We start from the raw sequence: 62,488 nt of genomic DNA on the forward strand, positions 1-62,488 counted from the left end.
ACCACTGGACAGATCCCCCAAATCGAAACTTAACAGAGAAATAAAGGACTTAACTGATGTCATGACTCAAATGGACTTAATCGACATCTACAGAACATTCCATCCTAACAAAAAAGAATATACCTTCTTCTCAGCACCCCATGGAACCTTCTCTAAAATCGACCACATACTTGGTCACAAAGCAAATCTAAACAGATACAAAACAATTAGAATAACCTCCTGTGTTCTATCAGACCACCATGGTCTAAAGTTGGATTTCAACAACAACAAAAACTACAGAAAACCTACAATCTCATGGAAACTGAACAATACCCACCTGAATCACCAATGGGTTAAGGAAGAAATAAAGAAAGAAATTAAAGACTTCCTAGAGATCAACGAAAATGAAGACACCACATATCCAAACCTATGGGACACTATGAAAGCAGTACTAAGAGGGAAATTCATAGCACTAAACGCCCACATAAATAAGCTGGAGAAATCTCACACTAGTGACTTAACAGCACACCTGAAAGTTCTAGAACAGGAAGAAGCAAAGTCTCCCAGGAAAAATAGATGCCAGGAAATTATCAAAGTGAGAGCTGAAATCAATAAAATAGAAACAAAGAGAACAATACAAAAAATTAATGAAACAAAGAGTTGGTTCTTTGAGAAAATCAACAAGATAGACAAGCCCTTATCCAAACTAACCAAAAGACAGAGAGAGAGCATCCAAATCAACAAAATCAGAAATGAAAAGGGGACATAACAACAGACATTGAGGAAATCCAGAGAATCATCAGGTCATACTTCAAAAACCTCTATTCCACAAAACTGGAAAACCTAAAAGAAATGGATAATTTTCTGGATAGGTACCGCATACCTAAATTAAATCAAGACCAGATAAACTATTTAAATAGTCCAATAACCCCTAACGAAATAGAAACAGTCATTAAAAGTCTCCCAACCAAAAAAAGCCCAGGACCAGATGGTTTCAGTGCAGAATTCTACCAGATCTTCAAAGAAGAGTTAATACCAATACTCTCTAAATTGTTCCATACAATAGAAACAGAAGGAACATTACCAAACTCCTTCTATGAGGCTACAATTACCCTGATTCCCAAACCAAACAAGGATACAACAAAGAAAGAGAACTACAGACCGATCTCCCTCATGAACATTGATGCAAAAATACTCAATAAAATACTGGCAAACAGACTCCAAGACCACATCAAAACAATTATCCACCATGATCAAGTAGGATTCATTCCAGGGATGCAAGGATGGTTCAACATACGAAAGTCTGTCAATGTGATACACCATATAAACAAACTCAAAGAAAAAAACCACATGATCATCTCACTAGATGCTGAAAAGGCATTTGACAAAATCCAACACCCCTTCATGATAAAGGTCTTGGAGCGATCAGGAATACAGGGAACATACCTAAACATAATAAAGGCAATTTACAGCAAGCCAACAGCCAACATCAAATTAAATGGAGAGAAACTCAAAGCAATTCCACTAAAATCAGGAACGAGGCAAGGCTGTCCGCTCTCCCCATACTTATTCAATATAGTACTTGAAGTTCTAGCCAGAGCAATAAGACAACATAAGGAGATTAAGGGGATACAAATTGGAAAGGAAGAAGTCAAGCTTTCCCTATTTGCAGATGACATGATAGTATACTTGAGCAACCCCAAAGATTCCACCAAGGAACTGATACAGCTTATAAACACCTTCAGCAACATAGCAGGATACAAGATCAACTCCAAAAAATCAGTAGCCCTCCTATATACAATGGACAAAAAAGCGGAGAAGGAAATCAGAGATACATCACCCTTTACTATAGCCACAAATGACATAAAATACCTTGGGGTAATACTAACCAAGCAAGTGAAGGACCTATATGACAAGAACTTTAAGTCCCTGAAAAAAGAAATTGAAGAAGATGTCAGAAAATGGAAAGATCTCCCATGCTCATGGATAGGCAGAACTAACATAGTAAAAATGGCAATCTTACCAAAAGCAATCTACAGATTCAATGCAATCCCCATCAAAATACCAACACAATTCTTCACAGACCTGGAAAGAATAATACTCAACTTCATATGGAAAAACAAAAAACCCAGGATAGCCAAAAGAATCCTGTACAATAAAACAACCTCTGGAGGCATCACGATCCCTGACTTCAAGCTGTACTATAGAGCTACAGTAATAAAAACAGCTTGGTACTGGCATAAAAACCGACATGTGGACCAATGGAATCGAATTGAAGACCCTGACATTAATCCGCACACCTATGAACAAATAATTTTTGACAAAGAAGCCAAAAGTGCACAATGGAAAAAAGAAAGCATCTTCAACAAATGGTGCTGGCAAAACTGGATATCAACATGTAGAAGGCTGCAAATAGATCCATATCTATCACCGTGCACAAAACTTAAGTCGAAGTGGATCAAGGACCTCAACATAAATCCAGCTACTCTGAACCTGCTAGAAGAGAAAGTAGGAAGTAGTCTTGAATGCATTGGCATAGGAGACCACTTTCTAAATAGAACACCAGTAGCACAGACACTGAGAGAAACAATCAATCAATGGGACCTCTTGAAACTGAGAAGCTTTTGTAGGGCAAAGGATACGGTCAACAAAGCAAAGCGACAGCCTACAGAATGGGAAAAGATCTTCACCAATCCCACATCTGACAGAGGACTGATATCCAGAATATATAAGGAACTCAAGAAATTAGACATCAAAATGCCCAACAGTCCAATTAAGAAATGGGCTATAGAACTAAACAGAGAATTCTCAACAGAGGAAACTCAAATGGCTGAAAGACATTTAAGGAATTGCTCAACATCCCTAATCATCAGGGAAATGAAAATCAAAACAACTCTGAGATACCACCTTACGCCTGTCAGAATGGCTAAGATCAAAAACACTGAAGACACCTTATGCTGGAGAGGATGTGGAGCTAGGGGAACTCTCCTCCACTGCTGGTGGGAATGCAAGCTTGTACAACCACTTTGGAAATCAATATGGCGATTTCTTAGAAAATTGGGAATCCATCTCCCCCAAGATCCAGCTATACCACTCTTGGGCATATACCCAAGGAATGCTCAACCACACCACAAGAGCACTTGTACAGCTATGTTCATATCAGCGTTGTTTGTAATAGCCAGAACATGGAAACAACCTAGATGCCCTTCAACTGAAGAATGGATAAACAAAATGTGGTACATATACACAATGGAATACTACTCAGCAGAGAAAAACAATGACATCATGAGGTTTGCAGACAAATGGATGGATCTAGAAAAAATCATCCTGAGTGAGGTATCCCAGACTCAGAAAGACAAACATGGTATGTACTCACTCATAACAGGATACTAGATGTGGAACAAGGATGACTGGACTGCTACTCACATCACCAGGCAGGCTACCTGGAAAACAGGACCCCAAGAAAGACACAGGGATCGCCCAACGACAGAGAAATGGAATGAGATCTACATGAACAGCCTGGGCATGAGTGGGGGTAGTGAAGGGCGAGGGTCGAGGGAAAGAGAGCTTGGGTGAGTGGGAGATCCCAGCTGGATCAACAACAGAGAGGGAGAACAAGGAATAGGAGACCATGGTAAATGAAGACCACATGAGAATAGGAAGAAACAAAGTGCTAGAGAGGCCCACAGAAATCCACAAAGATACCCCCACAACAGACTGCTGGCAATGGTCGAGAGACAGTCCGAACTGACCTACTCTGGTGATGGGATGGCCAAACACCCTAATTGTCGTGCTAGAAACCTCATCCAACTACTGAGGGATCTGGATGCAGAGATCCATGACTAGGCCCCAGGTGGATCTCTGGGAGTCCAATTAGCGAGAATGAGGAGGGTTTATATGAGCGAAAATTGTTGAGACCAAGGTCGGATAAAGCACAGAGACAAATAGCCAAACAAATGGAAACACATGAACTATGAACCAATGGCTGAGGGGTCACCAACTGGATCAGGCCCTCTGAGTGGGTGAGACAGTTGATTGGCCTGATCTGTTTGGGAGGCATCCAGGCAGTGGGACCGGGCCCTGTGCTCATTGCATGAGTTAGCTGTTTGAAACCTGGGGCCTATGCAGGGTCCCTTGGCTCGGCATGGGAGGAGGGGACCGGACCTACCTGGACTGAGTCCACCAGGTTGATCTCAGTCTGTGGGGAAGGCTTTGCCCTGGAGGAGATTGGAATGGGGGGCGGGCTGGGGGGAAGGTGAGGGGGGCGGGAGGGGGGAGAACAAGGGAATCTGTGGCTGATATGTAGAACTGAATTGTATTGCAAAATAAAAATTTAAAAAAAAAAAATGTGAACAGAAAGATTCATCCCATGGGCTGGGTTCCTGAACTGAATGAGAAGGTGAAAACAAGCCAAGCACCAGCATTCATCTCTCTGCACCCAACTATAAATTCAATGTGCCCATTTTCCCTGTGCCTTTAACACATGACTTTTCCACCATGGTGCACTGTACCCCCAAACTGTGACCGCAAATAAAATGTCCATTCCTTATGTTGCTTCTGTCAGGTATTTTGATCATAAGTAATAAACTCCTCATCAACAGTTTTGACTACAGTCTAGGAAACTGTTAAAACCCAGTCCTTGTCCCTGGTCATCAAAGGAAAAACTGTACAGTGTGCAGGTTAGGTCCTCACTGGGAGAGCTCAGAAGACGTTCCACATCTAAGAAGTCTTACCTCAGGTGGAGGGCTAAAGATTCGAACATTTAAGAGCAAGAGAAGGCCTTGGGCTCAGCAAAAGATAAACTCTCATAGAGTACCGGGTCAGATGCTCCACCTTCCAGAAGAAGGGTTTATCAGCCCCTCAGAAATAGAATGTCCAAAGGAGATGGAGATACGGTCCTGACCTAGTGAATTAAAACCTAGTAGGATTGGAGCATAGTTTTGACAACAAGGATGCAGTGGAAGGCTGAACTGACAGGGAAGCTCAGAAGAACAGAAGTTTCAGGCATGCCAACCAGTAGAGGTGGCTCAGCTGAATAGGAGCAGGAGAGAGGCCATCTACCCCCAGTTAGGATGGACTCAGGCTGGAAATTGTGGTAAATGCTGTCTTTGTCTGCACCCTCTCCCTACTGACAGTGACTTGACAATGAATCATCAACTTCTCAATAACTGCAGACCCTGAAAGGCCAAATTGTTTTCTTGCTGGATGCTCAGGACTGAACCAGCAGAAGCCCCAAGTCAGACAGGACCATTCCTTATCTTCTTTGGTTCCATATATATTCTAAGATTTGTACAACTGTCAGAGAAATTGAGAAAAGAAATCTCCAATTGGTCTGAAGTGTGGCTTCGATTATTATACTTCATGAGCAAGTGGGCACAGTTTGACAGACAGGCCCATCAGGGTAGATCCCACTTCTGACCAAAAAAAGATCTGGCAAGCAGCATGCTCCATGCTTCGTCATGCTGTGAGAAACTCCGAGTCATTTGGAATCAATATGGTATAAGAAAAGTATAAAAGGCAAAATTTGAATTTCATTACTTTGAAATGTCAAGAATGGGTTCTGATGGCATAGATTGCTGTTTTGATTCTTCATCTTAAATCTGGGTGATTATGTTTCTTCCAGGATCTTTCTTCCAGGTTCAGTGAATTTCTTGAAAGTGGCCAAATAAAGAGCATTTACAGACTCTGAGGATGATGTAGTTCACACTTGTACATTTTATTAGTTTCCTGGATCTATTCAGATATACATAGGATACTGAGAAGAGCAATCTCTTAAGTAAGAGGTTGCTAGGGATTAAACCCAGGACCTTGTGTAATGATAAAGACATATTCTATCACTGAGCTACATCCTCAGCCCTTGTTTTAGTTGTTATTTGGGTTTAATTGTTTGGGGTTTTGTTTGGTTCCTGTTTTAAACCAGGTAACCTCTATGTAGCTCAGGCTGGCCTTGAACTTACTATGTAGTTCAGGCTGGCCTAGAACCATGAATCTTCCTCCTAGGTTCAGGGAGTATAATCATATGCTACCATATCCAGCTAAATGGAAGCCTCTGTCCCTTACCAAACTTCAATGATGTAATAGAAGAACCATTTCATAGTCAGCAAGAAGACGTATACACTGTATAAAAACGCCACTGTCAATGTGGGTAAACGCGCTTGGCCAGAGGTTTCTCCTCAGGCATTGCATACCTTCAGGCAACAGCCAGACATGAGCTGAAAGTGACAACATTGATCATCAACAGCCACTGGCACCTAAGTCACTCGGGCACTTAGTTTGTCGCTGTCTCTCAATACATAAATCTTTTGCATTCTAAAGACTCTTCATTTCGTACCCAGGGCCAGAATGTTCTGGTGTCTGCTGTTGCTCTCAGCGGCCCTGCATAAAGATTGGCCATGAAGACGCAGCATCAGGCAGCACAACACGTGCTTGTAATTCGAATCTCAAAGCATTCACCTTAGTACATCATTACATATGATATACTTATGATACATACACTATAGTTATATCATTCCTTTCCAGATAGGAATGCTTTGATAACTGATGACTGTTTACTCCATTTTTGGATGTTTGCAGGTTCCTAGGCTATTATACATTTATTATGATACGAAAACAGTCCATTTTATTCTCTGGAAGACACGGCTTGAGGACTTCTCACAAAGACAGGAACCCCGCCCCTGGGGTTGGGGGAGCAGTACTTAAAATATCTTCATAAACAATGAGGATGTCCTGTTGGTGATGTTCCAAAGGAGTTGTAAGGCAGATTTGACTTTAATTTTCTCCTGGAAGTAGAACAGTTGAAGTTGTTAGCAGAGGCTGAAAATACAATTTACTGTAAAACAGTGAAAACCTGTTGGTCCAAGATCAGCCACCTGGAAGCAAAAGCCTAAGGGCCATTAGCATCCTAGTCCAACATCGTGGAGTTTATGCTCCAGCCTGCTCATGTTTCTGTAGTGCCGCTGGGTCTTCTCTGTAGAGCTGCAGTGAGGTGCTGTTTTCACAGCCTTGAGCTTCCGAACCACAGATCCAAGGCATCTACTTGGATGCTCTGGACAAATTTAGGACCAACCAACAGGTGTTAATATTTACAAAAACAACTATCTATGACTTTATCAACAATTTGCAAGTAATCAGCTTTTGGTCAATTGTGTTCAGTTGGCTCCCCTGTATAACAGGCAGACAGACTCTAGGTGGCGACATGCAGGCTACGGAAGGTTGGTTTTCTTCTAGAATCTTCTAATTCACAGGCTGTAATGTAAGTTTGGCTCCTGTGAGGTCATTACTATTCTTAGTTACTGTTCGAGGTGGTATTTTTTGAAAGCTTAAAAACTTCAGACTAGCCTTTTGAAAGGAGCCAAAAGGCAGTAAAATGTTGTATGTGGCATAAGCAACTACAGACAGTTGTAATTAATAGTTTACCAAGCTACTAAATTGGAGGAGTAAGATGAAACAAAATGATTACAATACTAAAAAAAAAAATGTATTTTTTAAATGTGATTTGCTACAATTCAGACTTAGGTAAGTGTGCATATTTGAAGCCAGGGATGGAGGGCATTTTCAGGGTACCAAGGGGTTACTAGTTCTATGTCCTGTTGCCTTGGTCACATATGAAACAGTTTGTTGTTATTTCTGGTGCTGGAGATCAAACCCAGATCTTGGACATGCTAGACAAGTGCTGTACCACTGAGCTAATGAGACTTTTTAAATGATTGACATAATTACAAAGGAGTCTCTGCAGTGTTTCTTAAGACCAAAGACAGTGGAAGAACAGCAGACCAGTTGGGTCAATATGGGATACACATAACTACCTCCAGATAGTATCAACATGGAAACAGAATATTCTCTTAAGACAAAGAGCTAATGCTGACTGAGGGGATAAACATGAATTGGTCATTATAATAAGGTGCATTTACTTACACCTGTAAATGTGTATTTATTTTCTATTGCTGTGTGTTGTTTTCTTGATGGGAAGGGGAGGTATTGTTTCCCAAATCTGATCAACAAAACTTAGCAACTCTCAGAAAGTGTGGAGGGGGCCGAATTCTCCTGAGGGTCAGCCTGGAATTTTGTGTTTACTGCAAGTGTACCTGTTGATCTTCAATGGCTTCTTGTGTTGGAATGTTTATTGTACAGTATGGTACAGGGATGTTTCTTGTGCTTTTAAAGTTGGAAGTGACCCTACCTGTTATGAGATGGTCTTTTTGTACACTGTGAAGATGTCTCTGCCAAGGCATCTTCTGATTGGTTTAATAAAGAGCTGGGGCCAATAGTTAGGCAGGAAAGGATAGGCAGGACTTCAGGGCAGAGATAAGAACTCTGGGAAGAAGAGAAGTGGGATTTGCCAGCAAGATGTGGAGCAAGTCGGATATACAGTATGGAGGAGAGGTAACAAGCCATGTGACAGAATGTAGATTAATATAAACAGGCTAAGTTAAGTCATAAGGCCAAGCTTTCATAATTAATAAGAAGTCTTCATGTCATTATTTGGGAGCTAGTGGTCCAAAGAAAGTCCGGCTACTTTGTTTTTAATCTAAGTAGTTTTATTTTCCAATATAGTAACATTTCCACCTTTGGAACTTGACTGTGTCTAGTATTTTGTTGTAGTGATACGAAGCTAAGTAACACATATTTACCATATCATTTGTTCTTTCTGCTTTCCCGTTGTCTTCTGTAAAAAATATGTTGTATTCAGAGTAATTTTTTTTTTTGGTTTTTCGAGACAGGGTTTCTCTGTGTAGCTTTGTGCCTTTCCTGGGACTCACTTGGTAGCCCAGGCTGGCCTCAAACTCACAGAGATCCGCCTGGCTCTGCCTCCCGAGTGCTGGGATTAAAGGCGTGCGCCACCACCACCCGGCCAGAGTAATTTTTTAAAAGGTTCTACTTTGTCAGAGAAATGTGCACTTCTCATTTTTACTTCCTTCTCTATATGTCTGTCCCTTTGGCCAATGTGTCTGCTAAATGTCTTCATTACTAACCTTTTATTTTCTATTTTCAATACTGAGAGTGGAAGGACTGTTCTACATTGTCAATTTGTATTTAGTACTAACTTTAAATGCTTTTTAAGTGCACAATGGTGACATTTACCCACCTCAATATCCATTCATATATTTTATCCAATTTTCTGACTTGGTGTTCATTTGCTAACAGTTGAGAAAATTATGAATTAGGAACTATCTCAACAACAGGCATCTAAATCCGCACTTCCTCTGCTTCTTCCCCCGCCCTTCCTTCTTCCTCCTCTCCCCTCTCAATTTTCCACCGAGTTTGGCTGGTCCTGGTTTTCCATCATCCTTGAAGAGAAAAACAAAGCACGTGTATGGCTGTTATAAATCAGACCAGTGGTTCGTGAATGCGTGGTCAATGTGGCTGCTTTGGCTTATTAAATGAAGCTGGGAATGCTAAAGTGTAATCAATGAAATGGATCTATCTTTCAAAGACAAGACTCAGAGATGAAAGAGAGGGAAATCGGATATAGGTTACATAAAAATCCATCATTGTTTTGAAATCTCTATAGGAATATTCTCTCCCTGGGCACCTAGGCTGTACCAAATACAGTCTTGGTTTCTGGAGAAGTTTTAGTATAAACATGTGCTAGTGTTCATCAGAATGCAGAAAGGGATTTGCCCAGAAACCATGGGATTAGTTACTGAGCTGACTCATATGCTTCTGCCCTGACAAATTACTGTTTTAATGTCAGACATTTGATGATTAATTTCACATTTGTCATCTTGCTATAGTTGCATCAAGTTCACCATGGCTGTCTATGCAAATGTTCTTCACTAATTAGATTCAATTGTATTCCCCGTGCGGAGTATAGAAATTATATTTGCAATAAATATTTTCAGTAGAAATTAAGTATGTATAAATATTGCTACAGTAATGAAAATGAAACTCCTGCAGAGATCTACCCTTCCCTCTGCTTCCAGAGTCAAGAGAAAAACTGAAGTCTAGATTTGGTATGGATAGAAAAATAATATAAATAAATCTTTTTTTAGAGGAGAGAAATTATCCTATGTTCTGCCATTCATTCTCAATTATATGTTGTGTTGAAATTCTCTAGATTTATAACAAATAGGATGATCTTTAGGGAAATTCTGAGCATTTCAATTGTTTAAAGAAATATTAAGGTTGTCTAAATATTAGTTTTCTATCACAGAATAACAGTTTGCCGAAAGCTAACACATCATGACTATGATATCTACCTTCTGTGGGTCAGGAGCCAGGCAGGTGTGGCCATGTAGCACAGGGCTGCAATCACCTGGGCCCTTCTGTGTACCCTTAAATTTTGAAGTTCATTTCCTTTCCAGATGTCCACCAGGGTTTGTACCCCATTCACTGGAGGTGACTCCATCCATCTTTGAAGCCAACCACCCCAACCTCTGCTTCTCCTTTCCTAACCTTTAAAGTACATCCTTCTCCGCCAGAGGGGATTATGTTGGCTTAGCATCCCTTGTCTGGGACTTCAAACGCTCAGTTCCTTCGTAGCAGTGCCTGCATTGATGTTTGATTCAATAATCAATTGCTGAGAGCCTGGAACTAGCTATCTCCACATCTCTGTCTTCTATAACATCTCATGATACAGCCCCCTGAGGCCGTCTTGACCAGAAACAAACAGAATGATGGAGAATTTGAGCCTTGCTAGCCAAAACTCTACAAAACTTTAGAGTACTGGCAAATATCATAAAATACAGTACTTGAAGAAATTTAGAAAATTCTAAAGTGTTTTTATGCAACCGCAGATTTGAAGTCAGTCATGTTTTATGGGGATGAAAAAGAGATTATTACTCCCATTAGCCAAGCTATTTGGCACATTTGATTTTTGCAAACCTTCCAAATGACTATCATTTTACATTATCAAACTCACAACCCAAACCTGTCCAACCTAGAATTATGGAGAGAATGGCAAATCTAAAAGTGTGTAGTACATCAATTATAGAAATCTTTCATTCCTCTGTCGCTCTTATTAAAAGGGACATGCCCTTAGGAGAAATTGGCTCTCTTCATTTCTATGACCCAATGGAAGGAAAGAAATATTTTCCATAAAAGTGTTTCTGCCATTCCACATTTCACCCCATAGTTAATTCAAACTAAGATTTCCAGTATTTGCCCTTATTATTGACCTCTCTGTACCTTTATATGTTCTTTATTATGTTAAGTGTTGTTGTTGTTGCTGCTGCTGTTGTTTTTCTTCTTGATCCCCCTCTTCTGAACAATTTGCTGCTGAGCTCAATTTTTTACCAAACCAGTGTGGCAGACAAAAGGGTCAAGTCACTCAGATCTTTCTATCATGTTGAGATCTGCAATGGGAGGAGGGAAAATGTGAAAAGAAACTAGCTACAGACTTACTGATTCTTCGCGCTTTGTGAAAGGGGGCCGTGTCTTTCCTTTCTGTATTTGAGCAAAGATAGAAATCTCTCTGTTCTTAAACTGACAAATAGACTTTGTCATGCATAAAATGTTCGGAGAATTGTGTAAGAAAAAGTCATCCTGGAACAGACTAAAACTTCATTTCCACCTTAGTACATTATATTTTTCAAGAATTGAAGTCCAACCTCATAATGACAGTAACTGTAGAAGCCAACAGTTACTGTTACTGCATAGCCATCTAACTTCTATGGTCAATACCTTCTTCAACCCTTACAGCTGCATTTGAAGAAACCACAGAAGAGTTAAGGGACCTTTCAATGTCACACAGTCAGAAACTGGTCGATTAAAATTAGAGCCAAAACAGAATGACTGTCAGCACGTTGAGTGCCTTCTAAGCTCAGAGCAGAGATTTGTTCATACCTACTGTACTTCATCACTATCAGACTGCAGGACCACAGAGCTGATGATAATGATGAGAACCAGAAATACATTCCTTCCTTGTTCTGACAGCTTTGGTGTTGATATTTGACGCTGTTCTATGTTTTCTCAGCATTCATTTAATTGGGCAATTAAAAATTAAAAGTCTGACCTGAATTGGGAGTCCTTCACTAGAAACGTCTTGTCTAGACCAGTGGAAAGCAGGCAACACAAACAGAAGCACATTTCCAGACTTTTATTGCACATTTAGTATCTAGGTAATGTTGACATTACCTAAATTGACCACCTTGAATAGTAACTACAACCATTTGCAATGTTGCAAAGAGATTCATCAAATTATCTTCATGATTCTGTGAGATTCAGTGAGGCAAATGCACACAAAATAGCACCAGGGTTTAAAATATTAATTCCTCTCATTTTGCTATTGCTTTGATTTATTTGTATATTAATATCTAACATTGCAACAAGGGAGTAATAAGTTATGACAGTGTTGATTGCTTTTCTTGTTTCTATGACCACATCCTGACAAGAAGTAACATGAAGGAGAAAGTATTTACTTGGAGTCTTGGTTTGAGTCTATTAGATCAAGGAAAGGTGTGGCAGCAGGTGGTTCCATCCAAGGCAATATGAATGTGACACAGCTTGCTCACATCTGGGTGTTCAGCTGGGAAAAGTGGATCAGTTATAACCCTCTCACTCTATCTCTACAACTCTGCTGTCTACTAAGACAAGCGATTCATCGTTTAAAGGCAGTTTGATCTAGCAAAGGGATTGTGAGGGGGAAGAAGATATCTTAAGGGATGCCTAGGGAGAAGGTAATAGAATACGTAAGATAAGAAAGTAGAGAGCATCAGGACATCTTCATACCCTCTTCCCACAAGGCTTGGGCATCATTGCTGAAGAGGCAGCAGAAAGGTTCTAAGAGCCAAATGGATTAGATGCCTGTTTTCAAACAGTCCTTGCCAGACATGACAGCGCTATTGCACACAGGGATTCACAGACCCTAGGACTACTTGCAAAAGATGTGAGCAGGATCTAGCCAACCGAGGTCTAAGCATGACATCCCGCCCCTATCTGAGGAGCTATTGGCAGTTGATGGCTGCTGAGGAAGGTAGAGTCAGGTTTTGAGGGACGTATGTCTTAAGAGGCTGCCTATGCTCCAGTAGATGGTCCCATGCCCATGAACATACAAGCAACACTAAATGGACCCAGTGGTTTAGAGAAAGGGAGAGGGGAGGAGGGGGAAGAGAGGGAGGGAAAGAGAGAGAGAGAGGGAGCCCATGAAGTTGGGAGGGAAAAGAGGTGGGGAAAATAGAGGAAGAACTAGAAGGAGGAGAGAGGGATACAGATTTGCTCAAAACACATTATTTGTGTGTGTGTGGAGTTCTCAAACCATTTTTAAAAAGAAAGAAACCAGAGGAAGAAAGGAGCTGACCTTTCTTGAAAGGGAGTAAGGGCAACAGGGAGGGGGTAGTTGGAGAGGGGACCAATGGAGCACAAGGTACAATGGCACCCATGTCCAAAAATGCCACGAGAAAACTCGTTAATTCTATGATGATGTAGAAAGTGAATATGAACAGGCCATTTTGTATCAGTCTGCCCATATTAAGGCCAGAGTGCTGGAGTTTGTACTGGGTGTGCAAGACGAAGCATGGCCATTGTTGTTTACTGGGGAGCAATCACCGTTCAAGGTTTATTTTGATAGTGGATTCCAGCCTGACTTTTGCTTTTCTTCTTCATTCCTGAGCATGCAGTGTATGCGCATCTCCTTCTTTCCCCGACTTTACCTCGGAAAAGAAAAAAACCCTTAAATCATAACCGATTGGATGGTGCGCAGCTGCAGTCTGTAAACCTCCACCGAGGGAACAAACAGGATGAGCACTCTTTGTGTCATCTTGACAAGCTCAGAGTTCTCTTGCAAAAGTATCTAGAGTAAATGTGAGGGATGCAGGCAATGGTGAGAAAACTCCTGGGAGACATCCTGGTGCCTTCTAGAGGGGTCCAGAGAACAAATATTCATGGTTTAAAAAAGGAAACCACAACTTAAATAAGCTTTCAGTATTTGGGAAAGGGCCATTGCGGAAAATCTCTGGTTAAAAGAAAAATATGTATGTTTTATGTTTCTGTTTAATCCTGTGAAGATTCAATCTCTCCGTTTTAAAAGTGGGAATTGTAATGAAATGCTCTCCATGATCTCTCCCAACGGCGAATCTTCAGATCCACGGTTCTTTTGCACTAAGACTGATTTCCATACCCTCCTCACACCTGGTTCCCAATTAGAAAACATCTGCTTTTCATAGACACTTGCCTCAATAGCCAGCTGTTTTCTTTCTAATATAACTTCATATCAAGGACTTGGTTTGTACTGTGGTATTTAATCTGCTTAATAAAAATGTTTGGGAAGCTGTCATAATGCCAGATGTGGTGGCATGTGCCAGAAATCCCAACACTTAGGAGGCAGAAAGATTGGTAGTTCAAGGACAACCCTGTCTCAGGCATCTCCGGCTCCCACTAAAAATAATCATAGAATTTTCACATAGAACGACTGCTGTAAGAGATATCTGGCCTACTCTTCTGTAAGTGAGAAATAAATAACTGATTTGGCCTTTCCCAGGTGGCCTGTCTATGGTGTCAAAGAGGTGGGTGTATGGACTGTAAACACTGAGCCCACTGTCACCAAAATGAGACTGTCAGACTTCTCAGCTAGTGCAGAACCAAGTACAGCATTTTGGAATGCAAGGAGCAGGCAGCCTGTGATTGAGCTGCAAAGAGGTTATCATTCCTGATTAAAACAAAGAGAATCAATTCCTTAGCCAGAAACCATTAGCAACCAATACAATGTCAAATGAGTAGGTGTCTGGGTGGCAGCATGAAAGCTTTTTAAGTGTGTAAGTGGCAATTTCCTGGTGTTCTGAGCTCAACAGATTTATTTCTGGAATACTCTGAAAGCCCAGAACCTACTGAAGTGAATGTATATTTTCTCTCTTCACCTAAAATGTAATTTTCAGAGGAGTTAATAGATGATTGGCTTTTGGGTCTTTATCCCAGAAGGTATTTTTTAATTCTTTTTTTTTCTATCCACAGCTCTGTAATGTGAAACATTCCTCAGAACACAGCAATTGATTTTTATTCTTTTATTCATTGGCATGTCCATATTTCTAACACTATGTCTAATACCATATAACTTGAGACTTAGTGAGCATTCTTTTTTCTGTGGATATAAAGAAAAATGTATTTTCATCCCATGGCTGACTGAGAAAGGTAAGCTGAAATGTCTGTAGGTAGTAGAAATAATCTTCCAATTGCATTTTGTAAATCATAGGTGCAATATTAAGAGCAGATAACTGAATTCTATGAAATGTTTCTGCAAGATCACCGAAGGTGGGAGACATAGGCAAAATGTGACAATAAAGAGCAAAATCACTGTGAAGAGGGAGTACTGTTCACAGAAGTTAGGCTTCCTGAAATGCTGCTGGTGAAGCGCACATGAAATGGCCATGTGGATGATAACAGGAATAGTATAGTTGGCAATAACTGGAGGTGGAGAGGAACTGGAAAGGGCTGATCCATGGGAAGGAAGTTACAGTGAATGAAGAAAGAAAAGCCCTAGTGTGTGACCACATGGTCAAGCACCACACTTAATAACAAAGCACTCTGGGCTTCAAAAGGCTAGCAGAAAGGATTTTGAACATTTTGCTATAAAAATGATAAATGGTTGAGGAGATGTGTTTAATGTAATTTAAGGATTACATAATATATATGTATTGACGCACTGCCTATTAGTTACCTAATGAATGCATAAAAGCACTGTTTTGTGAATCAGTTAAAATTTCATTTAAATCATAAAAATTAAATACTTAACTTCATGGGACTTAATATACTAGCTTTTCCTCACTGAAAGAAACAGTGGAACAGTCAGTCTTTGAAGAGGGAAGGTCTGTGTTGGCTCAAGCTTGAGGAAGTTTCAATGAGCACTTTGCCTGGATTCTTGGTCCTGAGGCAGCACAGCACAGACTGTAACCTGTTCACCGCAGCCAGGATTTTACAAAAGACAAGGAGAAAGAAGAAATCAACCAGCACCCCCTTCCGTGGAGACCTCCACTGGTCCAACTCCCTTCTGCTTGTTCACACCGTCTAAAGATGCCTCCACCTCCCAGTTAGGCTGGAACTTGATCCTTCAGCACGCAGAACTTCAGAAAACGCCCCAGATTCGAACTGCAGCCTCATACAAATGGCCGTGCTGAACCGACCGCAGGTGAGGTCTGCACTGATTGAACCATGCCAGACACCAGGTCATCCCTTACAAGCCAAACTAGAACACTCCATGGAGTACCTACCACTCAAGCTTGGCTTCCTAACAGGCCTAGCAGGCATTGGCAGCCTCCTCTACCTGCTCACCCATTCCCTTCTACCTTCCCCCTAGCTGAGTACACCAAGGCATCAAGCCATAGGCCCCCTCCTCTTCCTTGGAAACCTAAGTCAGGTACCATGTCCTCAACACTACACTCACTCTGATTCTGAGATAGGTCTCTGTGCTGGGCCAGCTCTAGGACTGTCTCTGGGGCTCAGGGGGCAAAAAGAAGCCAACTGTTAGTAGGTATCTCTTTGTGCATTCCATAGAGCCCCACCCTCCTCTGGTACTGCAGAATGGTATCTACCATGGCAGGAAAACAGCAGTTAAGTCTTTGTGGCCCTCCCCATGGACACAACTGTGTGGCCAACTTCTTCTTCTTCTTCTTCTTCTTCTTCTTCTTCTTCTTCTTCTTCTTCTTCTTCTTCTTCTTCTTCTGCTTCTTCTTTTCATTTTTCTTTATTAAGAAATTTTCTACTCACTCCACATACCACCCACAGATTCCCCCCTCCTCCTTCCTCCTATCACCTAGCCCTCTCTCCCAAGCCACTCCACATCCCCATATCCCCCATGGGAGACCTTGATTTGGCCAACAGTTTCTTGAACATGAACCTTCTCAGAGCACCTGCCCCATCATGGTCACAACCTCCCTAATGGACCACAGCAAATCCTTCTAGACTGAAGGTCTTCTCCCTCAAACAGAGCTGCCTCATGGTTTGAAGCCTTTTGCCAGAGTGCGTTGGGAATCCTCTCTGGGGGATGCTGTGGCTAGGCAGAGACATCCTTTGAGAGATCCAGGTTGTAATGGGGCTTTACTCACAACTCAGCGACTACCTCCCACCACTGCCTCTGAGGCCTGCACTCTGGGCATTCCCCTGGCCCCATGCTGTCTGGCCTTGCTGTCTTCCCCTAGATGTTTCCTGCCCTTCAGTATCTTGCCCCTGGCAGCCCCATGTCAGGCGCCAGCAGCCCCAGTCTGAGTTAGGAGCTCTAAATATCACTCGCCCATGTTTTACCTTAATCTGAGGTAGACTAATCAGCAAGACACTAATTGATTTCTCCTAGATTGTATGACTCTAGATGGCAGGGCTGACTCATCTCTGCTCTGGTCAACCACAGCCTGCTCTCCACTGGTGCTCAGTAAATTAAATTGGTCTTTAAAGAAAAAGAAAAAGATTGTTTTCAAGCTTAATAATTGAAAATTACTTTGATGCAGCATAAACAAGAAAACAAACTACTTCTGAGTCTAGGTGGAAATATGCATTGCCTTGTCAATGGCATTTTTCTTCAATAAAAGCAAATGTATGTCTTTTATGAGTACTTAATTGTTCATGACAAATATGGCTTGAAAATAATAAGGAGGGGAGGGGATTGGCCCTGTTTCAACTGAGTGTACCAGGCTCTGCTGACTCCCCAGGGGAGACCTTGCCTTAGAGGAGGTGGGAATGGGGAATGGGTTGGGGAGGGAGGGAAGCTGGGAGGTGGGAGGAGGGAGGACAGGGGAAATCCATGGTTGATATGTAAAATGAATAGAAAATCTCTTAATAAAAGAAAAGAAAAAGAATGTCAAATTTTGGTGAGAATTATATTGAATCTCAGAATTGCTTTTGGCAACATGCTCATTTGTAAAGTGTTAATCTATTGATCAAGTAACATGGGATTCTTACCTATACTTCTTCAAATTTAACTATATTGAATTAATGTAATCATTGTAGAGGTTATGAACGAAATGAATAAAGTATTTGTATTTACTATGTATTTATAAAGGCATTTGAAATGGGATGTTTTGCTGGATTCTTTTCATTAAGGTTTTATCTGGATGGAGAAAATATAATGATTTTTTAATGTTTCTTTTGTGCCCTGTTAATCTGTTGACACTATCATAACAATGTATTTTCTTATAATGCTCATTGTTTTTATAAATAGGTTATTATAGAAAAAAAGAAAATAATAAGGAGGATCTATGTTCCTTTATGTAATATATATAGTGTTACAATGGAAATAGAGGGGGAAATGTTAAAAGTATCCTAACTAATACCTACACATCTCTGCTTATTCTCCTTTACTCAAACACTGTCTATATCGTTCAGTTTTGCTTCTAAGAAGGCAACAGGATGTGCTATGTCACAGAAGTCAATAGTTAACCGATTTACAATTAGGCCATGATAGTCCTGTCCACTTTAATCATGATCTTGCTACCTGACAACGGAAGACTCCTCTGTGTGTGTGTGTGTGTGTGTGTGTGTGTGTGTGTGTGTGTGTGTGTTTTAAGCAGTGGGAGAATGGTGCAGCGTAGAGCCTAGCACTGAGGGTGAGTTGGCAACCTTTGAAAGTTGACCGTCTCTGTGATGCGAAATTTGTCACAGTCACAGCATACTCGCTCCTTAGATAATTCCCCATTGTCACAGAGGTCATGGTAATGGTCCTATAAACTCCATGGCTGTTGCCAAGCAGGTAGGGTTAGTGAGGGCAGATTTGCTGACAAAAGTGGACAAAGTAATGTTTTCTTGAAGCAAAGATCATTTGCCCCGAAAGTTGACCATTTCTACTGGCAAGGTGTCCAACTTTTCACCCCCTCTTGAAGAGGACTGTGAAGCTGGTAAAACCAGAAGTCATCTTTTCAAAAGCTGCATAGACAGACAACCACGTTCAGGAATACTTTTAGCACATGTTTTTGCTTAGACTAAGGCAACAGAATTGAATACATTATACTGGTGACTTTTTTTTTATACTCTAGTGAGATTTTGATATGGTTAAATATATCTTGACCTAAATTAATTCATGACAAGTAGTATATAAAACATAGTTTATGGTTATGGGGGTGTAGTTCAATGTAGCATTTGGGTTTGATCCCCAGAAACAACACAAAAAAATTCTCATGTTCCATATTAATCAGAAAAGTACAAAATAAGAGAAAATTTTTTTTACCCAAACAAATAAAGGAAAATAATCTAATTTGGTAATGAAAATATTTGTGCAAGAATCTTAGTACCACATGAGTCTGTCAGTAGGAGAAATTGAAGAATTTTTCCACTACTGTTTGGGGAGTCCTCTGTGGCTACTGGAAAATCTCTATCCAATCTGTGTCCTGGACCCAGAATTCCCTAAAGACAATGGTTTGTTGTGCCAAACTTGGTTATCTATGTATGAGTATTTTATATATGATTTAATTAAGACTATATATAACTTTAATAAGCAGAGAAGCTATTAGGGAAAGCCTGGACAGTACTATATATACATGTACTTTTCAGTCTAATCATAGTGTAGGAAGTTAACTAAGGCTTGTTTTACTTAATACCTGCACTTGGGAAGAATGTTGACTTCATCTGCTCCAATGCTCTTGTAAAATACAAGAGCATTAATTCACTCAGCCATTCAGCAATTCTATCACTAATGTGCTTTCATCCATCCAACACCAAATCTGTTCCAGCCATTGTGGACACAAAGATGACCACCATGACCTGAGTCAGTGTTTCTCAACTTGTGAATCGCAACCCCTTTGAAGGTTGAATGATCCTTTCACAGGGGCTGCCTAAGACCATCAGAAAACACAGCTATCTACATCACAATTCATAACAGTAGCAAATTACAGTTATGAAGTAGCAACAAAAAAATAATTTTATGGTTGAGGATCACCACATGAGGAACTGTATTAAAGAGTCACGCATTAGGAAGGTTGAGAACCACTGACCCAAGTCAAGAAGTTTATAGGCTAAGAGGATAGACCCAGGAGCTCACACTTTACTGAGAATCATCACTAAGAAAATAATTCCCTAATAGTGATCAGTGCAGGGTATCATAGGAACACAGGGGTTTGAAATTCTTCTTGTTGCTTCTAGCTCCATTCTCCTAAGTCCTAAGACACTCATTTCTAAGTGGCTCATTTCCAGGCAGAATGGCATACATGTACCTTCTTCTATATGTGACTCAGCCCAGCTACGGAAGGTCTCTATGAATGGTCCCTACTTAACGCCTCTCTCTTCACACTTTACAGACTGACTCAACATTTTATTTAAGGTCAGTCTGCCTTGCCTGCCTTCGAACACAAAGCGTTGTGTGATTCACATCACTCAACGTCTTCCTTTCTTTTGTTCAACAGTTCATAGGAGTGCTGTGCTTGCTGTCCATGTGGGCTTGCTGCCCTGTTCTCCGTAGCTCGCAGTGAGCTCCTCGGGAGATCAGTGGTCAGACTAGGAAAAAGAAAATGGCAGATGGCGGAATAATACCAGGGAAAATTCAACCAAGCCTCAACGAATCATTTGTTTCTTTCCATAACATTTCAGAGCTTTTTAATTAAGTGGTATACCTTGAATCCTCAACAGGGCTCAAATGTTATGTGATTGAATGTCCCTTTGTTTGACAATGACACAGCTTCTCCCCTGAAGATCTGAAGAGAAAAATCTTCTTCAAATGACCATCTGAAGCTGTCAGTAATTATCTTCCATCTGAAGCAAACTATCTTGAGTTATCTATCTTTGGTAAACTATCACTTATGCACCATGATCAATGTTTTGTTCTAGTACTTTATCCCTTACAAGATTTCATTTTAAAACTGTAAAAATACAGAAAATGAATCCTTTTCTTACTACTCATAATAGAGTCTTTAGACAGCATCGCATATTTTACATGGCCACAGCTACCACATGTGGCTTTGTATATGTGAATAATTTAAAGTTATTTCATACAACTTTTCTCAGTTGCTCTGCGGTCTTCATAGTGATCATTTTAAATGAAGCAGTGCTTTCTAGGCAGCAAATTACTTCACAATTTTCTTAATGAGTCAGGATGCTTTCAGTTACCACCCACTATAAAAACTCTAAGGGGTGTCTACAGTCCATTAAATTATCGCTGCTTTCAAATCGATTCCTCACAGACCCATCGTCCTCTGAAACTCACCGTTGTAAAGTTCTTTTATATTCCTTGCTGAAAATTACTCTCCAAAAGACCCCAAAACCTTTGAGATTTCTACAAGTGGTTCTTTGACAAACAATGTTTCGGGTTTCCCACCAGTAGGCTTTGAAGGGGCTTCTTCGGTTCCCTACTAATCAAGAAAGGACCTGGATGGGGCAGACTGTGTGCTCCATGGGTGCACACATAAATGGGTTTTCATTAGTAGGTCACCATTGTAAGTAAAAATGTGGTTTCATTGATGGTTTGGCTGCCAATGCTGTCAGTGGTTTGAGAGCAATGTATCTGCAACATGTATTATATTTGGCATCTGACAAGAAAATGGCTTTTGCTAAAGATCAACTAGCTAAGACTCTGCTTTGTTTTGTTTTTAACCAGAAGATTTTGTTCAGCAATTACAACAGGAAATAAATTAGCTGATGAATCAATTTATTGCTGAATGTTACACAGTGGTCCCTCCCAGATTCCTTGGGGACACATTCCAAAGTGTCGAACAGATACCGGAAGCCAGAGAATCTGCCACCGTACATATGCTTTTCTGCTACGCACACATGGCTAAGATAAAACTTAATTTGTTAATTAGGCTCAAAGTAGACGTACAACAATAATAACAAAGTATTTACAACAGCATATAGTACTCAAATTGATTTAAAGCTTGTGAGCTTTCAAGATTTGTGTGTGTGTGTGTGTGTGTGTGTGTGTGTGTGTGTGTGTGCCCATAGGGATCAAAAGAGGGCATCAGATCCCCCAGAGCTCAAGTTACAGGCAGTTGTGAACAGCTCAACATGGGTGTTATGAACCCAACTTAAGTTCTCTGGGGAAACAGCCAGTACTTTTCATCGCTGAGCCCTCTTACCAGCACCAATTAGGACTTTCTCCCTAGAATTTTCTATTCTGTATATCTGGGCTACAGTTGCCTGCAGGTGACTGAGAACAAGAAAACTAAATCTGAATGAGAAGGACACCATTGTGATACCTCACTCATACAGAAATCAAATGTATGTCCAGTGTTAGTCACAGAGTGATGCATTACACAAATACTCATTGAAAGCCTATAATTTGCCCTGATTCTGCCGCTAGTGACAAGGATTTTTTTTTTTAAATTTCAGACTTAAAAAAACAAAACAAAACAAGAACTAAAGTCTTTTTCGTAGAGTTTACATTCCAGTATGAGGGGCAAAAGAAGAAATAGTATAAAATTTGTTTTAAGTGGAGAGTGTTGGAGGGTGGTGGGTGCTACAGAGAAGAGACTGAATCAGAGCAAAGAAAATCAGAGTGAGGAGGTTAGCCACCTCTGGAGGACAGAGACCCCATACACATATGATAGCGATGTAAATTACTGTTACCATTATCAAAAACAGAGTATGGAGGTTCCCCACAGAGTAAACACAGAACTGCTATAATCTCCAACAATCTCCACCGGACAAGTAACAAAAAGAAATAAGGCCACTATCTCCACTCTCATGGTCATTGCAACACAATAACCAAGGCATGGAGTCAGACTAAGTGCCCATTAATAAATGGAATGAATAAATAAAATGTGATTGCATACAGAGAGAGAGAGAGTGGGGGGAGGAGGAGATTGTTCAAAGTTAGAAAAGGAAAAATAATTAGTTATCTGTGACATTGAAAAACCTGTGTGTGGAAGAAGCTGGGCACTTTAGAAAGGCAAATCCCATTGCTATTACTTGCAGGTGGAATCTACAGAAACAAAGGGTGGAATGATAAATACCAGGGTTTGGGAGTAGAATGTGGGGAATCATGGAGATATTGGTCAAGGATACAAAGCATAAACAGAAGGGATAAGTTTAAGAAATTTGTTTTGTAACGCAGTGATCTAAAAATTATTAGGAAAGAGAGAACAAGACAGTGAGAGAAGAGAGATTCAATAGTACTTAACACATTGAGTTGACAAAGCAGGGAAATACTAGCTACACTAAAGAGAAGTTTCAAATACACATACTTACAAAGAAGGATTCATTCCCTAAATGTTGTATTTCTGTAATCTGAAAAATCTAATCTCACCAACACCTCATCCTCAGAAACTAATCAGTAGTGTGAAGCAGAGTGACATGTGTAATGAGGATGCACACTACAGGTGACACTCTTCATGGTAGAGTAAAACTATTGATCACATGCAACGCTATGTTTGTCCACTATTGATCACATGCGACATTGTGTTCATCTGGTATGCTCCATCATTTCAACACTTGCTTCACTTGATTTTGTATTTCCTCATCACAGTTTTGCACAGAGACACAACTAGTAGTTGCGGATATCTGGGGCTGGGGAGATGAGTCAATCAGTCAGTAAAGCACATGCTGCATAAGGGATGAAGACCAGATTTAAGATTCCAGAGCCCATGCTAAAAGCTAGGCTCAGAGACTCAAGGCAGTAACCTCAGCACTCTGGGGCATGGGGCCAAGACAAGGCTTTCTGCTAATCAGTGAGCTTCTGTTTCAGAGAGAGACCCTGTCTCAAAACATAAAGGTGGAAATGCAATTGAGGAAGACACCTCATCAACATGTACACTCATACAACACGTGTATATCTATAAACCACATAAAACCGCATAAATTCTCAAAAAAATATTTTAAGTTTTATATATATATACAGACACACATATACTGTCTCCTTTGCTTCAATATATACAGATAGACAGACAGAGAGAGAGAGTTCACTATGTATTTACATGTCAAGGTGATTTAAAATTTATATAGACACAATCTTAGATTAACAGCACTTCATTGGTAAAATGAAGAAGAATTGAGGTTTTAGATTCTTCATAGTAATTTGGAGTTTATTTCTAGAATTTTCTATGTTACCGCTTCATAAATATCTAGCAACAAAAAAAAAAATCCCTATTTTTCCTCACTCTGAAATGTTTTTCCCCTTTATGTTTTCACTGAGGTAGATAGAATGCAGTGATTGGCTGACAGAGGACCATCTGGGGAAGATGCTGCCATCTTATACTACTTAAGTTCCAAAAGAGGGAAATCAAATTCAAGGTCGTTTATTACTCGAGGTCTCCTGAGCTTGAAAGCAAACCGCCTGAGTCTGCATCGCCTTGGGCTCTGCTGTCTTAGATTTTACTATCTCCAGGTTTTGCATCCATGAATTCTAAGCTGAGCTCATGTGAGTTACATTTTTATGCATCAAGTGAACCTTATTATCCTAACTTTGTGGAATTTACTTTCTCCTCAAAGAAGAGACAATGAGGGAAGTTAGTACTTTGTGTGGCCCACACTCTGGCTAGCTGTGGAAGTACTTTATATCATTTAATCTCACTATGGTATATTCTAATTCCTGTTTTTAAATGGGGATCTGAAACATTGTATAATTCATCATATATATATATATATATATATATATATATATATATATATATATATATATATGCTGGTCCATGATGAAGACCTCCAAAAGTACTTTTCCAAGGAAGAGTGCTGACTCCCATTGTCCAGATCCAGATAATTTTTTTAAAAAATATAATTATTTTATCAGTTCTTTGAGAATTTCATACAATCCATTTTGATTGTATTCACTGCCCACTCCTCACAGATCCACATTCCTTTCCCTACCCCTTCCCAGCTTCATGTCCTCTTTGTATTTAATAACCTACTGAGCCTGTTTTGTGCTACCCACACACTAGTGGTTTTGTGACTATCCACTAGAGCATAGTCAACCTACCAAGGGCCACCTCCTTAGAGAAAACTGACACCTTCTCCCCCAGAAACCAGCAACTGCCAATAACTCCTCAATTATAGTTGGGGGCTCATGAGCCCCTCCACCTCCATGCTAGAATGTCGACTGGCTTGATTTTGTTACAGGGAACCACCACTGTTGTGAGTTCATGAGTACAGTGGTCCTGTCATGTCTAGAGGACACTGTTTAGGTTCAGTCCTTCTTGACTTCTGGCTCTAATAATCTTTCTACTCCCTCTTCCAAAATGGTCCCATAGCCTTGGGGTAAGATACGATACAGATGTCCCATTTGTGATTACCATTCCACTGACATTTATTCTTGCACTTTGGCTGGTAGTTGGTTTGTACATTAACCACTGCCTACTGCACAAAGAGCATTCTCAATAAGGTCTGAGAGCTGCATTAATGGACAGGTTGAGAGATAGGAACTTAGAGGGCAGTTTAATACTACGTCCATTTTAGCTACAGATTTTCCCACTTTAGTTAATATAGTCAAACCTTAGCGTCCATAGCAGATTGGTTCTAGGACCCACACAGGTGCCCAAATCTGCTGATTGTCAGTTCTTTTCTGGGAAGTGGCATAGCATTTGCACACAGGCTGTGCAAGTGCTCCTGGTAGTCCAAAATCACCTTTAGATTATTAATACCTAATGCAGTTGAAATGCTGTGTAAATCGTACTGCATTGTACAGTACAAGAAATGGCAACAAGAAAATGTATTCATTTGGTGCAGATGCAGGTTTTTTTAAAAAAAACATTTCTACTCTGTGAATGGTTAGTTCAAATTGCGAAACTGCAAATGTGATGGATTAAGACCGAATCCATGAAGAGTGCAGTGGCTGGAGCGGAGCTGGGACACACAGGATCCAGGAAGCTCTCTTTGCTGCACTTGCAGCGATAGATGGATTATTCAGGAGAAGGCTCACTGTGGGGCTAAGAGAATTCATCCGTATAATTCATGTCTTAATGGCAGTTGGTGCCTAGACCTTGGAAAGTAACAAAACTCACAGGCTGACTCAAGAACCAAGCACTAATTTTCAGTACTTTGTGTTTGTTTGTTTGTTTGTTTGTTTGTTTGTTTGCCGTCTACCAGGACTAAGACTAAGAAAATGGCTTTTGCTGTCTTCCTTCTGGCAAATAATCTTGCTGTGTGAGTGAAAAAACATAAAGAGGAAACTGAGCACTACCGAAGGGGAGCTGTCTATCTAATGGTGTGACAACCTCCTGGTGCTCTTCCTCTTCTCGAGAACTGGAAATGATTGTTCTGACTCAGAGCTCTGTCTCCTGAAGGACCGTTGACTAGAAAATTCTCATTCTTTTGACTGTTCTCTTCTAGTACATTTCTGACCTTACCCCCAGATATTTCTTAGCAGTGTAATCTGAGACCTAAGTATTCTGCCCTGAATTCTTGTGTAGGATGTGCTGAATATTCACTGAAGTTTTTGTTTTTGGTTTTGGTTTTTGGTTTTTTGAGACAGGGTTTCTCTGTGTAGTTTTGGAGCCTGTCCTGGGTCTCACTCTGTAGACCAGGCTGGCCTTGAATTCATCGAGATCCACCTGGCTCGGCCTCCCAGTCCTGGGATTAAAGGTGTGTTCCCGACTTGAATTCTTAAGAAGAAACAGAAGATAGGAACCTCCTCATATTCTTGACATAGAAAAGCATTTTCAAAAAGGGGACGTTTATTGATTTTCTTAGTCCCTAAATTGACCTCTAACATGATTTTCAACAATTTAGAACCCTTTTTCTAATACATCTTGAACTCCATTCAACCTAGTCTGATTAGGGTGTGGCCATGTCTACATATGTAAATGGCAGAGGTCAGAGGTCAAGAGCAGTCATCTTGACATCCCTCTTCACAGTGTATGAATGGAGCCACTGCCACAGTCTCGAGAATCCAGCATGCTTTGACATCAAGCTATCGCTACCATAAGCCCGGCAAGAGCAAGCAATATTCTGACATTTGGATTCAATCTCCTTAAGTGAAGCCAGGTTATGATCTAATTATCCTATGACTACCTGAGTTTGGCAGTTTTAGAGATGAGACAGCCCTTGGTGTAGTGAGAAATTGTTTCAAATCAGAGTAACCATTTTCCAAAAATACTTCCAATGATTTAGTTGGCATTTTTAAATGTCAACTTGAAGAATCCCTCCGTGGTCATGTAAAATATTCAGGAAATGTCACATACATATATGGCTTGAATTATTTTCAAAATGTTGTAATTATCAGCAGGAAACAGAATTCAGATAGAAAAACATCAACCTTAGAAAGCTGAGATTCAGTCCAACTTGTGGCACACACCTGTAATCCCAGCACTTGGGAGAGAGAGATGAGAGACCAAAGGTTCAAGGTCAATTCCAGCTGGAGACTGATTTAGAGAGAGAAAGGCTTGGGGGTGAGGGTGGGGTCATAGGAAACTTCAACCTGATTTTTTTCTTTCCTGCTCAAAATGATGACGTTGTGAACTAAAAATAGACTGAAAACAGTCTTTGTCTTCAGATCACAGAAGTCCATCACTCTGTTGTATCACCTCAGCTGGTCACTTTTCTGCACTTAACTACTGTTGCTTGTTAGTGAAATGGTTGTACTGACTGAATCCTTGCATGTATCACATGACACAGGTATGTGAGATCCGAAAAGAGAGGCTCACATGGTTGACCTCTGATGGGGTCTATCTCCTGGTTCGTTCAGTGACACTTTGTGATTATTACTCTCCTGTCATTGTCTCTTTTATGCCTGACACCCTTGAATGTAGATCAGCTCATCACTTAGTACACAAGAATTTCTTATGCGAAGTTAGGCAGACACCAAGTATTTTGCTCAGCCAACCTCAGTGAGAAGGAGCTAGGAAATGTCTCCACCTCTGTGGCTAGGTCATTCATAGAAAGAAAGGCTCAGGTAAAGGGAACAAATGTGAAAATGTACTCAACCTTCTAGAAATCAGAAAAGTATCATCAAATTCATCAAAGCATCAACAAAATGTCATCTTTATATAATTTTCAGGTTGGCAAAACCTAAAGCATTACATGAGAGCAAATGCTGCTGGAGATATCAAGACATTGAGACCCTGGATGATGCTTTCACATAGGTAGAAAATATTCTCCCCAGATCTGTGACATTAAATATGTGGACTCAATCCTCTAGCCATTCTACTACTGGTGCTGTTCTCCATAAAACACTGGGCACTCAAGGAAAAATGTGTGCTGCTGTGTGCAGCAAGGCTGCTACCATTAGAGGATTTGCCAGTGTGTGACTAGTATAGCACATGATGGAGTACATGAAGCAGGAGGTTAGGAGTATGTTAAATGTGTGCAGAACTTCAAAACTAGCACAGAACAGAAAAATGTTATAAGCAGAAATATGTGCTACGTGGAAGTACATTCAACACACTCAGTAACCCATTCTCAAAGCTATGTGTGTTTGTGTGTAGAAGGTAGACATAAGAACATATTGTAAGTATAGTAAATGTATTGGGAAGGAACCGTGGAATGTGGGGCAGAAAATAAAAGGAAAAAAATCCAAGTAACATGAACTAAACAGGGGCATTCCATGCATGGACAGGACAGAATGCTGTAAACACAAGTCTTTGATCATTTTAAATTTGCTTCTCTGAGGTGCACACTTCAAAAAATTTTTCTAAATATTTAACAGTTGAGGCAAAATCAGATTAAGAGCAGGCATGGATAACACAGTAAAAACATCAAGTCTATTTGAAAATTTTCTTGGAAGCCGAGTCTGAATGACCGATTTTTTTTTTTTTTTTTTTTTTTTTTTTTTAGTTCTAAAGGGTAGTTGCCCTCACTTAGACAGAGAAAATAAACTTTAGCAAATGTGTTCTGGTCAGCAGCAGTTGAAGGGCAGATTGACATAAAGTTCATTCCAGGGCCTCCTAAGCCCTAGCATCTAATAAGGATTCAATAAAATCTGTAGAAATATAACACTTAGAAACTTTATTATTACTCAGGGAGATAAGACTTAAGCCATGAAGACATGCTTTCCTACTCAGTAGAAAATAACTGATATATAAGGTGGACTTAGCCTAGCAAGTTGGTCCCATTGCCACGGGAGACCAGGGTAGTTTTTGCCTTGATTTATGGGCTTTAGATCTTCTAGAAAATGAGTCCAGATATGAAATCCCTTTTAAATAAAGATGGAATAAGAAAAAGGCTTAACCGGGCAGTTGGTTCATTTATAATCATAAATTATGTGAAAAAAAATTGTGTGAAAAAAATGTTTTTTGGAAATTTGGTGATTCTTTCATTGAAAGCAGAGTCCAGGTTACTAGCAATACTGGGGGGGGGGGTGGCAAAAATGAACTATTGGAGGTCGACAGTGCCAGGTATAGCATTCGCTTTCACTCCTGGACCAAAGAACTTCATTCTTTTTTTATGCTAGTAATTGGTAAATATGATTGTATATTATTAAATTCTCCATTACCATTTTAATTACGTAGATATTCTGTAATGTCTCTCAGTGTTGAGTCATGCATGGGGCGGGTCTCTGGGCAAAATTTAGTACTCTTTCTCTCCACTGTAAGAAGTGGGAAGTAAGCAGCTGTTGAGCCCATGCCTCTCCGTCACCTTAATGACACCCTGTTTAGGAATATCTTACCAGGGAACTGTGGAAAGAGCTAATCTTATACAAAGGGTATATAATTTGCTGGTGGTAGGATTTCAAGCTTCCGGAGATGTGTGAGTGTCGGTGTGTGGGCATGTGCCTACGTTCCCTGAGGAGGTATAGTCACTGATCCTGGGTAACAGCTGATCTTACAACACAGCAGAAGCATCTTTTTAAATAACCTCATCGTCAGAGCAATGAATCCCCCAAATGACCTGATTAATCTAAAAACACTCCTGAGATATCAGTATGTTCAGATTCATGAACTGTCACGCATTCATCCCTTGTAGACAAAGACATCAAATGATTGTGGGATGGACACATCTGAAAAATGCCACTTCAGAATAAGCAGTGAAAAAACTATGTAAGACAGATATATTTTTCTCATTTGCATAACAATACCATCTTCTAAATACATTAAATATTTATCCATGCCTTTAACCAGATAAATCTTTAGGGACAGAAATTCTTACGAGCTAAGTGTTAGATAGAGCCTACCTTGGTTCAAGACACTGGGTGAAAGTGACACATCTTTGGCATTACCATGCAAGTCCCTATTTTCTGTAACTCCATCTACTGCAGTAATTTGTAACCTTGGGGAAATGTTTTTGTGATTAAATTGCTGGCTGTAAGGTATTTCCAAATGCTTGGAGAAGGAGGAGGAGCCGGATCCTTAATTGAATAGGACAGACTATGCTTAGATTTGGCCTTTGCACGAAACTTGGGTGATTTTCATAGTTAAATGGCTTCTGGCAGGAAGAGTTATTGACTTTGGAAAGATTAAATCAGTGCTGCTTTTCAGTCCTTTCCTGCTTCCTGTAAAGTAATAGTTGCCTTTTTAAAGTTCTAAGGCTTTCCACCAAACTCTTACATAGTAGAAGCGGTTGCCCTTTGGCAGTGAGTGGGGACATCGAATGTTTAGCTGCAGATCATAGCCCCTTTGGGGTCTTTCCTGCTATGTTTGCCCACAGCTTAGTAGATTCAGACTCTAATAATTTTAATGAGTAAATCAAATGCCAGCATCATAAAACAGATGCCGTAGCTTGGAGATGTGGACCAGTTTGGCTTACTATCATTTGATGTTGACCTCTTTTAAAATCCCTTCTGATGAACTTTATATCAATTACTCATCATTCTTCCTTCATAATAACTATTCACTAGCTCAACAAATACTTATTGAATGTCCTTTACATTAAGTGCAGGTTACACACACAAAAAAAATGTTCTTTCCAGAGTAGTTATTGTTCAACCTGGCCAGTTTGAGTGGCCACCCAATACCCCCATTATGACCAAGGTCCCCATTTCATTAGCCATTGTGATTGGAGCTGTCAACTGTATTTCTGTGTGAGCCATTTGTTTATGGTGGTGACGTCATACAAGGGTATGCTTTCTCCGAAGAGCAACCCACATTGAATGACTAGTCACTGACAGGAATACAGAGGGCCAGCCTCTGTGTCCATCAATCTGAAGGATTATCCAGATGGAAAGACCAACATTTCCTTCCCCTGAATCCTTCTTCCCTCAATATAGCAATTGTTTTCCACAGGCATGTTCCACAAATCTTCATATTGTAAGCAAAACTCTCCAGGATGGCAACCCAAGACTCAAGAGAGCCACAGGGCATCAACTGTCAGAGGTGGTCTTCTGGGTTCCTGTAATCACTGCATCCATTAGCTCAGCAAGTATCCAGAAAAACAATATAATTTGGTCTCTGAAATATTCAGTGCTTATCAGTTACCAGGAATTCAAGCAATAACAAACTATCTGGCATTTACAAATAAAACCCATACTATTAGCTTGGGTTTCTGAGTTGATTCTCCATGATTGACGTCACAGTGCCTCAAATGATAAGATCAATACCCTAGGCTGGTTTTTTTTTTTTTCATTTGTTAACCGATACATGATAATTGTTTCTTTTGAAAAGTAAACTGAGTCCTTAGCTGCTCCAGCAGTGTTTCCGTGGGATTCCTTCTGACTTTCTCACATCACACATTAAAGTAACCTTCACTGAGTGTTTCACCTATTCACAGAGCGAACACTGATCACTGGAAACCCATTGCCCTGCCACTCCTTGTGTCTAGAACACAAATGGAATATACCTTCTTCCACTTAGACTGCAGGGAGAGGAGAGAGCCCACCCCCAACCCCAGAAGGACCTGGCAGGAGACAGAGGTGACATCAGAATGACTCTCCTTCCGGTATCAGCTACATTTACCCTTGGCTTTCAAAGCAGTGTGCCCACAGCTGCCAGAGCAATGTCCCCCAGGGCTGTGTGCCTTTAGATTTGTGTTTTTATTTTGTTGGAATTTTCTTGAAGAAAAGGAAGAAAGATCTAGCACCTTTCCTGTGATGGAAAACTAAGGACTCCCTTCCACTTCTTATAAAAAGTAATCATTTTTATCCCCAAACTCCAGGAAAAATAAGTGTATTGAGTCCTAGACCATACTACTTTCTCGGCATCCACTATCAAATATTAGTTGAGCGCCTTATCCATACAAAAGTGTGTTCAACACACTTGGCATGGACCAGAGAACAAAACAGACCCTGTCCTTGCCTTAACTCCTGGCTGTGGCTCACTGTCTCATCCATACTACCTCGTGGGAGAAGGGTTGGGGCTGAGGGAAGGAAACAGAGATGATGTGAAACAGATTTCTGGATCTCTGCCTGGAAATGCTTTTGAATATTCTATCTCATTCTCAAGACCATGTGACTGACTTACATTTTTGCTTAGAGTATGTGGTTGTTTTTATTTCAACCACTGAAATACAATTTTTGGCTTAAACAGACTAAAAAAAAAATCTCATGAGGGTGAGGAGAGGTTGACAGTGAAGGGGGGCGGGGGGGGGGGGGGGGGGGGGGCATGTCACTGGCAGCCATCTTAACTGGGCCGTGGGACTTGTTTGGGGAAATTATTTGAGCTAAACATTTATGTCTATTAAAAGTGAAGAAATTCTGAAAACCAATGTGAATTTATACTGATTGTATGTTCTTTAAGTGCCATGTTCTTTCTGTAGTTATTTAACTGTATAGAAATTAAAAGCTAAATATCTGACTTTAGAGAAAAAACTTGGTTCAGTCATACTTGGCAAGGTGTTCTGGTCACTCCAGGAGACGAGACCATTCAGTCACTACTTTAATTACTAGGACACTTAAACCTGCCAACAGTGGGAAATTTGTTACTCTTCAATCATCCTGTTATAAAACTGATTAATGTTTTCTGAAATCAAAGTATCTTTTGTTTTGCCGTGGGAGACTTCAAATATTGACAAATATTTCAAAAATATTTGTTTATTTTTATATATTCCACTTTTTTTTCTACCAAAGATTTTAAATGGCTGATGGGGATTCCTGCCTCAATGAGGTGACAGACAGACAGATAGATGAAGATATTAAAAATTGGTGTCACTGTATAGTAAATTATGTGTCAGTGAATATAGTTACTAAGTTAGTTTTCCTGGAAGTCCAAGGAAACCTGTATACGCTGACATTCATATTTTACCCTGAACCTTAGCACTCTTTAGTGAAGCAAAGATTCTTTTGATTCCAGGGTTTGACAAGAAGCTCTTTTCCATGTCATAATTTTTATGACCATTTGTTATTCTTTTGAGAAGTTCAATCTCTCTCTCTCTCTCTCTCTCTCTCTCTCTCTCTCTCTCTCTCTCTCTCTCACACACACACACACACACACACACACACACACACACAACGTAGTGTGTTTTCATGTTTGCCATTGCTGTGTCTCATCTCCTAGATACCTGGTCTTTGTTTGATCCGGTGTCGACTTCCTTCCACTTAAGAAATTCACTGAATTGCTTTCTGCTTCTGGCAGATTCTTTTAATGTCTGGTTGTATGAAAATACTTTCACTTTGCCTCAGCTAAAGTTTTTCTTGGTCCGTGGTGTAGTGACATTTATCTTCTCTTTTTTAACAAAATAAAATATAATAAGATATTATATCATCAAAGTTGGACAAGGCAGACTAACAAAAGTAAAACTGGACCCAACAGAGGGCACAAGAATCAGAGACCCACTCGTTCACACACTCAGGAGTCCCATTAAAAACACTAAACTGAAAGCTATAATGTATACACAAAGGACTGGCTGCAGACCCATGTCAGCCCTGTGCTTGCTGCTTCTGTCTCTGTGAGTTCATGTGATTTTTGCTCAGCTGACTTAGAGGGCCTTGATCTCCTGGTGTCCTCCATCCCCTCTGGCTCTTACACTCTTTCCACCTCCTTTTTCTGTAATCAGGATAAGATTAGCCTGTAGACATGCCTATGGCAGACTCTAGGTTGTTAACTGATAAAGGAAAACTCAGCCCATTGTGCACTAAGCAGGGGACCCTTAACAGTGTCAGGGTGAAGATGGCTAGTTGTGAGGAAGCAAGCAAGAGAACAATTAGAACTGCCTGGGTTCATTTCTCTCTGCCCTGGTCTGTGGGTGTGACGGACTAGCTGCTAGAGTTCCTGCTTTGACCGCCCCGCCCCTCAGCAATGGACTGTAAACTGCAATTGGGAGCTGGCCCGACCCTTTCTCTCCTGAGTTGCTTTTTGTCAGATATTTTATCAGAGCCACAAAAATTAAATTAGGATTCTGTGGAGATAAGTCCTTTTTTTTCTAAATTTCATTGGGAAATAAAAATAGGTGTGTGATTTTGTAGATGACAAGTTGGTGTATATTTTACACATGAGTTGGGCATAGTAATTGTGTTGTTGCTATAGCAACCCCTAACGGTTTGAGGTCTGGTGAGAGGAAACCATTCTGTAGGACTTGTTAGTGACTGATTTCATATTTAGAAAACATTTGATGTGACTAGTAAGCAAGTAAACTATGCCTTACCAGTTTGAATTCTTAGCTTGCCAAGGGCCGAAGCAAGAGCAGAAAAGAAGCCACTGTAACCCACAAAACAGTGGAAAACAGATTTACAACGGTGTGAGGGAAGGGCTGATTTGTTTGACATGAGCTCCTGTGTGAATGCTGACTGGGATCCAAGTAATTAATACAGTAGTTGTGTAAGCTTTCCTTCTACACACCAGGCATGTGTAGGTAGGAACCTTTACCTCTCGGGACCCCCTGAGGTAAACATCCACAGCAACCTCCGCAGCAGCAGCACAAACCCCAAATCTCTGTTCTCATCAAGGAACCAAATGAATGTGACACTAGTTGGTGGGAGCAGTGTCTCCCTGGGAACAGGAAGGAGAGAGTGTGGAGGATGATGGAGGTCATTCCCTTGTTTTATGATGGAGTGTTTACATCTGGCTTACATACATATATTCTCTTATAGTCTTCATATCATCTCTTAGGTGACTTATAATGTCTAATATAACATAAATAGTATAAATATCTGCAACTCAGCATTGTTTCTGTATTAAAGACAAGAATAAAGAAACTCTGCATCCTCAGATCATATGAGATTTTGGACATTGCGTCTGAGGATGTGGTACCCATAGACACAGGGCTGACTGTATCTAAATTCTTAAGACAAGTTACCACATACTGGCTCAATAGCAAAGCAATATGTAAACAATAGTTTTTCTTTGGAGAAAACATTTTATTCTCATACTTCATAGTAAAGAAATGGGGGGTTTAAAAAGTAATAAACAGGACTAGAGAGATGACTCAGCAGTTAGGAGCATGTATTGCATTTGAGGAGGACCTGAGTTCTGTTCCCAGCACCTACATCATGCAGCTCACAACCACCAGTAACTCTTGCTCCAAGAGATCCAACACCTTCTGGCCTGCACAGGCACTTGTGTGCCTCTCCTATGTGTGCATGCATGCAAGGTTAAAAATAAAATAGTTTTTTAAAGGAAATAATAAAGCAAATAAAGGAGTATAAATTCTGGAGCCCACAGACTCCTTTAAAGGTTACACTGTCTTCAAACCGTGTTCTCTGCCATAAACTCCAACTTGTCTCCAACTGAAAATCAATTTATCCCCAGGAAGCTCCTTTAGAACCCTTGTCTCTGTGATAAGCACATGTGACCCTGTGGTTGTTCTTGTGTTGAGTATCCAAAACATGGGACAGCTGCTGTGTTGCATGTCTTAGCCTACATGATCTTATTCATTCCTTACTACAGATCCATATCTGTTACTAAAATTGCTGCATATTTGTTCATACTCCAACATTGCCGTCATATGCCTCTTATAGGAAAGGGAAGCAACCTCTCCAGAGGCACGTAAGAAGCTGATGTTAGGTTAGGATGCCAATGACTTCCATTCTGACCGCCACCCCTACAAACCGCAATAAAGGCCCACCCAGGCCAAGATCCTCCAGTAGGAAGAGCACTCTCTCTGTGTCTCTGTTCTCATCAAAGGACCAAATGAACATGATGCATGCTGGAGCCAGTAGTTATCCTGGGAACAGGAAGGAGAGAGTGTCAGTGAAGAAATGGAGAAATGACACAAGTCATTTCCCGAAAGGGAAGAGAATGCTAGAATTTCAAGTGCTGTGTGGATTTTCTGTAGCATAACAACAGTTTTGTTGTTTCAGTCACAAGTCTCTACACTGGCTACAGAAGAAAAGTGGGGTATGAGGGCTTTCCTAGTCCCTGACAGTTTTATTTTCCCTTTGATTATGATGACAATAGATTAATACACAGTCAAATGAAGACATACCAAGAACTTACACTCCATTGTGAGGCAAGGGAGATGGTATAAAAGAAAAGAAATATACAAGAGCAAGTCAGGGGAACATTCACAGGCCTCGGGGCTCTCATGAGCTGATGCAAAGGATATAAGGCACAGGGATGCCATGTCACTAGTGAAGATCTGAGAAACTGAAAATTTAGAAGAGTGAAAATTTTCTCTCATCCAAAAACCTAGAAAAGGCAATATTGAAGTACTGCACGTGGCTTGAACCCTAAAGATGAATGGGGCTCCCTGGGAGGAAGAATGGGAAAGGTATTCTAGAAGGAATAGTACTGTAAGTTAACTCTGGTTAGGGAGAGGCAAGGCACACAGTGGTATGCATGATGGGAAAGACAGGAGCAGCTGATGCTTATGTTCACTATGGTAGCGGGATGCTGAGGATGGGCATCTTAAAGGGAAAAGGATGCTAGCTTAAGGTTTGAGGGATACAGTTCATCCTGTCAAAGAAGGTATGAGCAGGGAGACATGGTACAGGAGGCCCCATAGTGATTGGAGTGTTCAGCTAGGACTCCTTGCCTCTTCACATCTCTAGCAGAACAAGAAGACTGAACCAGAAGTGAGGCTAGCCCTCCACCAAAGAGACTCACTTCCTTCACTCACCCTCATCTCCCAAATACTCCCTAACCTCTCAAAACAGCACCATCTTCCAGTGCTCATAAATCTGTGAGAGTCATTTCACATCCAAATAATAACACTATTCTAATAAAAGATGAAACATTTTTATTATAACATTTTGTTGATTTTTGAGAATTTCATACAATATATTTTGATCATATTCAATCCCTAACTCCACCCAGGTCCGCCCCTACTTTCTTACCCCTGTAACTTCATGTCCTCTTATTATTTATTTGTTTGTTTGTTTGTTTGTTTGTTTGTTTAGGTTTTTCGAGATAGGGTTTCTCTGTGTAGCTTTGCGCCTTTCCTGGATCTTGCTCTATAGACCAGGCTGGCCTCGAACTCACAGAGATCCGCCTGCCTCTGCCTCCCGAGTGCTGAGATTTAAGGTGTGCGCCATCACCGCCCGGCTTCATGTCCTCTTATTAAACAAACAAACAAACAAAAACTATTGAATCCATTTTGTGCTGCCCAATACTTTTGGGATGTCATGCCAGCCACACAGAAGCATGGTTAATCCTACCAGGGACCATACCCTTAAAGAAAACTGACTGGCTCTCTCTGCCCCCAGAAACCATTAATTGTCCATAGTGCCTCAGTTCCAGAGGTGGGAGGCTTATGAACTTTTCCCTCTTCATGCTGGAATGATGACTGACTTGGTCTTGTGCAGGTCAGTTCATGAGTAGAGCAGTGCTGTCATGAAGACTCTGTTGTTCTGATTCTCCCCGACGTCTGGCCCTCTTCTGTACTAGAACCATATTTTAAAGTGCCTTGAGTATAGGTTAGAACTTTTATCCATCTGTGGTCATCAGATGTCACTGCAGGCTTTTCCGTGGGGTCCTGTTGTGATGCAGTTATTGTAGAAATCCTGGCTCTGACTGTGGAAGGAAAAGAGTGATAAGAAAAGAGGTCTGTGCAAAAGAACAAGAGCTGTTCCCCAAGCCCAGACCTTTCAAGTCACTGGCAGAAACCTCTGGCACTCACAGCCCAAAACTATGTCAACTCTACTACAATACAAGTCTGAGTCCCAGCAACTCCTTTCTGTGACAAATATCCCAACTTGTGCTCCTTATTAACAGTGTTTCTTGAAGGAACCACTTCAGTTTCTCAATGTTTGGTTACTTTTTTTTTTTTAATCTTTGAAGTAGAACTAATCACAACAAGATGGCCTCCTACTTGGAGAATGGACTAAATGGCATTGGCAGATATACTTTATTCATGTAAAGTGCTTCAACATTATCAACATTGTGTAAGCCAGTTCAAGAGGCATTTCCAGGAGGATTCTGATTTCAAGAAAAAAAAAATCTGGAGAGAGATTTAGCAAACCCTTTCAGAAGAAAGTCTATATATGAGTGGGCGTTAAGCTTGTGAGATGGACCAATCAGTAAGGACGGTTGTTATCAAGCCTGATGACCTCAGTTCAAGCCCTGATACCCCAGGGTAGAAATAGAGAACCAACTCCAAAAACTATGTTCTGACCTCTGCATATGTGCTCTGGTGTTCACACACACACACACACACACACACACACACACACACACACACACTCCACAATAAATTAATTAATTAATTAATTAAATAGATAAAATAAATAAATAGATAGATAAATAAATAAATAAATAAATAAATAAATAAATAAATAAATAAATAAGTAAGTAAGTAAGTAAATAAGTAAATGTGTGAATCCTGGGTCCAGCTACTGGGCTAGTTGCTAGCTCTGATGTTCTCTAGCTCTGAATTAGAAACAAATTAATTAAATTTTTTGTGCCTCGGTGTCTTCATTTATAAAAATGGAAATTAAGAATGATTCCTTCCAGAGTTATAATATGTAACATCACATAACAACAAAGGAACAGTGAGGTGGGTGACAGGATTTAGTGTCTAGCCAGGTGACTTGAAAGTGAGAAGGTCATTCTACATCATCTCAATGGATTAAGTCTAGCCACATGAATTCTTAAATTTAGAGATACTTTCATGGCTGGGGAGGAAGAAGAGATGAAAGAAGAAGAAAAATAAGATTGCAATATGAGATTCAACCATGATCCCCGACTTTGTAGATGGAGGAAGGTGGCATACTCAATAAGAGCATGTTGAAGATCTGTTATACATAGCACATAGGCTAATACGCTGGGAAAGAAAGCAGACTCGCTGTACTCTCTAGCCTCAGTGAATGTGCAGAGAATCATTTACAAATAATATGCAAAGTGTGACCAGAAATAAAATAACGAAGGAGGCCATAGCTAAATTCTGCGATTCTCTTCATCCATTGTTTACCTAAGAAGGAGGCTGCTTGAAGCCCTGAGACTAAGGGTTGAGGGGAAGTCATTGCTAAGCTGTTCTTTCAATAAGCAGATCTTGATCCTTGGGAAAAGCAAAGGGGAATGAGCCATGGCATTAGCCCTTAGGGATTACGTCAAGATTTTAAAACTCCCCTAAGGGGAGAGAATGTGGCAGGCTAAGTGGAGGCAACAGTTCCGAAGAGTGTGACATTCTGACTATTGACTACAGCTAGGAAAAGTTAAGAGAGGGAAATGATTTTTGCAGCCTGGCTGCACATCAAAAACCCATGGGAATGTTCCACAAGCAGGTTCCTAAGCATCTATGTCAGAAATAAATAGACCGCCCCCAAATTCCTAATGGATCTTGATGCGGTCCAAGGATCGGGAAGTTGTAGTGTGGGATAGACAGTGCACAGATGAACTGCAGAGTGAACTTCAGACCACAGGAAGGAGCTGAGCACTTGTTGGCTGTGGACCTGGCAGGAGGAGGGGGCTCCCTGCCAGAGGGATTCATAGGGATGGCTACAAAGATAGATGTGTGCCTAGAAGGTGGGACAGGAAGAAAACAGGACACAAGCAAGAGCCCACTGGATTTAAAATTCCTGAGGACTAGATGATATCCACTACCCCCACCCCAGTGTGCCCAGTACTGTGACACACAATGAACTAAAAGAAAAAAAAAAAAAAAACAAAAAACTGTTCACTAAATGCTTAAGTAATTATCTATGACATGAAATCTGGAAAGCAGGGCGGGAACGGGAAAACAGAGTTTCACCAAAGCAAAATAAGCAAATTTAAAAGGATGAATGTTTTGAGGTGGATGGTGAGTTCACTTTCAGACTTACTGGGTAATAGTGATAAAATGGCATGATAAAAATGGATCAAAGTATGCAAGGGAAGTGTGTAGAGATGACTTGTGGGGCTCCTCCACCTCAGTCCTTGAAGCTTTGTCAACCCTTCGTTTTGTTTTTGCATGTGACAAGCAGACTGAAGTATGAACTGTGCTTCTGACAGGTTACATCTGCTCTGGGAACCGCTGAATGTCACTTGAAGGCCCCCGTGTTGGCTTCCGAGAACTCCTGTTGAATGACAAAGACGCTAAGAACAGTAAGTCCAAGTGGGGAACAGTGTGGGAAGAATGGGCCTGTGAGGCCAGCCATCCTCAACTAAAATAGAAAAGCAACAGGGTAGGAAGATGTACTCCCAGAATTCAGTTAGCTACTCCACCTCTTACACAACACACACACACACACACACACACACACACACACACACACACCACATATATACCACACATACACACATGCCACACATATACACATACCATACATACACTCACTACACATACTCCACACACAGACATACACACCACATATACACACACACCACATACACACACATCACACATATGCACATACCACACATACCATACATACACAAATCACACATACATACATATCATACATACACACGCAGCACATACACATATACACACACCACACATATACACACACCACACATACACATACACCACTCATATACACATACCACACATACACACACTCACCACACATACCCCACACACAGACATATACACCACATATACACACACACACACACACACACACACACACACCACATACACACCACACATACACACATACCACACTTACACTCACCACATATAAACACACACACACACACACACACACACACACACACACACACACACCAGCATGCTTCCTTCCATCTAAAAGTAATCATGGACCCAAACTGACTTTTCTTGCAGCCACAACAGAGAGGCCTAAAGGGATAGTAAATGCACAGTAACTTTTCCAGAATCAAAACTTTCATTTCTCCAGTCTCTGATCTAACAGAATTATGTTAAAGATGTGCTTCAGGTTTGGGGATGGAGCTCAGTGGTAAAGTACTTGTCAGTCATGTACAGGGCACATAGGAATTGTCTCAGGTTGAATTAATCACATTGAGAAGAAAGCCAAAAAGCATGAACAGCCTGCTTATTATATAGTGTGGTAGAAATTAAACAAGAACTATTCTCTTCCTACTGACACCTTTTCCAACTCTTGAAGATCTTTTTCTTTTTGTTTTTTCTTTTGTTTCCAACCTTAACTGGTACAAGGTCTAGATAACATTAACATCTATGAGAAAAAGACTAGGTACAGTCAGTAAATAAGAAGTGACCACTGGGGAGGGAAGAAGTGGGGAGGAGGGTTGGGGAATGTCCTGCTGTCTCCATAGCTGCGCTTTGCCATCATGTGTCCTGCCATATTTAAGAGGCATAAGCAGAATATTTATATCATAATATTTAACAGTATGTTAACAATATATTTTAAAATATTAATACCATAACAATGGACTGAATTTGGGTGACTTCAATTACTGTGTTCCTTCTTCAGTTATAGAAGAAATAGTATCTGAAACACAGAAAATACAGAAAGCTCATAAATGTAAAATTATCTATTGTTCTGGTATCGATGTGGTAACAAACTTAGATATGGAATGTCTACTTAGTTGTTATATGCCTATATGTAAATTATTTATGATACGGCCTTATGTTACTAATATGATCTGCACACTGGAGTTTCTGTAGACTCCTCAGAAATTATCTTTAATGTTCTACTTTAGACCATCTGTTCTTTGATTTTTTTGATAACCTTTGAACCACATTACCAAAACTTTGAGGCTTTTTATTCTAGAAACTGGGGCTCTTTCTCTAACGTCAATAAACTATGTACAATAAGAATAATTATCAGGTAAGAATTACATTCACAGTGTCTAGTCCATTTGTATTTAGCAACTTTGAAGAAAGTACTCTATTATCTGTCCTATCTTGGTGAGTCCAAAGCTTTGTACCTAAATCACTTTCTATCATAACTTGTATTACCAACCTAAAAATATCTTTTTGGACCTTAAAACATTTTCTTAGATAAACAACTTAAGCTTTTATGTCTCTCAACCTTTATAAACTTTATATCTTTTTTGTGAGTTTCATTTCTGAATTTGGTAACAAGAAAAACTGTAAGATTATAACTATCTTCAACCCCATCAGAGACCTAAGAAGGCTAAAATATTACCTGAGTAAACAGGAAGTGCAGAGCAAGCAACTTCCAAAACTATATAAATGACAAAGACATCTAGCTGCCTGGCCAGTCACCCAAGGTTTCTCTGCAACATTGGAGCATCCATCTTTGGCCTGCAGGCTTAGAATATCTGACAGACTTTTCTGTGAGGCAGGAATTTTGAAGGACTGGCCTACCTTGTCTTGGCAAAGTTTAGCAGGCAACTTCCTTTGTGTCCTGCTTGTCCAACTTGGACAACATACCATCAATAGTCAAGGAAAGGGAAGTTTCTTGCCCAGTGGCTAGCTTTGCCACATTTGAAGCAAACTCCATATAGAGGTCCTTCAATGCCCATCATATTCTTTGAAGTAGATTAGTGCTGGCAGGAGCAGACACTTCTCACTGTCAGGAAAAGCCTTATTTTATTAAAACATCTTAAGTGCCATATTCTGTAGATCTCTGAAGTGTTTGAAGACCACCTAACTATCGAGAATATATCTCTGTTTAACCCTGAAAACATAACATGAGGCTAAATAAAGTTTGTTTCTGTCTACATCTAAACCCTTACTACAAGTTTAATTATTGTAGGTGACTACTAACTTGCATTTCTTAATTTTCCTAAACAGTTTGTAATAGTAGATTTCAAGGACCAGAACTTTACATTTTTAAATGAGCTGCATGGGTACAATACCTTAAACAAGAGTAGAAACATATATACAGTATGTTGTAACAAAAATAACCTTAAATTTGTATCAATATACAAAAATCTATACCAATGTAAAATATTTGAGACTCATGCTGTGGGATAATGCTTTTGTACCCTGGTTTAATAAAATGCTGATTGGCCAGTATCCAGGCAGGAAGTATAGGTGGGATAAGTAGACAAGGAGAATTCTGGGAAGTGAAAGAGTTAGGAGATGCCATCCACCATCTGGGAAGCCGCATATAATGGCACACAGGTAAAGCCATGGAAAACGTGGCGACATAAATTAACAAAAGTGGGCTAAGTTTAAGTGTAATGGCTAGTCAGTAGGAAGCCAGAGCTAATGGCTGAGCAGTTTTAATTAATATAAGCTTCTGAGTCATTATTTTATAAGCAGGCCACGGGACTGCGGGGGGCTTAGCAGGACCCAGAGAAAACTTCCAACTACAGACTCGTAGTTCTTTTTAGTTTAAAAGTAGATTCAATAATCTACCTTTTTACCCTCTCATTCTTATATCCCTCTTTTTTTATTTTCATCCCACATCCCCCCTCTTTCTCCAAAATTAGATAGGAGAAAAAGACTGAGCAAAGAAAAAGAAAAAGATCCCCAAATCTGATCTCTTTAGTTTTTTTTTTCCCTGACTATGACCAGTAACAACTTGCAACCAACCCCCCTCAACAATGACAAACATCCATAACCCACTAAACAACCAAAAGCCACCCACCCCACCACTTGGGAATGGGGGCATAGTGCCTTAAAATTCTTTCTGGGGATGATGGCATCTTTAGGAGATCCTGAGAAAATTAGGATAATGGTCGAGCCCTGGGAGAGCTAGCTGTATCATTTGTTATCCAGTCTCTGTGTGCTGGGAAAGTGCAGGGCTTAACTGAAGTCCGGGCTGGAGTAGTCTGTGTGAGGCTGGATCATCTTAGCTAGCCATTTTGACGTTTTCCTGGATGCAGATTTCCAAGAAAATGCAACAAAGCTATTCTGTGAGGCTGGATCACCTGGGCTACTTGTCTTGTCTTCATTGGTGTCTGGTCCTTTTGTTCTGAAAACACACAAATTTTTAAAGGTAACATAAGTATCTGCATTAACCCAAGGATGGAATGTACAGTGTGCACAAGTCAGCTAAAGATGATTCTCTGTTCTATTTTTCAGCAGGCAAACAGCATCTGTCAACTTTATCAGTCTGTTTGGACTGCATAACCAAACGGTCATGAGGACTCTGTAGCCAACAAGATTTATCATGTCTCATCCAACTCAGAGCTGTTCCCAGCATATGTCACCTGTCCTATACTTTTTCTTGGTTTCTTCCTTCAGGTCTATAGCCAAGATTTTCAGGAGGTCTCCCCTGGTCAAATCTGATCCTTACTGATTTTGAAGAAATCCATGGCTTTTCATTTCCTATAGAAACTAAAGCATAACCTCTCCCCCAACACAACACATTTCCTGACTTCCATTCTGAAGTTAAGACATCCTTAAAATACATAGGATGGTTTAATTCAGCAGGTTTTTTCCCCACAATCCAATGTCTCTCAGCAGCTGTTGTTTTTTTCTCATTAGCATTTTAAATTTTTTAAGTTCATAAAGCACTATATAGGGTCCAAACATCCTGTGTTTTGGTATTTCCTATCCTTACATGGCTTATTCTTTTTATATTACTTTGCTGTGTCTATAAGAACTTCACTTTATTATTTTCAAACTATTTTTTATGACTGTATGTACCCATTTTCTTTTCTTTCTTCAGCACCTAAGCACATTTTCAAGCATACTGTACCTGTTCAGAGGGTTTCTCGGTCTGGAACCTGGCTTTTATGTACCTGCAGCCATTTCTGACTGGGTGAGCCAAGCCTTAAAGAGGCAGACCACCTCTGAGTATCTGTAGGCTCCTTCTATGGCTTTGCTTAACATATGGCACTGGCAGCTGGCTTCATCCCCATCCCTTGGGTTGGTGAGAGCCAAGCCTCATGCTCTGGGATGTTGCTGGGCTGGGCTGCAGCAGGTGTGTCTACCTAGTGTCTTGTCAGCTGCTCACAGGCCTTACTCAAGTGTTTGGCTACACAACAGGGCCTCTTAAAAGAGCCTCACCTCCATACGCTGGGAATTTTCTCAGCTTTCTCATGCCCTGTGCTTAGATATACATGCCTCCACATTAGACACCAAATGTTTGTTGCAAGTCTTTCTTTGGACTGCCAGCTCCTGAGCAATGACATGGAGACTTTTCATTAATTATGAAAACTTGGTCTTATCTTAGGCTTGTTCCTAACTAGTTCCTAAAACTTATTCTAACCCATTTATATTAATTTACATTCTGAGACATGACTGGTTACTTCTCCTCAGTACCATACATCTAACTTCCTCTTTGGCTGGCTGGCAAATCTTCCGCACCTCAAGTTCTTTCCCAGAGTTCTTATCTCTCCCTGGAAGTCCTGCCTATCATAACCAATCAAGCAGGCAAGAAAGGACAGAGACACATCTTCACACAGTGTACAAGAAGATTATCCAACACCACATTGCTTAACCAATATACAGATGGATTATACACTTGGATTATGATTTTTAAACTTTGTAGTATTGCAAATTCATGTCTATGCTTTTTTTTAGAATTTTCTTTTTTATTAAGAATTTTTTTATTCATTTTACATACCAGTCAAAGATCCCCCTCTTCCCTCCTCCTGCCTCTCCAGCCTCCCCCTCCCAACTCTAGAAATATTCTTAACTACATGTATGTACTTGTATAAAACACAGTTTGAGTGGACATGGCATGTCTGTGCTTTTATCTGGGCTTTGCTTCCCATACAGTCAGTATTTATTAAATTATATGGCATACCCAGCATTTTATTATAAAATGGATTTTCTGTGTAATGAGTTTGTCTAACTGTAAGTTAAAAATTAGTACTCTGTGCTTTAAGGAAGAGGGCGCTAAGCTGACTGGTAGGCTAAGAGTGTGAAATCCACTTTTAGGTTATATTTTTGATGATTTAATTGACTATCACTGGCTGTAAATGGGAGGGCATCTGAAGTACCTCGGAGAACATGCTAGAGGGAAACGGGTACACAGATACTAATGACAAAAAGACTGTGGGTTAGACTGCTCCATCTGCAAAACAGTGCCAAGGTGACAAGAATTTTTACTTTACTAAACCACTCTGTGCAAAAATAGCAGCTAGAACAACAAAAAACAAAACCCCATGGCCAGCTCTATGACAAAGAAATTGCATCCCTTAGAACCAAATGTGATTTAAAAAAAAAAAATGTGTGGGTTGCATAAGCTATTAGTGATAATAAGGCATGAATGGTTTTCAAAATGTGTTACAGAAGGCTGAAAGAAAGCAGAGGGCCTTCTGTTTGCACCGGAAGACAGAGAAACTCAAGTCATCAAAAGCCGTCACCACAAAGCTTCATCAGTCAGTCTGGGGGGAGTAACTGAAACCTGGGGAGTTTCTCTGGCCCCAGTGTGTGGGTAGACATGGAGAGCCCAAGTGGACTAGAGTAGCCCAATCTCAATAGACACTTAAACAGGACTCAGCACACACCTCCTCTGGCCATTCCTTGTGTTGAGAAATAGCTGCTGGAAATAAAGCCCACACTGAGCAGAGAGATAAAGAAGCTAGGTAGATGTGGAAGAAGAGAAAGGGAGCCAGGACACATCTGAAAATAAGGCCAGGGAGGAGTTTCTTTTAGCCATGGGGCTACATCCCAAGGCCCCTGCTCAATCCATGAGCAGCACCAAAGTCTTGATGTACCTTGCTGTCTTCCTATATGCATACCAATGATAAAGTTGCCCAGAAACCTAGCATTAGTACCTTGTCCAGTCGTTATCAGAGAGGCTTCCTCTGGCAGCAGATGGGATCCTGTGCAGAGACCCACAGCCAAACATTATGCAGACAGAGTCTAAACTGGAGGTCTCATTTGGGTCCCTCCCCTAGGAGATTGGGAACCCCACAGAAGAGGAGGAGGAAAGATTGTTGTGGTCAAAAGAGATGGAGGATACCAGGAGGAATTGGCCCATCAAATTAACTAAGCAGAGCTCACCTGAGCTCACAGAGCTGAAGCAGCAAGGTCCTTCTGCATATATGTTATGGCTGTTAGCTGAGTGTTTCTGTGGAACTCCTAACTGTGGGAGTGGGTGTATCTCTGACTCTTTTGCCTGCTCTTGGGACTCTTTTCTATTGGATTGCCTTGTCCAGCCTCAATATGTGGGCTTTTGCCTTGTATCTTGTTTTGTCCTGTTTGACTGTCTTCTCTTGGAGGCCTGCTCTTTCTGAAGAGGAAACAGAGGGGCAGTGGAACTGGGGGAGAGGTGAGGTTAGCGGGAGGATAGCTGGAAAGAGTAGAGGGAGGGGAACTGTGTTCAGGATGTATTGTATGAGAGAATAATCTATTTTCAATAAAAATGAATAAATAAAAAATTTAAAAGGAAACAATAAAAAAAGTTGAACCCATGAGCTAAACATAGTAAAAGGTTAATGATAGAGCAGAATGCAACAATGTATCCATATTTATCTCTTTCCTTTCTCCGCTGTGATGAAGCAAGTAGCATGTACAGTATAAATAACCTATAACCTATAGTAAAGGATGACGCATGTCACTGACAGGATGGAGCCAGACAACACAAGGGGTTATTTTTAATTATAGCATTTAGAATAATACCTAATTTTAAACCTAGGAAGTTTATTTTGAGAATTTTCCATTTAATGTTTATGGCCCATGTTTGACTGTGGGTAATGAATTAACAGAAAAGGAATCATAGATACAGGGAGACTACTGTGTTAGTAAACACATCCTAACAAAAGGAGAAAGGGGAGCTGTAGATCTCAGAGTGATCTGTAGCTCAGCATCTCTCACGCCATGGAAGGACAGTGGTGGGTGCAGAAACAGAGCTGCTGTAGATCTGTGTGGACAGCCATCTTGTCTGTACAGAAGCGTGTAACAAGCCTATGTTTAAAATTGCAGCTTATGACTCCAACGTTAAATTCCCTTTAGTCCACCTGTTTTCAAAAATTAATTTTCAGAATGCCTAATGCAAAGTCAAATCTACCATGTCAAGTTACCATACAGGCAGTAAACTTTTCTCTGCCTGAAATAATAATATATACTATCTTTTCTAGGCAGACAGGGGTCTGTAAAATATGCTGTTGTTTATCTCATGAAGGCGAGTAAAGCGCACGATAGAAACTAATGTTATATAGCAGTAAATTAATATATTAATGGAAGGATGTCACAGCCTTTAAAAATAAAACTGTGCCCCCAGGCAGAGGAAGGAGCCAGAATAAAGGAAAGAGAGATGAGCACAAGATTCATCTTGTAAATTTGACTTTAGAGCCGCATAAAACTTCACATCATCGTGAAGCAAAAATAAATTCCGAGCAGTCTGTAAACATCAACAGTAAAGCGAGACAACTGTGCCTGTCTTCCAGTAGGTGGCACAGGAGACTAAAAGGAGGAAGACAGGAGACCTCACATCACAGGTGTCATGCATATCCTGAGCTGAACGTTATCCTTAAGTCAAACACAACTGCAAGGAATTGTGAGCTTACTGTTGTGATCATCATGCCCCTTAGGGTGTCTTTTGATTTAGTCTCAGGGGGTGTGTGTGTGTGTCTGTGTGTGTGTGTGTGTGTAACGGATAAAGGAAGTGAGTAAATAGTCTTCATTGGAAAACTGAAATTTGATAAAAGAAAAGAGCATACAGTTTAAAAAATGGTTTGAACAAGAAGTATCATGAATTCATGAAGGTTGTTTTGTTCAATAAGTGTTTCCTATTTTTTGGTTCTCAAAAAGATTTAGAAGGTGATTAAATTCTCACCATGAGATTTTGGTCTCTGCCCAGTGCCTTCCCTATCAGGCTTAACAAATATTCCTTGAAGAGTGATGGACTGCAGGTCTGTGGAAAGGAACAGGAGTCTGGGGTAGCTAGCATAGGCTACCTGGTACTGAACTCTCAGGGGCAAGAGATGGGAAATTTGGAAAATAACAAATAGCACAACTGTAATAGATCAAAGTCCAACAAACGTCTTAAAATTTATTAATCTCTAATAATACTATAAAAGTAAAATACTGTTACTGTGCTTGGAAAAGTTAACAGGAAATAAAAATTCTTTTCAAATCAAGCAAATGAAGGAAATCAAACACTAATTCTGCCTTCATACAAACTACCCCAAGTAACCAAGGAATTTGATGTGATGTTTCTCTTTGTGGAAGTGTTCCATCCAACAAATGAAGACACTGTGTTAAAATTATACCACCATTTTGAGACCTTTAATGATATATTGGATGTAGACACTTATAGTCAATGACCGCCAATGTCACAAAAAGGCTATAAAGAAATCCATTTCAAAACAGAAGAATACAGCACTAGTGATGGGTATGTTTGCCAAAAAAAAAAAATGAATCTACATCTCTAGGTCTGGACTATTCAATCAATACCAGACACAGATGTCTGCCCACAGTAGATCTAATGGCAGGCCAAGTTGCGATGTAAAGTACTATATAACAGGGGGAAAAAAGGATGTCTTTCAATAGCATCTAATTACTCATATAATAGTATATACTAGGAAAATAAGTATATTATGAAGGCTAATTTCAAAGTACTCATTACAATTTTTAAGTTACATTTGTGTTTCATATTGTATTCCTGTTGGATAGCCCCGGTCTGTTCTAACTACAACTTGCAGGAAAAGTATTAGACAGAGAGACTTGATCAGTAACACCCAGAAGCAAAGTCTAAGCTGTTAGACAAGAAAAATCTACACTTTAGGAAGCCCTGAAGTGTATTTTATTTTACTTTATTTCATTGTATTGTATTTTTGGTTTCTTGGGGCAGTGTCTCTTTCTATATAGTCTAGGCTGGCCTGTGACACACAGAAGTCTTCCTGCCTCAGCAGAAACCTTACACTATAAAATCGTAGAATTAAGGTCATGCAGACTTGACTTCACTATGTCATGTCTAATGCTAGGTGCATTGATAACTTTTGTGTTGGAAGTAAGTTTAAAGCTTTACTCACATTGCAACAACATGAGCGAACACTAGGGAGCAGTGGTGTTAGCCCTACGCTCTCCAGGGATTGGAAAATTACACCAAAGGGGTGTGGTAGCAACATTTCCAAAGCTGATTTCTGAAGTTACATGGGCAGTTTGTGATATCCATCACCTGTTGAAAGGACACTTGACTCAAATTCTGAACTCATCCACAATCGTTTTCTGGAAATGCCTTTCTAACTATTCTTTCTGTTCCCCAAAAAGAGAAAAGGGACACATGGGGTTTTGGGTTTTTTTTGTTTTTTTCGGGGGGGGGGGGTGTTTGTTGTTGTTGTTTTGTTTTGTTTTGTTTTGGGGTTTTTTTTAAGTAGCAATTTCTTGTCTGTGCAGAAATAGCATCTAGTTGCTACCTCATTTTTCTCTTATATTCGCTGGTTTTTTCACCCTCCCTTCCATGCACCTTGACGGCTCTGTCACTGTTGATAGTATTTGAGAATAGTTTCTATTCTCAGCCTTCAGCTTTCCTTCTCTCCATTCTTAATTCTACTCAACTCAGTTTAATTCCAATTCAAAAAATATACTAAATAATCAGTTTGGATGCTAGCCCACTACCTACAAAAAAATAAATAAATAAAAAGGAACAAAAACTAAAATGTCAAAACTAAAAATCAAAAGCTATAAAAACTCATTTACATTTTCTAAAATTATAATTTGCCCATTTGTGTTTGTTTGTTTTGAGTTTTTGTCTGTTTTTACTTTGTTTTGATTTTGAGACAGTATCTTACAGTGGAACCCAGGCTGACCTCCAGTTTGTCCATCCTCCTGATTCAGCTTCCTAATGCTGGTGAAAGTGTACTACCATTCTCCTCTATTTTTTTTAGTTCATTTTAAAAGCATAATATTCTGTCAATAGTGATTTTTTGGTAGATTGTGTAGTGTTGGGCAGAGACCATAGGTACTTTATAAATGGTGATAAGCATTTGTACGCTCAACTCATCCAACTGTGTTCGAGAGCTTTCTTAATATGCAGTGAATCTTCTAATGTACAAACAACACATCATTTTTTTCTTTTTAAAAAGCAGACTCTGTGATTACTGCATGAGCTGTGTTCTGAACTCAGCTTTGACCTACTTAAATTCTAATTCCTCATTCCACACGGTGCTCATGATTTACTTCTTGAAGTCTGTTCGGAATGTGTCATTAGCAGCAGGCGGTGGGGTGATTATGAAAATATGTGATTAGTACCATTAATCCTACTGATTCTGATTCATTTCTTTGGTTATTTTGTACCTGGAATTTCTATAGCTATTCTCTTAGTATTTCATAAATAATAAGTGGTTTGCTCTCCTATACAGAGAGGTAATTTGGATCCATGTTTGTGCAACTCACAATCTCAATTCTTTGGAGTTTCGATCAGGTTTGAGATAATGTTGGTTCCACTATATCAGCCAGAATTCTGTGGCAAGAAAGCTGCAATGAATTTAAACCAGGGGCTGTTTTCACAATAGTGGACAGGCTGGAAAGAAAGTAATAGGGAAGGCTGGAGTGCCCTCACAGGACAGGAGGAAGCTGTCACCACCATGGGCATGAAGGGACAGCCAAGAAGCTGGTTAGTTCTTTAAGAAGCACAGCTGTGGTGTCCTCAGGATGGAACCACTACCAGAACCAACAATGGGAGGAGCTGAGGCAGAAGCATTCAGATCTACCTCCTCCCCTGCTCCGCCTCAGCCAGGGACTGACCTTGGCCGCTGGGAGCAAGAAACAGGCAGGCAACCAGGTGGTGGTTGTATCTATAGGGAAGAACAACCCCTGGATGCTGGAGACCGCTAGAAGTCTCTCCTTGTGTATCTATTTCTTTCTCCAGTTCTTCACCAAAGCCCAGGGAAGTGACCCTTTAAGGAAGGTCTTCCATGGAAATGCTAGGCCTTTTCTTCCCTGTGCCGTGTTTGATGGCTTTTCTGTGGTTCAAAGGGAAATACTTGCTATCCCATAAAAATGTGGGGCATCTTCTCAGCATCAGATGACCATCGTTCAAGTGGGTTCGATGCCCCTTGATGCTAAAGCATCTCCTAAATTAGTCAGTCCAGCCTAGGCCATTGCAATCTTGCCTTCTTTATGGTTAATTCAAGCTTCTGTTCGCAAATGCTCTCAATGCTTCATCAAGTATTACTCCTGAGCTTCCCCATTCCCCTCCTGAATTTTCTCTGAAACTGATTGTCATTAAAAACACTCTACGTGAAAAAAAAAAAAAAAAAACAGCCATGGATTAAACACTTCCCTTCAGAAAATGTACACTGCTCTAAAACTTATTAAGTAAATAAAATGTTACTTTTCTCTTCTCAAGAATCTCCTGATTCTTCAAGACAAACTTTGTCTGACTTCTGCTCCCAAGCACTCTTTCCTTCTTTTTCCCTAGCTGGATGATTCCTGCCAGCTAGCTATCCAAATGACTGGTACACAGGGATGGGCTTCTCCTTTGGCACCACCCTCATGGGGCATCTTTGTCCCAGATAGGCCACCAATATGGTTGAGAACAAGTGAAAGAGATTCTTCCAGAAAAACATAGCCCATGGGTGACTATGTACCCGTGCCGTGCTTTATACAACTGTGTGGTGAGGTTAGCTATCAGAGGGGAGAGCTACTCTGTGATATGAAAGCCAAGTTGCCAAGATAAAAGCTCTTCGACTTGTCATTTTTAGGAATATCCCCCCACTCCCCCCAAAAAATGCATGTGGCATGGTCTCCAATATAGAATAATGTCAAGCAAGGACTGAAGAAAAAAGTCAAAGTAGTTATAATGTAATGGGTGAATGTGCTGCTGGAAACGCTGCCTGTAACACAGTTTTCTTTTGTGAGTAAAAGGGTCAAAGGAGTTATTAGGGTCTCAGTCTGGGGTAGGTGGGATATTAGCATATCAAAGTAGAAATATGTGACACAGGCATTGTGTCTCCAGCCCCCACAACCCCATCAGGCATAGCTCTGGGAGAAGGGTGATGCCCGCCTGAAGTAGTCTCTAGGACTCCCAGGCCACCGAGGTGAAAAGCCTTCAGAAGAGAGTCCAGGAGCTTGAGTCTGCCACCACTGACCCCAGGGGAGTAGGCGGGGCCACCTGCATCCCCTGTGATGTGATTTCCAGAACCCCACCCCCAGATTCCCAACACTCCCACTGGGTCATGTCCCAGATTCCTGAGGAAGCACAGAGGCTTTGAGTGCTATGGAAACCAACAGTCTCCCTTGATTTCTTCTCATTCTACTCCACCACCAAAAATACAGAGAAATAAAGATGTGCAAATACAAACATGTAAGGATTTTATTTAATTCTGATCACTTGGGTTTTCATTGAGATTATTGAACAAGACATCAAGTAAAAACCATCAAAGCTTGGAAGGGGCTAGCACTTTAAAAATAGGAGGAATGAGTTTTTGTTTGGGAGATTGTTTTTTTTTTTAATGTTAAAATCAGGACTATGGCAGGTTGATGTTTGCTTTGGAATGAGAGAGATGATGAAGTCTAGGATGGATGATTAATGCTGCAAGAGCTCCTATGGCTGACCCACATATCTTGTTTGATTCATTGCTTGCCCATGACAAGCCATCTGTGCACCCTGAGAGGACCACCATGGTCAGGAAATCTTCCTCTCCTTCCACTGGCGTCCAGCTGTGGAGACTGCACCAGGGAGCCCTCTCCAAGCCCAATGAGGCTACAGGAATCAGTGGAGTCCTTCCAGATGCTTGTTCGTTTTACCAAAACAGGAACCCCAGAGATTCCTCTCTCCTACTTCCATGAAGGTCTGCTTGCTCATGTCTCTGTTTCCCAGCTCTTGTAGACTCATTGAGAGACAAATGCACTCTCCAACAGCAAAGACTTAAGTTGGGCTTGGCCAGATACTCTTCTCCCACCCAGAAGCACATAGATGGGGCCATGGAGACGGAATCATTACAGATGCTGAGGAACCAAGGTGCAAATGATGCTGTGCAGGATGCTGAGGGACCCATGGAGCAAGTGATGCTGTACAGGATGCTGAGGGACCCATGGAGCAAGTGATGCTGTGCAGGATGGCAGGGACAGATATGGACCTGCCCACCTCTCCCTCAGACCCACATGAGAAGGACAGTGCTGAAGAACTTCGTGCTCATATTTGTACCAGGGTTTTATGCCAGCTAGCCACATGCAGTCACTTGATGCTCAGAAAATGTCTGAGCAGAGTTCTAAACTACCCAGACCTATGCCCATATTAAAGACTGAAAATAAAGAGAAAACTGTTAGAAACCATAAAGAAAGTACATAGCTACTTTTGCTACTCAGTCTACACTTTTAACACGAAGTCCAAAAGCTAAAGGCAAAATGTTCTATAAAGTATGCTTTGAAATTCATAATTAGGGTACCTAAGAAAGACAATATTGTGACTGACATTTCATTAAATAATCATTATGTGAATATTAGGTTTGAATAAATTATAACTTGAAATATATCTAAGAAAATTGAAGTGGAAATAAATATAGCTGACTTTACTCTCCTTTTGATTATAATAATTGCAATAATGATTAAATCAGGTCATAGTGTTATCCTGTGGGTTAAATAAGTTTATATTGTAAAGCACTCATACAGTGCCTAGCTTGGACTTGGAGTAGGTCCAATATAATTTATTTTCCATTCTTATATACATGCCATTTTTTATAATTATGGTTATAATTGGATTTTAAAGCTTTTAAAATAGGGAGAAAGATTAGTAGTCATTTAAGCCTGTAATGTGTGTGTGTGTGTGTGTGTGTGTGTGTGTGTATGTGTTGTGTTTTGAAGCAGAGAAATCCATTTCCAAAACCATTCCTATAAAAATATAGTATGGGCTTCAAGGAGGAGGTATCTGATAAGCTGGGACTCAGCCTGAAGGGGTCAGGTTTCTACTCAACAGCAAGCTTCTGCGGAGATGACTCTGGCAGCCAGGAAAATAACCTCCTAGATACTCTTGTTTCAAAACTAACACTGTCAGGCTGTTGTGGGATAACTGATATGGTGAGAAGTAAGATGTAACTATAAGACAGTAACCAATAAGTAACAGGGCCTGGTCCAGGTGAGCCATCTGGGTCTGAACTGAATTCTCAAGTGTTAAGTCACAGTGTGGTTTTATGGGAATAGGGAACCAGGGTAAGGGAACTGGGGAGCCATGTGGGTGACAACCATGGCTAAGCACCAGTGGGGATAAGAGTTATTTTAACAGCTGATGAATTCATAAGGTGCAGTTGTATGGATGCATACCAGCTAAATGTCAGCTCTGGGCATCTGAACATGTCTTGTGGAGGCTGGAAAGGTCCACACTGGCTTGGAATCCTGCTCAGAATAGCTAGACTCTCAAGGGAAACAGAAACCTGCATCTGCTTCTTCTTACTTGGTCTTCCTAGAAATTAAAGTTCTCTGGGCTCTTTGAAACCATATGTGTATTTATTGTCCTCCGGAAGTGGGAGCCGTCTAATGATCTTGACCATGAATAAGGGAGATCACGGTGAGTCACCCTAACTTGGCTTGGAGAGAAGAAAGCAAACCAAATTTCTATCGATGTAAATGAGTTTGTCTATACTAAATGGTTCTGTTAGGTCTGGATATTCTTTTGTTGTTTGGTTTTTTTGAGACAGGGTTTCTCTGTGTAGCTCTAGCTGTCCTGAAACTCACTCTGTAGACCAGGCTGACCTCAAACTCACAGAAATCTGCCTGCCTCTGCCTTCTGAGTGCTAGGATTAAAGGCATGTGCTACCACCGCCTGGCTGGATAAGTTTTTTTAAACCCAAGTGATCATAGACAACTGAGAATGCTTGGAACAGGAATCGACAGCCCAGGGCTTGTGTGTCACTCAGAATAATATGAAGACTTAGAAGCAATAGCAGAAAGTTGTAGGTTGTAAGGATTGATCTGTGTCTCCATCTTTACCAAGAATACTCAGCATCCCCTTGTGTTTACTGAAATGAGTAAGTGTGGATGGTTCTTCATGCAGACTCTGTGCCTGTATGGCAGATAGTGACAGAACATGAAACAAGCCTGAAGGCCGCAGGGTATCCCAAATGGAAGAGCTGGTAGATGGACTTGAATATGAGGGAGAATGTTCTGGAGCTGTCCCTGAACAGATAGGAATGGCTGGCAAGCAGATGAGTGTGTCGGGGGACCACCAAAGCACACACAAGCAACTACTGTCATCTACAGTGACCTCCTGATGTCTTCCCGGTGTCTTTTAGATTTTTCCGTGTCAAAGCCAGAACTGAACCTCCAGAATACTCCACAAAAAGTTTTACATGTCATTTCTCTGGACCTAGTGGGGAGGGCGGGGACAGGAGTGAGCCCTCCTTGAAATGGAACTTAGAGAACCTTTGGCTAGCACCAACCAGCTATTTGGTGAAGCGGTGACTCACACTGGAATATTAATGGCACACAACTGTTTTTCAAGTCTGTAAAAATGTAAAGAAAAAAGTCTCCCTAAAATCCAAAAGCAGATGTTTCCACATTTAAACAAAACAAACAAACAAAAATTTCACCAAATGGTAAACTCATCCTTCAGATTTATCAGCTTACTATTAAATGAGCTTATCCTCCTGAACCTACATATCTCTCATATTGATAGGAAACATTTAGAGTACCTCTTGATGCACAGTCCTACATGGAGTTTTGTAAAAGACAAAAGCTTAGCATTTAAGGAGTAAAATCTGGGAGGAAAGTTAGATTGTAAAATCATATGCCCCCCCCCAAAATGGAGCTCAAACAAAAGTGAACCTTAAAATGGCAGTCCTGTGAAGGCCACGCATTATAATTGGCATGACTTTTTTATTTGCTTATAATTTAGTAGTTACTTTTCAATTAACTATGAATAAGACTGTATGCCTTTGAAGTTTCTTGTTTTTTTTTTTTTTTTTTTTAAAAAAAAGATTCCAAAGGGAGCTTTAAATGGAAGTATAAGCAGTATTGCAGTTCTCCTGGAAAGGAGACAGAGCTGGTCATGACTGGAGCCAGAGATACAGGGAGCTTCCCTAGGGTACCACGTGTGGCAGAGAGCCCATGTGGCTCAAGATGAGATGGGAGACAGGGTATGTTATAAAGCCCTGTGGACTCAGACCCATGAAGACTCTGAAGGATGGTTCCTATGGGATTTAGACAGGAAATTGCCTTTCAAAAATGGGTAAGGTTGGTAAAAAGAAGAGATTCACAAGAAGGGAAAATAATTTGAGCAAAATCACTGAGGTGGAAATAAGAGAGCGTTCCTGGACAGAACACAAAAGCATGGCCAACATCAGTAGATAATGGAGGAAACATTGTGATCATGGGTAATGAGGGTGATCAGGAACCAAATCATATTCAACCTTCCAAGTTGTGCTTTGGGCAATAAAGGGCCTTTGAGGCTGAAACTGGTTTGTAGTTAAGTGCATTGTGCACAGCAGTGGGTCAAGTCAGAGGTAGGAGGGCCAATGAGAAATTCACTGTAGACTACCCTAGGAAATAGATGCACTAGGAGCCAACCAAAATGGAAGCATAAAAAAAAAAAGAAGAAGAAGAAGGCTAAGGACAGAAAATGAAGTTGCAACAAAGAAAGGTAATGATTGGTTGGCTATGAGAAACATGGAGAAAGTAAAATTTAGCAGCTTCACAGTTTCCAGTCCAGGTGACCCAATGTGACATGAGTGACTATGTCATCAGACCAAGAGCTGTTGCAGACACACTAAGCAGAGTGACCTCAGGACAGACAAGTGAAACTGTTTCCTAAAGACTTGGTGGGTAAATAAAAACTTGGTAATTTAGTCACACAGCCTTGTACAGGGGGATTATGGGGTGACTAAAGTGATAACATGCCTACAAGTGTTGAGGCATGGGATGCTGAACAGAGGGAGACTCCTGAAGACCACTTGTCTTCAAAAGGTTTACTCTCTAACAAAGTACTACAGGATGGGTAGAATAAACAAGAAAACACTACCTTTCCATAACCTAGAGGCTAGAAATTCAAAATCAAGGTATCAGTAGGGCTCACTTCTGAAGCCTCTCTCTTTAGCCGGCTGCCTTTCCTTTTGCCTTTGTCTGTATCCTAAGTCCTTCCATTTCCTCTTTCACCTCTTCATCATCCTCTTTTTTTTTTTTTAATTGAGACCCGGTCTCATGTAGCCTAGGCTGTCCTTCAACTTGTTGTGTAACTAAGGATGACACTAAACTCACCTTCCTGCTGGGATTCTAGGTCTGTGCCACCAAACCTAATCCATGCAGTGCTGGGGATGGGCCCAGAGCTTCGTTCACGCTAGATAAGCACTCTACCAACAGAACGATATCACCAGCCCAAGCTCCTCTTCTTCTAAGGACAACAAAATTGGAATAGAGCCCACTTATATCACCTTATCTTACCATAATTACCTCTTTAAAGACCATGTTTCCAAACATAGCTACATTCTGGAGTACTAGGGCTTAAAGGTGAATTGGACAGGGAATGCCACGCACTGCAACCCATAATAGAGAGTAGGGAAACTCATAAATGAGAAGACAATGGACATTCAAGGTTGGATGAAAGCAAATAACCAGTAGCTTGCATTCAGTTGACCACCCTCTCCCTACCCACCTTGAGTGGCACCAGACCTGACATTCTCTAAGATCTGGCCCAATGAAACAGCTCACATGGTCTAGTGAGTGGCCTGACAAAGTTATTGGCCAAATCCAGATCTTGTCAATTTTTAGCATTAGGAAGTCCACTTTGTACGTTGTTAGAAATGCCCCGGACAAAGCACATGCATGCATTTATCTGTACCAGATAAGCTAAGGAGCATCAATGACATGAAAGGAGAGTAACATTTAGAGGTAATGTTTCAGTACTAATAAAATAGGCCTTTGCCATGTGAGGTGGGACCCATAATGAACAATGGTTAAGACACCATAGGTTCTGTCTGAGGATATTCTGATTCATTTGTTTCCAAAGACTAAAAACAGAAGTTTTCTCGTGCTATGAAATATCTTATTTTTTTCTACTCTCCCCGGGAGTGTTTTTTCTCCCTTCTTTCTATGATTTCTGACCAAATAAGACTCTTGGTGACTTTCTCTGTGTTCTGAGGTCCAGATCGCTTGTCTTTTTCTGTCTCTACTTCAAATCCCAGCTCTAGGTTCACTGGTAGTGTTTCAGTGAACTACTGTCACTATAGTAGCTTCTGCCTGAAGACCTCCAGCACTAACCCTTCCCGGCTGCGGCTGGTTCTGCCTTCAAAAAATATTATAGACTTTAGAGTGAGCTAGTGAGTTTTCCTTGTTCTGAATCTTGCAAGTTCCTCTTTCAAAACAGAGGATAGTATGTTGTGAAGAAGGTCATGATGTTAATATTAATTATGGTGTTAATTGTTCTTTGCTTAGTTTATGTTCTTTTATAGGTTTAGTCATATATTAAGCTTCACTAGTGAAACTAAGTCTCTTTATTTTCCTTTTTATGTAAATAAGTCTTGAGTAAACTCTGGTAGTTGAGAATGTTCATTTTCTACATTGGTTATTAAGCATGTCTATTGAAGCCCACTATTTGAGTGTATCTACTAATTGAGCATCATTTAAAAAAGAAAGCCTGCATTCAAAAGAGCCATGATCTTGTCTTGAAGAGTCTGGTGGCACATTACAGAGTCTGAGGCAGGAGAATTGTAAGTTTGAGGTTAGCCTGGGCTGAAAAGCAAGACTCTGTTCCAGATGAAGCAGAATAAAAATTGAGTTAAAATAACAACAAATTGACCTTACAAATATACGTTCAAAAGATTTGCTGCCCATACATGAGGATCATAATTAGTGATGACACACTCTGCACTTGAGAGCTAGGAAGAAAATAGATGTTAAATGTGAGATGCCGCCTACACTAGCTAGCTTCATTTAGCCATCCCATAATACCTAACATATTTCAAAATAGAGCATACACCATAAATATGTACACTTTTTAGTTGCCAATTAAAAATAAGTAATTTTTAAAGTAGTGAGAAAGTGAATAAAAGCAAACACCCGACATACAATCTGGACTCCAGAGAAAGAACTACGAGGTGAAAATTGCTGTGCCTGTATTTTTTCAGAGAAGAGGGTAAGAAAGGTATGTGGCAGTGCACACATAAGACACAAAGCTCATAGTTCTTCCAGAAGTGAGGAAGAGACCCTTCCCCTGCACACAGGAAATCCCACACTGCACAAAACTATCCAGGAGAGATGAGAGACTGCCTCATCTCCACAGAGACTACCATGATGCTGGTAAGCACTTCCGGGCCTTGTTCCTGGGCCCAGCTCCCTACCTGCTGTTTATGCATTTGTCAAAGCCCCCCTTCTCCATCTGATATCCCACTCACAGGCTGTGGATCCCAGGTCCTGCCACCTCCAGCAACCCCGGACTCGTCCAAGTCTGTGCACTGTCACCTCCTGATGGACCAGTGCCCTCCTCACCCAACCCGCTTCTCACTCTTCCTATTTCCCATTCTGACTGGAGGCAGCCATCTCACACTTCCTGCATACTCCCCATTCAAGCCTCCTTCTAAAATTTCACTAGTGCTCTTCCTCCACTGCCTAGCCCTCTCTCTACTTCCTTGCCCGTCAAACTCTGTGCGGCATACTCCACTGAGTTCCAAGTCGAAAACAAACAGAATATGCAACATCATGCCAGGGAGAGCAACAGAATCAGCTTCGAAAGTTCTAGTGTGAAAACAACTTTTAAAAGAAATATTGGTTGTGAAACATAGCGACTACTTTAATATAACTTTAAATAAATACAATGTTAGCAAAAGGTTATTAGTGTAAGCAGAGATTATGTTAAATTTTAAAATGTTTTTAAAATAAAATAAAAAGAAGAATAGAACCACTAAAGGACCCTTACCAGCACTGAGGGAGTTTTCTTGGGAGATCTGCCTTGCCCTGGCCCCTTTCTGTGATCTCTTTCCCTTGGTTGTTCACCACAAGGTAAAGAACCTCCATCACATGCTCCTGCTGTGTTTTGCCGAAGAACACAGATCTTAGCAACCACAGACTTCTGAACCTTCTGAAACCATGAAACCTTTCTTCTTTGGAAGGTGTCCGCCAGGTATTTTGTCACAGCGTTGTAAGAGCTAATTAACATTGAAGTCAAGAGAATGTCTTCCGCAGCATCTGTTACGGGAAAAGCACCGCCCATCTTCTGTGGGTGCGGAAGCCAGGGCACTGGAAAGCCAAGATGGCTTCCCTCACACCTTCTCCTTCTCTGTCTTAGCTCCTTTTCTGTTGCTGTGATAAAATACCATGACCAAAGGCAACTTTACGAGAAGAAGGAGTTCCAGAGGGATAAGAGGTCATCACAGTTGGGAGGCGTGGCAACAAGCCGTAGGGTTGGTGGTGGGAGCAGGGCGCTGAGACATCACAGTCTCAGACATAAATGTGAAGCAGGGAGAGTGAACCGGAAGTAGGGCAAAACTCTGACCACCCAAAGCCCACCCTCAGAGACACACTTCCTGCTCTGGCAAGGCTCCACCTCCCAGGGATTCTACAGCCTCTCCATATAGCATCACCTACTGTGAACCAAGTCTTTGGAATACCTGAACCTCTGTGAGACAGTCTCAACTTAACCACCCCATGCTCTGAAGGTGCTCATCTGCCCCTCATGAAAGCTAAGCCCCTGTCACAGCTAAGTACCTTGCTGTTTAGTGGTGCTCGGGAATTGGTACTTAAAACTAAATTAATTAGAACTATCTAAGGCAGTGTCTGCATATAGCCATTTACTAAGCAATTTCCCTGAGATGTCTTTACATTTTTACATATATTCCAAGCACTTTTATAAGTCTGGAACTGCCAGAGTCAGTCACTATGGCTTCATTCAATTACCAAATAACTAAGGTGACAGAAGAGAGAGAATAAAATTAACAAGAGAACTAGAGAGACAGAAAGCGTATACATGTATGTATGTATATATGTATGTATGTATGTATGTATATATGCAGCTATATGCCAGCTTATTTTCAAACTGATCAATGATAGATTTTTTTACTATGCACATTGAGGTGGTGTATTCACAGTGTGTCACAGTATACATGTGCTCACCAAAAGCGAACTAACAAGGTGAGGTATAATGTTTTCAAAGAAGCCTTCATCAATGTAAATACATATCCTCAACAGCTGAAAACCTGCGCACTGCGGGACGTCCTTATCCGTCGGGTCACTGTAAAGTGACCCAAGCTGTTTTGTTACAGGGAGCCGGTCAAAGATGATCACTCAGACACAGTTTGTAGCCAGTTGAAAGTCTTTATTCCAGCTGGCTGGGATGCCACTCAGGTGTGCAGATCTATGTGCAGAGCCCGAGCATTTAGACCAAGGGACTTCTAAAGGCAAAAGCTCATCCTGGCGTCTCACTGGGCAGCTGCAGGGGTTGGTCTGCACAAGCAGGCAGTTTAACAGAAGTTATTATGGTAAGTTAGCTGGAGCATCTTAGCCTCAGGTCCTCGAGTTGGATAATTTCCCACAGGATTCTTCATCAAGGAAATCAAATTCTAGTTAAACCTGAAATGGCCTCAGCAAGAATACAAGATGATGGAGCCTCTGCCCTGTCTTGCCCTGTCACAGTTTGTGGCCTTCTGACAAGAAGCCAAGGGGACAGGATAGGCTCCAAAGCTACACAGAAAAACCCTGTCTCAAAAAAAAAAAAAAAAAAAAAAAAAAAAAAAAAAAAAAAAAAAGAAACCAAGGGGAGGGGGCTTGGCTTAGTCACCTCTTAGAGGACTAGTTCACGTTGAGTGCTCTAGGACTACATAAAAGCCTAGTTTTAATTTGATTTTTTTTGTCCCTCAATGTCCATGCCCACCAATCTTAGAAACTATGAAATTGAAACTAT

General features: G+C 40.7%; 1 long non-coding RNA gene across 1 annotated transcript; it reads right to left on the reverse strand.

Moving 5' to 3' along the window:
* Positions 1-17,179: 17,179 nt before the first annotated feature.
* Positions 17,180-60,604, reverse strand: LOC131923259 (uncharacterized). Its single transcript, XR_009382557.1, has 4 exons — positions 60,509-60,604; positions 43,695-43,738; positions 41,269-41,338; positions 17,180-17,287 (listed from the first exon to the last, which is right to left on the reverse strand). It is a non-coding gene; the product is annotated as an uncharacterized LOC131923259 (long non-coding RNA).
* Positions 60,605-62,488: the final 1,884 nt, after the last annotated feature.

Source organism: Peromyscus eremicus, chromosome 13 (assembly GCF_949786415.1).
Source record: "Peromyscus eremicus chromosome 13, PerEre_H2_v1, whole genome shotgun sequence".
NCBI classification, from domain to species: Eukaryota; Metazoa; Chordata; class Mammalia; order Rodentia; family Cricetidae; genus Peromyscus; species Peromyscus eremicus.